Here is a 70,245-nt window from a genome sequence, read left to right on the forward strand (position 1 = left end):
GCACCACAGCGTCAGCCCCATAAGAGTAGAAGTCTTGAATTTTAGAGCTGAAAGAAAGTGTTAAAACTACATGATTTAACATATTTAAGTTGCAAATGAACTCACAAGAGTCCCCAAATCACTGATTCCTTTGAATTCAGTCTCCTAACTCCTAGTTCAGGGCTCTTTTTTATTAACATCACTGCTTCGTTAGTCTCTAACCCCAGGATACCTAGACCATTTTGTGCATTGGGCAGCTGGGGGAACTGTCCTCTGGCTAGTCTACCGTGAGAGTTTGAAGAAGTTGTCATCCATCAGCTGGAGCATACTAAGATGTGGTATCATAAGAGTCCTTGTGGTAATGCCTTGGGGACCATGGAAAGGGATGGAAGAGGGTTTGACTAAAAGACCCAGCTTCAGCTGAGCATTCTATGCTGCTGCCTCAGATATGCTGGGCTCATGTCCAAGACAGAAGGTGCGCTCCAGAGACCACCAAAGAAAGCAAAGCCAGTATTAGACCATTCCATTGTTAAACACAGATGCAGAGAAAGTTTCAATATTATGAGATGTCAGTTCTCTCCAAGTTGATCTATAGATTCAAAGCACTCCCAACCAAAATCTTAAGTTTGCTTCCTTTGTTTATTAAGAAAATTCCAATACATAGGTCACAAACAAAAGTCAATTTGATCATTTAATTTAATGAATTCATTTTTTCATTATCACAATGAGGTATCTGAGAGAAACTAACTTTATCAGGAGAGAAGGTTTATTTTAGCTTATGATTTTGTAGGTTCACAATCCAAGGACAAGTGGTGGTTCCATTGGTTCAGCATCTGGTGATGGCATTCTTGCTAGCAGAGTTCTGAGGTTGTACAAATCATCACACAGCAAGAGGCAGTGTAGGCCAGAGAAAGCTCACATGGCCAGCCAGGAAACAGAAGAGTACAGCTGGGCCCAGCCCAGGCTTTTATAACCGACCCTTTTGTGAGAACTCCCTTCTGAGAGCATGCCTGTAATGAGCTGAGGACCTCCCCTTGGGTACTAACTCTCTATTCACCATAGGGAAATTATATTTATACCCTTTTAGTAATATCAACTCTTGACTTTGGGATTCAATCACCCTAATGTGTTCAAGAGCCACAGCCCATCTAAACCATAGCACTGCATGTGTTGAAATTCTGACTTTTGACAAAAGCAAAAGTAAAGCAATAAAGATTTTCAAAGATGACATGCTGTAGGTAAAGTTTTCTTAAACAGAAGTCAAATATCATAACTGTAAGAAAAACATATATAAATGTATTATAAATAGGAACTTACGTTCATCAAAAGACACAACTGAGATTGGAAAGACAAGCAACAAAGTAGAAGGCAATGCATGTCACATTTGGAAGAGATAGAGTTTCTACAGCTCTACAAAGGAAAAGGAGACAACTGCACATCCATACTCAGAAAGATGCACTTCACTTTAAGAACTAAGCCCACACTTGCTCAGAGTCATGCTCCCTGCTCACAGTTTGTGTTCCTACCCCTGGGATAGTACCCGCTCCTGAATGAAAACTGTAGATTCCCAATAGAGAATTTGATAGCAAAGTGATAGTACAGACAAAGAAATAAAACTTCAGTTACTTCCATTCTATTATACAAAGGGATTGTGTAGAGTTCTTATTTGTGTTTAAAATTTAAAACAATGAAGTAGAATATGAATGCAAAGTGTAATTTTGTTGGGTAAGTGCAAATTTTACCATATGCATGAAATACTTCTATTGAATTTGAATAATATTTTCATTGAAATGTAAGTTTATTTTAAAACTGTAAATTTATTTTAAAACTAAAAAGCAAATCAGGAAAATTATTATTACTGATAATTATGCAATTACTTTAGAAACTAATCTTGTCTCATAGAAGTGTTCTGTGATTCTCTCCAGGTGTTGAACTCTACATGTTCCAAAAGACATCTGCTCACAAGATCATAAATGTTGTTGAAAGATATTAAAGACTTAAGTAACTACAGGAACATAATCTGTTAAAGGATTAAAGGCAACTATTATGAATACATTTATTCTCCCCATATCAATTTACAAAGTCAAACAAAAATCCCTACAATTAAAAATTTTTAGTTATTTTTATTTATTTGAATAGCAGAGAGCCAGAGATACAGACACAAAGACAGAGAGTTCATCCATCTGCTGGTTCATTCTCCAAATGTCCACGATATTTGGGGCTGAGCCAGGCTAAAGCCAGGAGTCTAGAACCCAATACAGATCTCCCATGTGGGTGACCGGGACCCAAGTACTTGAGCCAGCACCTGCTGCCTCTCAGGGTACCCAATAGTTGGAAATTAGAATTGAGAGAGGAGCTGGGGCTGGAACCCAAGCACTCTGATACAGGAAGCAGGTGTCCCAAGGTAAATCTTAACTGCACGTCAAACACGCATCGCCAAGGTGAAAATGATTACTCATTCTCTGATAATATGTTTCCAGATAGAATATCAAACATGTGACAATTATGTAGTGTCCCCAATTCCCCCCAGATCTCTCCCAGGCAGGCACTGTGTTCTCTGGGCACCTCATTCCTAGCTCCCTTGCTTTCTCTCTGGCCATGGAGGCCTCATACGTGGGTATTTTCTGCCCTATCCTTTGGATGGGTGCTGGTTTTGAACTCATAATCTTTGTTCTGAATCCTTCTCTTTTTTTTCCTTTTTTTTTTTTTTTTTTTGACAGGCGGAGTTAGACAGTGAGAGAGAGAGAGAGAGAGAAAGGTCCTCTTTTTTCCGTTGGTTCACCCCCAAGTGGCCGCTACGGCCAGCGCGTTACAGCCAGCGCGCTGCACAGATCCGAAGCCAGGAGCCAGGTGCTTCCTCCTGGTCTCCCATGGGGTGCAGGGCCCAAGGACCTGGGCCATCCTCCACTCACTCCCGGACCACAGCAGAGAGCTGTCCTGGAAGAGAAGCAACCAGGACAGAACCAGCACCACGACCGGGACTAGAACCCAGGGTGTCGGCGCCGCAGGCAGAGGATTAGCCAAGTGAGCTGCAGCGCCGGCCATGAATCCCTCTCTTGCCATTCTGCTCAGAGGCCCTGCTGCTGCCCTCTAACTCAGGTTGAAATATTTAAAGCACCTGCCCCAAAGAAGTACTGACACTGTGTGTGGTGGGATGGAAACCCAGCAACTGTAGAGCCAGTTTAGATGTGTGGGTCCCATCATCACACATGGGCCTTGCACTGGCTGCAAGGATTCTGGCCTAATGGATTAGTCATTCTGGTTGTGAGTAGAGAGCCTTCAAACCCATTAGCTCATAAAATTAAACAAAACAAGTATTTTATTTAAGGGAAGTCGAGTCACATTGCTCAGGCTTTTTGGAGATTGATTCCGTTTCAAACAGTTGAGTGTATAAGCAGGTTTTATTTAGTGTTCATTAAGTATATGGTCAAATGTTATTATTCATGTTCAAGAAGAAGCAACAAGGTAAGCAATAACTCCATTTAAAAATGTGTGTGTTACAATATAGGCCCATATAAATCATCTTGAGTACCTCACATCCATTTTTAGCTTATTTTATTGGAAATCCTTGCATTTCCTTATAAAGAACAGAAGGGATTCTTGTTTTAGTTTTTCACACCAAAATGCACTTCTTCAGCATGGGTACCATGTTCCAGAACAGGTATGTTAATAACCCTGAAATGGCTAATGTGGTGTTTTTCTAAACAACAAATGACCACAGTGTTCAGGGCAGGTATAGCTCATTGTTTCATGTCTTGTTTTCATCTAGTTTACGGTTGACACAAGACCTTCCAGTATAATAGAAGGGGAAAAATGAAAGAATCTTTCTGTCTGGGACGTTAAATATTTCAGTCAGGTTTAAAAAGTGTGTGTGTGAGCCCCACAGCTGTAGTAATGAATGAGAAAGGCCATTCTCTAAGGAGTCAAGGTAACAAGGTCATTTTTCATTTCTATTATTTTTCTGTCATTTCTTTACAACTATCTAGCCCGTTGCCTTTTCATGTTATTATGTGTGACTTTTTTTCCTTAAGATTTTTGGGCTGTTGCTATAGCAAAAATAATGATGAACTTTCACTTAATGTTCTTTTGCTCCTGAATTTCAAGTGCGGGGACTGTGTGGCACTGCCTGCCTCTCTCTTACCAATTTCACAGGCTTTGTTTTTGTGTTAGAGGAGGTCCCCTCAATACTTTCTACAGTGTGATTTTTTTAAAGTTTTATTTATTTATTTTCACTTTATTTGAAAGGCAGAGCCACAGGAAAAGAGAGGAGGGGAGACAGAGAGAGGGAGAGAAAGAGAGAGAGAGAAAGAGAGAATCTTTCACCTGCCGCTTAATTCCTCAAATGCCTGAATCAGCTAGGGCTGAGCCAGGCCACAGCCAGGAGCCAGGAACTCAACTTGGGTCTCCAAGGCTGAGGGACCCCAGTACTGAAGCCATCAGCTGATGCTTCCCAGGGTGTGCTTAGCAGGAAACTGGATCAAAAGCAGAGTTGCCAAGACTCAACCAGGCACTGATATAAGATGCAGATGTCCCAAATAATGACTTAACCACCGTACCCAACGGCTGCCCCCAGTCCATTTATTCTGCAAATCACTGATTTCACTAATAAGCACCATTTCATCATCCCCATGATCTGTTTCCATTGGAATGATCTAAAGATTTGGACTGAATTTATATGGCAGCACTTGAGTGTCTCCCTCGTAAATCTAGTGTGATACCAGCTTAGAGTTGCTGTACTGTACCTTGCAAGGGTGCATTTCAGTCATTCACTACACAACTGGTTATTATTGCCTACCATTTGCCAGGCACTAGCTAGGTGCCAAGGATACAACGTGGAAAGCAGGAATGTGGTCCCTGCCCGTGGAGAACAACAGGCCTGTGTCAGACACACAGAGGCTCACTGTAATGGCCCAAGGATCATGAATGTAGAAATACAAGGTACTATTGGAGCACCAGAGAGTTACTTGCTCCAGCTTAGGAATCCAAGAAGGCATCCTGGAAGAAGTGATAGCTGCATAAAGACAAAAATGAGCAGAAATAAAGCAGGAAAGAAAACAAAACTATAGGAGGAAGGGCCAGGGGCGGAGGTGGAGATGGAGTGGAGGACCAAGGGACAAGCTTGGTCAAAGACCCAGAATATCAGGTCCTCCAACTGGAGTGTGAATGTCAGAGGAGGTGTGGTGAAAGGGCTGTGCGCCAAGGTGAGGTTGGAGACCTAGGCAGGAGCCAGCTGGAAGGAGAGCATTTGTCAGGCTTCATCAGCTGAGATACACACTTTGGTTGGATTCTGTGTGTGAGAGAGGAAGCTCCTAGAGCGTTCTCAGCAGGTGCACACATGTACTCTCTTGGTGCCAGAAGTGGTTTGAGAGGAACTGAACCCTGAAGATGAGCCTCTGAACTGAACTGTCTCATTTTAATCTCCTGGAGTCCTCTGGGGCTGTCATCAGAAAGTCATTTGATGGATTTGGGCCCCTTTGAGCTGATGCACAGCACAAAGAATGACCTGAGTGACGGCTGACGTGGCTTTGGGGTCCTCTCAGTTTCACGCAGGTTCGGAGTGCATTTGGGGAACAGAGCCTCGTGATCAGGCTGTGCCTGAACCGAAAGTGTTCAATACATTGGACAAGCTGTTCTTCTGGAGCAGTTGATGAAAATACTCTGGGCAGTGCTGAGTAGAGAAAGGATGTTTATAAGGCTTGCTGCTTGACAGCCTCCTAGGACACGGGTCACTAGCCAGCAACCTGGAGCCCACAGTGGCACAAAACAGAGGTCCACGCCCCTACTGCAAGTTCAGGCTGATGTCAAGCACTAACCAGTGCACACCCTGGCCGGAGGAGGTTCCTAACTGGCAGCCTCCTTCGAGTCCACGCTGAGTTCAGGGTGACAGCCCCCTAGAGCACCAGTTCATCATATTTCTCCACTGTGCCAAAGCCACCACCCTGGCTGCTCCACACCCACAGTAATGGGTCTCAGCTCTGTGGGCATGTTAGGGCCACCTGGGGGGATTTTTGAAACACCAGCGCCCAGACCAATTGAATTAGCATCCTGGCATTTTTTTTCCCTGTCTCTTTAGGTTATTTTAATGTGTAGCAGAACTGAGAATTACTGACCTATTTAACAGAATCCAGATGCCTTAGTTTGATATTCAGAACCCTCCAGAATCTGGCCCTGACACACATCTTATAACTCATCTCTGACTTTGCATGTATCTTGTGAGACCCCATTTCTGAGCTGTGGGTCCTGACAGCTCCACACCTATACTGCTCCCCTCTCTAGTTTGCTCCATGTGTCCGTAGGAATGGCCTGCTCTCAGGTCATTCCCAAAGGCCCCCTTCCAGCCTACCAGTTCTCCTCTTCTGACTTGCTAGCATTTCATTATTTTTTTTTTTTTTGACAGGCAGAGTGGACACTGAGAGAGACAGACAGAGAGAAAGGTCTTCCTTTGCTGTTGGTTCACCCTCCAATGGCCGCCGCGGCCGGTGCGCTGCCCTGATCCGAAGCCAGGAGCCAGGTGCTTCTCCTGGTCTCCCATGGGGTGCAGGGCCCAAGCACCTGGGCCATCCTCCACTGCACTCCCTGGCCACTGCAGAGAGCTGGCCTGGAAGAGGGGCAACCGTTGGGGCTGCTGTTATGGGGCAGCAGATTAAACGCCGGCAATCCGTATGAGCACTGTTTCACGTCCTGGCTACTCCACTTCTAATCCAGCTCCCTGTGAACGTGCCTAGGAAAGTAGTGGAAGATGGACAAAGTGCCTGGGGCCCCGGCCACCCATGGCAGAGACTCTGATGGAGTTTCTGGCTTCTGAGCTTCGGCCTGACCTCGCTCCAGCCTTTGCAGCCATTTGGAGAGAGAACCAGGAAATGGAGCATCTCTCTTCTTCTCTCTCTAACTATTTAACATAAATAAATAAAATATTTTTAAAATTAGAACACAATAAAAATGAACTTTCTCAAATACAACTTCATGATATTTCATAACCATAATGCATTGTGACCTGTTGTACTTCGTTTCTTTTTACTTGTGTGTGTGTCTCCTCTCCCAACTCAGTTCTTGAACCTTCCCCCCGCGGCACAGGATCCTGCACAGGGTAGGTGATTTGGTAAATATTTGCAGAATGAAAGAATGAATGAACATAAAACCAATAACAATTTTTTTAAAAAATCTCTTTAGTCAATTGGGGGTAGGGAGAGCTTAGGGAAAGAGAGAATACAGCAAAGGTGGTTCTCATACTGCTGACTCCAAGGGTCCTGGCACCAGGGCTGACCAGCCCCTGAGAGCAAGGCCCTCAGAGTATTCTCCATGGTAGATGGCTCTGTTATTTACACCTGGACCAAGGAACCACATTATCGCAGCTGTCAGGTTGCTGTGCGTGCTTCAAGAGGGATGACGTGTACCTGGTTTTGTTGCCATGGCTGCATGCATAGCAGGAGATGCCTGTGTGACCGGCCCCAGTCTCAGACCCACAGGGGCTTCTCTGGGCAGAGACACCCCGAATGTGACCCTGAATATCACTGTTCAAGAGATGACAGGGACATCTGTCTGCCTCTCTGGATTCTACCAGTGCCTATGGTTTTCCTACTGCCTTTGTTCGCTTATCATTGGCTGTAACAAACCACAGCAATGAGTATAAAATATGGTTTAAAATGAATGATTAGGCAGATGAAATGGCCAGAAGATATGTATGTCGTCTATTTTCCAGTGCAAAATGGATGGCTTTGTATTGGGATGCACTTACAGTACGCTGTCACAGCCACATAGGCAAAGATGGGCTCTGCTTGGAGGAATATGTAGCGTGGAGAATTAGAGTAGAATTTAATGAGTTCCTGAGCGTTCCGGTGCTTGGATACCTCTTCTCTCATGTAGCTCCAAAGCGCTGCACATCTTGGAGACAAATTCTTTTCATCAAAATGTTTGCCAGTAACCCTGCTTTCCTATTGCCAGTTCTTCTCACCTGGTGGGGTGCAGCCAGGACAGATTTGGGCCTTCATCCTGACAGACACAATCCTGAATGCCACACCCCACACGTTGAAACCCATGAAGCTCAAAATCTCGAAAAGTCTAATGTTCAGAAAGATGAAAATCCAAAAAATAGGATTCCAGAAAAAATAATAAAAATAATTCTTGAAAAGATATTTATTTATTTATTTATTTACTTAAATTTATTTGAGAGCCAGAGCTCTCATTTGTTGGTTCACTCCCAGACCAGAGAGCTCTTCTACCCAAGAAAAAGGAGGCGCAGTCTCAGACACACCCGCCCTCACACGGCGAGACAGGCATATCGCAGAATGTGTTTATGTGACCACCTGTGCAGGTGGCAGAGGATGGCTTAGATCAGGAAGAAAGGAAATGGGTGGCTACTGAGAAGACGCCGGACACTCCCCGAGGGAAGAGGCAATGGAGGCACCCACTGGAATCTGGATTCTGCTAGCACTGTTCGCATTCTGGCAGGAGTGGCAAAGGAGATGGTGATGATTTGATGGACCTGCCCACTGGCCATGAAGAGAAGAAAGGAGGGGGAGAAGAAATGGTATGTGAATTCCCAGTGCTTTGCAAGATCCTCACTGCTGCTCAGCATCAATGATCTTGATGTTGACTTTTTTTTTTTTAATGAAAATCTTTCTCCAGATCCCACTGTCCTCTGTGTTTCAAGACATTTCTTCCTGAGGTTGACATTTTCATCAGGAGAGGAAGCCCCAGGGACTTTGGTAATAGCTGATCACAGGCATTCTGGATAAGCAGCGTGGGCTTTCCTGTGGTTCCACTCTAATTAGGTGATCACAGCTATCTCTCCTGACACATCTGCAAGGGGCTGGGGATGCCTGGCAAGGAATCTGTCAGTCCCGCAGAGTGCACAGGTGGGCTGGCTCAAAGAGAAAGCACCTTCATGGCACACAACTTCTCTGGAAATGGGTCCACAGGCCTGAGAAGCTGGATGTAAAACTTTGTAAAAAGCCTGAAATTTGAGTCACTTAGTAGTAATAAAAATGAGGGCAAACCTCATATAAGCCCAGAAATACAAAGGAAGGGTATGAATAATAAACTGTAAGTCAATAGTATTTTCATGCACTAGGATCACTCACTATTTGATGGAATTCTATGATGAATATTTTTGTAACACCAGAAAATAGTCGCTCCGTTTCTGCGCATTTTAAATTGTTTTGTAATGTGGATTTGTCTGGAGGTTGTATACATTGAGCACGATGTTGGATGAAAGATGTAATTTGGATAGTGGCTGCTTCCTCTTGACTTTCTGTCCCAGGTTATTTAAGCCATCATGACAGACCCGAATGACTGCAAATCGGGAATTTGGGGGTGGAGGGGTGCAGCTGTAACTGTACAGCCTCCATCATACCACAGCAGTTCCCTCACAAGCAAGGCACAAATTAAAGCCACCTGGGCATTCACAGCCAGCGCTGCGGGGGTGTGGAGCATGGTGAGAGGCTGTTGCCAGGCAGGCATTAATCACAAATGCCTTGGGAGCTGTGCCGGGGGGTATGGATTCTTCGACACCTTTGGCTGTAAGAGGCACACATCCTAGCATGAGATCAACCCTTTTCAGAAATCCAGAAACAGAGCACACAAATGAAAACCCAAGCCTTGCCCAGCTTGAGCTTTTCAAATAAACAGATCATTGTGACGCTGCACAAGCCTGCCCAGCGTGTGACCTGTGTTACCTCCCTCGACCTATGAACGTCACAGCAGGCTGATGCTATTGCCAGCTCCTTGTCACAAATCAGGACACTGAGGGCACAGAGGTGAAGCCAGTTGCCCACAGTTGGCGCTAGCAAGTGGCAGCCTTGGGATTTTAATGCATGGGGGCAGGATCCAGCGTCAGTGCCATGAATACTGAAACCTTCCTGGAACTAACACGTCAGTTCCTGTGTGACAGCGAGCTGCTATTTCCCCTTGAGGCCCTTTCCAGCTCCCGGTGTCCTTGTCACGTAAGGACTCCAGAAGCCTAGGCTTGCTGATACCCACCTCTATCATCTCCACCTCTAGCTCTAGCTCTGTCTCTGTCTGTCTCCGTCATCTCTATCTCCATCTCTGTCTGAATACATCCATACCTTTGTCTCCTCGAAGCCCTTCTAGAATGCACTGCAAAGGAATGGTGATTGGTGCTCCCCACTTGTTTGCCAGTGTGACCTCAGATTTTGGACAATATTTTTCTAGTCCTCCTTTCCATGTCTTGAAGCAGTAAGATGGAGAGGGAAAGAGAGTCCCCAGCAGCCCTCATCATCACTAGGAAGCTCCCCAGGGACAGAAAGCATTCACTGCCCTTTGAATCTCTGAAGCAAGCTTGAAAAAGGGCATTGAGTTCCAAGTGAAAGCAATGAATCTTCCTTCCAAGTCCACTTTTAAACTGAACAGTTGAGTAGTGCCAGAGCAGAGGAATATCCAAATGTAAAATTTCTTCCCGATTTTGATCACCTCAGTGAGCAGCATTGTGCTATGGGGGGGGGGTGCATATGAAATTTACATGAAAATATTCAGCAAGTAGTTTCAGAATGCCTGTTTTGCAGTGATCACTTGTGATGTAAATAGGGATGGGATATTGACCTTCACAATGCAGGATGTAGTAATAACAGTACCTATACACACTAACAATAAACACAAAAGAGGTTCTAAAAAGGCTAAGCCAGCCCTTACATCTGTTTCTTTCTTGCCTGTTTCCCTCCCACCTCCCACCTACTGCCCCCATGCAATTCCTCAGGCCACACAAGGTCACTTCCTGTGAAGACCTCACTTTTTCTAACAGCAAACTTACTGACTTGTGCCAGCCTAACTCACACAAAACGTATCCTTTCTGTGTTCCACCTGCTCAAAACAATGGAGAAGCTTGCTCAAAGATGGCAGTCGCTAATAAAGGCTCAACAGCGAGACTATCAGATATCAACAACAACCTATAAGATCTTTTCTCCCAGGACCACCACTTTGAGCAGGAGCTACCAAAGATAAGACATATTGAGAGGGGCCAGCTCTGTGGCATAGTAAAATGGGTAAAATCTCCACCTGCAGTGCTGGCATCCCATATGGGTGCTGGTTCAAGTCCCGGTGGCTCCACTTCCAATCCAGCTCTCTGCTATGGCCTGCGACGGCAGTGGAAGATGTGCCAAGTCCTTGGGCCCCTGCACCTGCGTGGAGACCTGGAAGAAGCTCCTGGCTCCTGGCTTCAGATCAGTGCAGCTACAGCCAATTGGGGAGTGAACCAGCCTATGGAAGACATCTCTCTTTCTGCCTCTCCTTCTCTCTCTGTGAAACTCTGCCTTTCAGATAGATAGTTAAATAAATAAATAAATATTTTTTAAAAAAGATACTGAGTGAGATGTACATGTGGGTAAGAATCTAAAACTTACAGCATTGTTTCTGCTTGGGCTTTTTAATGTGAGGTTTTTAATCCTGCCACAGTTTCCAATTCTAGAGCCTTCTCTGCTCTGTACGTAGTTGAAGTGAAGAATTTTATTTTCCTTCATAAAGATTGATGTTGTTTGTCAAAGGCATCGGCAGAGAGTATGAATTTGCATTTTAAATTTAGAATGATTTATTTTCAATGGAAGCTCCGTCACTGCTGCAGTTAAGTCTGGCTGTGATGAGAGGATTAAAGACCGAGATTGAAAGAGTATTAGGTATGTGAACTTCTCTATGAAGGAAATGATTGGCACGTTTGACTTTAAAATCTCTGTATGATGAGATTCCATAAACAAAACTGCATGTGGCCGGCGCCGCGGCTCACTAGGCTAATCCTCCGCCTTGTGGTGCCAGCACACCTGGTTCTAGTCCCGGTTGGGGCGCCGGATTCTGTCCTGGTTGCCCCTCTTCCAGGCCAGCTCTCTGCTGTGGCCAGGGAGTGCAGTGGAGGATGGCCCAAGTGCTTGGGCCCTGCACCCCATGGGAGACCAGGAGAAGCACCTGGCTCCTGCCATCAGATCAGCATGGTGCGCCGGCCCCAGCACGCCGGCCGCAGCGGCCATTGGAGGGTGAACCAACAGCAAAAGGAAGACCTTTCTCTCTGTCTCTCTCTCTCACTGTCCACTCTGCCTGTCAAAAAAAAAAAAAAAAAAAAAAAACTGCATGAAAAACAACAGACTGGGAGAAAATAAATGCAGGTTACACCACCGAAGGGCTCGCTCTAAGACCCCGGAGGATACTCCTTGTGCTCATAAGCCAAAGGCAAATCACCTAATTTACACAGAGGAAAAAAAAAATAAAGGCCATTCAGAAAAAAGGAATGGTTGAAAAGTGCAGGAGATGCAAACCCTTAGGAATTCCATTTCTTGCACCTCCATTTGAAAATTTTCCAAACTCTTTATAATGAAATTTTCTTGCTCCTCTTTTTCCAAAGAAAAGCATCTGAAGAGCTGTATTAATTTCAGATTGTTTCACTGTTGATTCCTAACATTGTATTTCATCTGTTTTCACCTTCTCCAAGGTGTCTTATGTAAGTGGGAACTTCAAAAAGTTTGTGGGAAGCTGAAATTAAAAGTGTGAGTTTGGGGCTGGTGTTGTGGTACACTGGGTTAATCTGATGCTTGTGACACCAGAATTCCATACCAGTACTGGAGTGCCAATTCCAGCCCTGGCTACTCTGCTTCCAATCCAGCTCCCTACTAATGCTCTTCAGAAAGCAACAGAGGATGGCCCAAATATGTAGGCCCCAGCCACCCACATGGGAGACCTGGATGGAGTTCATGGCTCCTGGCTTCAGCCTGGTCCAGTCTTAGCCCTTGGGGCTTCTTGGGGAGTAAATCAGCTGGTAAAAGATCTCTCTCTCTCCTCTCTCTTGCTCCTTTCCTCCCTCTGTCATTCTGCCTTTCAACTAACTAAATAAATACAGTTTAAACTTAGTATGAGATTATTTTGGTGCAAGAAAAATTTTGTCTTTTAGTACATAGAGAATCTATATCATGACAAACTTTGCATGAATTTGAAAATTTTAGTATCTCCTGCAGCTTTGCTCTAAATAGTACAGTGAAACCACATATATCCAGAGGTGACTTTAGGGAACTTTATTCCCTTAAGCTTTCTTACTTAAGCTAAAAAAAAAAAAAAAAAAAAAAACCTTTTTTCCTCAACCACTTCATCACCATCTGTATTTAGCAATTTGAAATAATGTTTTGTTTTAAAAAGGTTTATTTATTTATTTGAAAGGCAAAGTTAAGAGAGAGAGATCTTCCATCTGCTAGTTCACTTCCCAAATGGCCACAACAGCCAGAACTGGGCTGATCTGAAGCTAGAAACTTCTTCCGGGTCTCCCGAATGAGTGCAGGCGCCCAAGAACTTGGGCTATCTTTCACTGCTTTCCCAGACCACTAACAGGGACCTGGATGGAGAGTGGAACATCTGGGACTCAAACCAGCACCCGTTTGGGATGTCAGCACTGCAGTTGGCAGCTTTACCTACTATGCCATAGAGCTGGACCCAAAATAATGGTTTGTATGTTGATAAGAAGGAAGCCTAGCCAGTTCAAATCCCAGTTGTTCCAGTTCTAATCAAGCTCCCTGCTAATGTGCCTAGGAAAGCAGCAGATGATGGCATAAGTACTTGGGCCCCTGCACCCACGTGAGAGACCTGGAAGAAGCTTCTGGATCCTGGCTTCAGATCAGCACAGCTCTGGTCCAGCTCTGGCAACCCGGGAAGTGAACCAGTGGATGAAAGAATCTTTCTCTCTCTCTCTCTCTCTCTCTCTCTCCATAGTTCTGCTTTTCAAATAAATAAATAAATCTTGAAAGGAAGGCAGTCTAGTTATTCATTGTTTAGACACAATAGTATGTTATGTTCTCTGAGAGGATAAGTAAGTATTTAAGGAAAAAAGTGCCTGATACACAAAGCCAGTCTCAGTTCTGAAAGTCCTGATGTTCCTAACGAGGTAAATGAGGTTTAAGATATATTTCAGATTTTCCCATCTGTATCTTATATCTCATAAACTTCTTATACATTTTATTTCAATTAGGTTAGATGTTAAACAAGTTGTCATAAAAATTAACATGTAAAAAATTTATTTAAAAAATTAACATGTAAATTTCAACATCCTATCTGGAAACAGAATAAAGTATCTACATAGGTATAAAATGAAGTGCATGAGAGAAATCTTAACCTAAGGAATCCAGGACAGGAGAGCTTTCTTCTTATCAGATTGGCAAGCCAGGAAGAGATTAATATTTCATGAGAATATTGGCAAGCAGCACTGCCAGTGTGGAGTAGGAGAGGTTACTGGCCTGACTTCCCAATAGAGCAATTTGGACACATTTATCAAAAATGTAAATGTCTCCTTGACTCGGAAAATCTTCCAAGAATGCATCTGGCATAAATATTTGCAAAGGTGGACAAACATGTATGTTCCAAAACCTTAACCATACATTATAATAATGAAGTCTTGGAAACCACCTCAGTGGTACCCAGTGCAGGAAAGGGTAAATGCCTTAAGGAATACCTACAGCACGCAGGCAAAGGAGCTGAAAATGAGTGAGAGCAGAAGAGTCTCACATTGATTGATTGATCGATTTAGGAAGTAGAGAGAGAGAGAGAGGGATCCCTCATCTAGTGGTTCAATGACCTGCAAAGTCCTGGACTGAACATTACAGAAGTTGGGAGCTGGGAGTTCAATCAGGTCTCCAACATAAGTGGCAGGGACCCGGTTATTTGAGCCATCACTCTGCCTCCCAGGTCTACATTAGCAGGAAATTGGAATTAGCGGCAGAGCTGAGTACCAGAATGCCTCAGAACTTGGGTGTCTGAACAGGTGTATTAACTGCTAGGCCTAATACCCATCCCACCAAGTTTACTTTTTAAAGTTCCAGGATAGTATATAATTACTTGCATCTGTATAAATAAAAGCAAAGACCATAATCATATATGAGGATGTAAATATGGATATGTGTTTGTAGAAAAATGTTGGTGTGATTCAAATTGTTAGCAGTGAACCTGGGGAGGAGTTTGGGATTGGAGCAAGGTAGTATTCTTATTTTTTATTTTACAAATGTCTAAGTTACATTTAAAAATCACTTGTTATTAACATAATGAAAAGCTTTAGAATTTTAAAATCAAATAGTGTGTGAAATTACCCAGAGCCCATTATATGCTATTGTATCCTAGAAGAATTCATACTGTATCTTCAAATGCCACAGTGACAATGCACATTTAGTCATATTTCCCACTGATAATTTAAAAGTCTGGGAAGAGGCTGGCGCCGCGGCTCACTAGGCTAATCCTCCGCCTTGCGGCGCCGGCACACCTGGTTCTAGTCCCGGTTGGGGCACCGGATTCTGTCCTGGTTGCCCCTCTTCCAGGCCAGCTCTCTGCTGTGGCCAGGGAGTGTAGTGGAGGATGGCCCAAGTTCTTGGGCCCTGTACCCCATGGGAGACCAGGAGAAGTACCTGGCTCCTGCCATCAGATCAGCGCGGTGCGCCGGCCGCAGCGCAACGGCCGCAGCACGCTGGCCGCGGTGGCCATTGGAGGGTGAACCAACGCCAAGGAAGACCTTTGTCTCTCTCTCTCACTGTCCACTCTGCCTGTCAAAAAAAAAAAAAATAAAAAGTCTGGGAAGAGAGTGACACTGAAAGGACATGGGAGCTCCAGTCCGTGCACTGTCACAACCATGCTGTCTGCTGCAGATCTGCCATTACACTATGAATCTCTAACAATGGAAGTTGGCAAAACTGTTCCTGCAGATGCAAAGATTTTTATCCACAACCGTCTACCTCCAACCACCTGGCTCCTCAGCCAGAGTGGTTCTGTTTCTCTTGGTTTTATTTATTCTCATGTCCACCTAAGATTTGGTCTGATTTCTGGAGCTTAAAATGCCATTAGGAAATATCTGGGGTAGGTTATTCTAAGGCTTCTTCAGTGCGGATCTTTGAGTCCATCCTTCAGTGATCCTAGTTAGGAAGCTGCCTGTTTTCCTAGTCCACCAGGCCAGAAGCACAGACCTTCTTTGTCTTTTTCAGGACGTAAATTTGGACTGTGCAGTCTGTAATGGAGATGAATGAAAAGGAACAGGGTGCATGTGTCAGAAAACAAGAGGCAAAGTGCGCTGCTGGGAAAATGAGCAATTCTTGATTTCACTGTGCGTCATATGACAGTTGGGCCAATTGGCCTTGCTCCTGGAGTGATGGTTTTGATTTGTTTATGAATATGCTCTTTGCAAAAATAATAGTTGGCAGAATGCCCCGGGAATATATTCATTAAGGAGTTATGATTCATGGCTTGCAGTGAAAGGTCAGACCAGAGATTAGCACCAGCTCTTAATCAACAGCCGAGTGCAAGGTCCAGGGCTTGATCTTCCCCCTCAATACCGATGAAACTGAGGGTTCATGTCCCGGGTCTGTGCCATTCATCCCAGTAAGTAGGGTGCAATCTAACCATTGGGTGGGCCTTTTCTTTCAGTTAAGTGATGAAACAAAAGTGAGAGTTTCTGAAGAGTCCTAAATTAAAATAGGTATAGCAGAGTTACAACCGATACTACTGCACTCTTAACATTCATTCCATTCACTCAAGAAAATATATTGAAAACTGACAAACTCATCTCACACCACTGTTGTCTGCATCAGGAAGTGAGTGGCCATGAAACTATCTAAGGAGGTGAAAAAGGGTGTCAAGGTGTGGGATTCATTTGTCACAGTCCCATTTCACGGCTCAGACGTAACCTCTGAAGCCGTATTGGAAGGGAAATGCAGGGATTGGTCATTTGTTCTATGATTCTGTTTTTTCCATAACAAAGTCTTAGTGCCATGCTTAAAATATCAGGCTAAACCTACTCAACTCCAACTCACTGAACTTCCCCGTCACCTCCTAACACTTCTCTATGCACTTCTTATCACTGAAACTAGTTCTTTTTTGTGGGTGATCCTGTGCCTGGCTGGGAGACTGCCTGCCTAGCCCACGCAGGAGGTTAAGAAGGCATGGCATGCCATGCCCCCCAGAAAAAACCCTGGTCAAGGGCTCAGAATACTGGGACCTCCACACATGATCTGGCTGCTGGCAGGTGGCAGGGACCACAGGCACATTTCCCCCGCCCCTATTCCTGTTGAAGGGCCTTGTAATTGCCAAGTAGGTAAACAGCTCCTGGGTGTGGCCCAGACCCATAAAGACCACCTGGAAGGCTACAAAGGCTACATAACCTTCAAGCTGATTGGAGAAGCACAGAGGCACCAGTATTGGCTTTATCCTATAGAATTAGCATTGCCTTGAACTAGCTACTCCTTCTTTGCCTGCTCTATAAAAGGTGTGCTGGATTGTTAATAAATGGACATGTTCACCGAAACTTGTCTCCGGTGCTTCATGTTGAATAACGCCATTGCCCCACCATCCTGACTGTGTGGGCCTCATAGGAAAAAAAAGCCCTCACTTTTTTTTAAAGATTTATTTATTTATTTGAGAGGTGGAGCTAGAGAGAGAGAGATCTTCCACCCACTGGTTCACTCCACAAGTGGCTGCAATGGCCTGAAGCTGGGCCTAACCAAAGCCAGGAGCCAGGAAGTTCCTCCAGATCTCCCATATGGGTGCAGGGTCCCAAGCGCTTGGGCTATCCTCCGCTGCTTTCCTAGGCCATAGCAGAGAGCTGGACGGGAAGTGGAGCAGCCAGGACTCAAACCGGAGCCCATGTGGGATGCTGGTGCCGCAGACGGAGGCTTAAACTACTACAGCACAGCTCTGGCCCCTAATTCTTGTCCTTTGAATCAGTGTTATTGAAGGGAGATTCGGTCTCCTGTTTCTCTTAAGTTCTAAAATACAAACAAAATGCTAACAACCAGTAGACTAAATGTGACTGAAATTTTTTGCCACAAAAGCAATGAGGAACAGTATAGAAGCCACTTGGTTAAATTGTCAAATAAACATATTAAATGGCTAGACACTTTAAAAAAAATAAGCTACAAAGGAGGGTGAGTAGATAAATGGAAATTGTCCATGATATTCAAATAAAAATAATAGATTACCAAAGGGCTGCCATATAAACCATTTTTAAGTACCTCCTTATGTCAAGTTTTGCTTATTTTACTGACAAAATAATACTAAGAAACAAGCCATGCCAAAATTCCGCAAGACAACTAGCATTCTTTTAGCTCTACAGTTTATAATTTCGATTGAGCTCAGTTGGGTGGCTCTTCTTATCCAGGCATGGCCTATTCACTTATCCGGAGAAGTCGGTCATCAGCTGTCAGGGTAATGGTGGCTAGTTGGGTCACGTGTTTCTCATCTTCCAGCAGACTAGCCCAGGCATGCCTTCATGGTAGTTTCAAAAGGCAGGAGTCTGAGCTAGTCTCAAGTGCAAGTGCTGTATCAGCCTGTATTTGCAATGTTGGCCAAATTGAGTTACACAGTTTAACTCCAAGGGCTAAGTTGGAGGGCACTAAGTTAGAGTGAAGAATGTGAATTTTTGAAGAAATAAAGAATTGAGCCATGAATGTCATTTCCCCACAGATTCAGGGGAGATTGATGCCATCTCATTCAATTCACTATAACTCTGAAACGGTGTTACTACTGTCCCAGTTCAATACGGAATACTACTAATCATATCCCAGTCTGAATACTAAAGAGAGAAAAAAGCCAATCAGCTCATAAGTAATAGTCACTACTTCTTCTCCTCTTACATGAAGATACTGTAAGATGTTTGTGGAGAACTTGAATTAAAATGTTTATTTTGGTGCAAAAAATTGAATTCCGTGTTTTTTCATAGTATGCCTTTTTTATGAACTTCTTGAATACCTCTATGCATGGATTTCAGTTTTTTTGTATCAACATAAATTTATCTTTTAATTTCATTTTCTATGAACTGGAAATTCCAAATTCCATGAATGAAGTTTCATGCATGGTCTTTTGTGTCATACCTTTTGGAGCTTCTTGAACCTTAATTATTTACAGGAAAATATGGTGGAGGGGGAGAGAGATCTCAAATACAATGATAATTGGGAGAGAATGGCAAAGTTTAGAACTAAAGAAACATCTTTTTGTTCACTTTAACTCAAGTTATAATTCTTTTCCAAAAGGAATTAATCTACTGTATATAAGTTGTATACAAATAAAAGACAAAAGAAGAAGAAAGAAGGGAAAATAGAAAAGTATTCTGAGTTAATCTACAAACAAAAAGGACCACCAGATGAATGTTATGGAGGGAAGCCAGTCAAGCCAGTTCTAACAAGCATATATATATATAAAAAAAAAAAAAAAAAGAACAGCCAAGAACATTACGAAAAATCCCAGCAGTGGAAAGTCACTTGTCTTTTCAGATCCCTGCGTATACTGTAAACCCACAATAATGAGAACAACACTGGCATACAACTGGAAAGGTCAGCAGACAGACTAGATGGCACAGACAGGCCAGAATCCATAGAGGAGTCTAGAACGCAATGAAGATGGCCATTTCAATCAATAGGGGAATGATGGATTATTCAATAAATGATGCTGAGATCACTAGATAATAATCTAAATATATTGTTCTATTTCCATAACATCTACATTTAAAAAAAATCCCAGATCTGCCAAAGACATAGAAGAGAGATGAAACAATAGGACTAAAACATTAAAACATGAGAGTATTTTTAAAAAACATAATTTGAAGATGAGGGAAGGTTTTGAGGTTTCTGGAGAACACACAGAGAAGCACCTAGGAACCTGTGACTCACACCTCCAAATTATCCCCCTGAGGGGGCCAAATTGTTGATTTAGGCTGTTTATCCCAAATTATCCCGAATTGTTTATTTAGACTGCCCTTTGATTGAGGGTCTTCTTGGGGAATAACTCACAGCATTTCTGGCTGTTGCAGGCAACCTCTGCTGTAGGCCAAGAGGTACAAGACGACACAAATGACATCTGGTAAATATGGGAAGTAACAATTCTGCGTATCATTAGGTGAAAATGTGCGAGGTGACTCTTCCACATCTTCCCTGTGACTCAGGCAATCTGGTGAGGAGAACCAGCCCCACACTTCGGTCCTTTGTTCAAAGTGCATGGGACACCCTGTAAGCTCTCCAGATTAAAAAGCTGTCGTGTCGCAGTTTCCACCATCACTGAATCTTCTAGAGCACATTCCAACATTAAGGTCAGCTTGGGGCCAGTGCTGTGGTGTAGCTGGTAAAGCAGCCGCTGCCAGTGCCAGCATCCCATATGGATGCCAGTTTGGTCCTGGCTGCTCCACTTCCTATCTAGATCTCTGCTATGGCCTGGAAAGGCAGTAGAGGATAGCCCAAGCCCTTGGGCCCCTGCATCCATGTGGGAGACTTGGAAGAAGCTCCTGGCTCCTGGCTTCAGATCAGCTCAGCTCCGGCCATTACGGCCAATTGGGGAGTGAATCAGCAGATGGAAGACCTCTCTCTCTCTCTCTCTTTCTGCCTCTCCTTTTCTCTGTGTGTAACTCTGACTTTCAAGTAAAATAAATAAACCTTTAAAAAATACAAAAAGGTCTGCTTGAGTGATAAGACAATACCTCACACAGGTATGAGCCCATTGCCTCTCTCCTGCATGAAAATGAGCTCCTTGTTGGAAGCAGTACTGTGTGAGACACCCAGCCACCTTTGGATCTGCTGGGTTATGAGGCTCAGAGTAGAGGAGTGCTTGACCTTCAACTAGATGCAGTTGCAGGCCCTTCTCTGGCTTTGGACTGCACTGAAAACTTGCGGCTTTAAGGATATTATGAGTGGAGGAGGCGCCTTTTTTTTTTTTTCGCCCCAAATTCATGTAGCTGTTTAAACTCTGATGTCTTAATGTTAGTGGTTGATTGATTAAGGGTGGAGACAATCTAATAATGGCCTCCAAGAGGTGGGTCATTGGGGGTGTGCCCTGAGAGGGCGGTTCTCTTAAGAGGTTTGAGTACTTCAGTTCAAGTTCATTCGGTTCTTTCTCTCCTTCCTGGCTCACCATGTGATCACCTTCCACAGCCACCATGACCGATCTTCACCAGACACCAGAGTATGGGGCTGCCCAATACTGTCACCTCCAACCGTCAACTGAAATAAGTCTTTTCTTTCCCAAAATACTCCTCTCAGCTACTTTAAAGTAACAAAAAGCAGATTAGCACAAAGGGTGACTTAATACATCAGAGCATTGTGCTTCTTTCTTGATGACAGAGAATGCAACACGGTGCTGCAAGTTACCTTTCACTTAGATGTTGTCAAGGTCTCAGGTGGCTAAGCCCCAGGAATCTTCAGGAAGACTCACGAGCTCTCTGAATGGCCGTGGGAATTATCATCCACCCGCAGGCACGTATCTATTTTACTAAAACACCCAGGATACTTGCTACTGTTTTGCTCATTCGATAGCCAATCAATATAGTGGAGTAGAAGGATACCCTGTGGGATAGTAAAGTAATCGAGTCGGTACAGATTAGATCAAAAGCATCCAGCAGGCTGTCAGTGAAGATGCATCGCTGCTGCGTGGAAAGAAAATACACTGGGTGCTGTCTGCTTATTGATATAGAAAAAAAAAAGTGTTTGCCTGATTGACAGCTGCATCTCAGACTCTAGGACTGCTGCATAAAAACAGACCACATCTGTAACAGCATCTGCAATGACAGCCACTCCCAAGCTAAACTTCCTAAAATCCAGCTGTGCTCTCGATCCCCACCATTTCTGCACAGGCCAAAGATATGAGGGGATAGGAATGAGATAGGGATGTGAATGGTGTCAGTTCCCACATATTTTCCAGGTCCTGAATCTTGGCACAACTTCTGCCACTCCTCCTGGGATGTGGGTCCGCAATTTGGAGAGAAACTCTCATTAGTCCTTCTTCCATTTGTAGTCCTCCTTCCAGGAGCCAGAGAACAACTGTAGGAGCTCTTTAACTGCCAGCTTACAGGCCGGCACCGCGGCTCAATAGGTTAATCCTCTGCCGGTAGCGCCGGCACCCCGGGTTTTAGTCCCGGTTGGGGCGCTGGATTCTGTTCCGGTTGCCCCTCTTCCAGGCCAGCTCTCTGCTGTGGTCCGGGAAGACAGTGGAGGATGGCCCAAGTCCTTGGGCCCTGCACCTGCATGGGAGACCAGGAGGAAGCACCTGGCTCCTGGCTTCGGATCGGCGCAGTGCGCAGGCCTCAACGCACCAGCCTTAGTGGCCACTTGGGGGGTGAACCAACGGAAAAAGGAAGACCTTTCTCTCTGTCTCTTTCTCTCTCACTGTCTAACTCTGCCTGTCAAAAAAATAAAAAATAAATAACTGCCAACTTAGGCAAAGAGGACTGGAGTAACAAACAAGAAAGTGTGCATGCAGAACCCACTCAATTGTGAGACAAACTGTGGTCAACTCTCTTTATCACTAACTCCCTAATTCCCAGTCTGGTGGACCTGTTTTCAGGGAACTTCTACACAAGGTTGATTTTGAACAGCAACTACTTTTTTTTTTTTAATTTTAATTGAAGAGGCAGACACCCACACACAAACAAAAAGAGAATGCCTCCACTGGCTTCCTCTCCAGATGCCTACAAGGACACCAGGCTGGGAACTGAAGCCTGAAACCCAATCCAGGTCTGTCATGTGGGTGGCAGGAACCCAATCAGTTGAACCATCTCCTGCTGCCACCAAGGGTGCAATTAGCATGAGCGGTATAGTCAGGAGCCAGAACCAGGAATCAAACCCACCTACTCTGGTATGAGACACAGGCATTTTAACTGATACCTTAGTCACTAGGCCAAACATCTGTCCCCAAGGAACTCCTTTCATGACAAGAAGAGTGGTCACAAGCTCATGTGCATGGGATTCAACTCAAAGATGGTGTCGGAGCTGTCCCCAAATCTGATACTCTTCCTACCCAGATGCAAAGGCACCCTGTTGATGCTTACAGAACTCTCTAGGGAAGGCTGAGGGGACTTAAAGTACATGGAGAACTCTGGGTATCCTCTGATGAACTGTTCTGGACCTAAAGTTTTATCAGTTAAGCAAATGAGCTTTGGCAGTTTCATGTTAGAAATGCATGAAAAAAGCCATTCTTGTCACTCCTACCTATGTCAGTGACCACACCCAGCTCGTCTCCCATGGTCAAATTGCCTTCTATCACTCTGGGATCTCACCATCCCCACTGAAACCAGGAATCTTACTGCAGTGACCGTGTCTCCTGCCTTTGTCCTCAAACTCTCTGTTGGAGCAAATTTTCTATCTAGAATATTAGTTGCAAAGGAGTCTGGGAAATATCAGTTTGCTTTCTAGCTTCTGTGATACGGGATGAGGCTAGGAATGGATGATGAGTGTTAGTGGAAAAGATACTGTCAATGCAATAAAGGACATTTTCTGTGAATTCGTAATAAAGAATGAGTTAGGGGCCAGCACTGTGGTATAGTAGGTTAGGCTTCCATCAGCAGCACTGGCATCCCGTATGGGCACTGGTTCCTATCTCGGCTACTCTTCTGATCCAGCTCTCTGCTGGTAGCCTGGGTAAATGGTGGAAGATGCCCCAAGTTCTTGGGTCCTGCACCCATGTGGAGGACCCAGAAGAGGCTCCTGGCTGCTGGCTTTGTATCAGCTCAGTTCCAGCCATTGCGGCTATTTGAGTAGTGAACCAGAAGATAGAAGACCTCTGTTTCTGTCTCCCCCTCTCTCATCTGTAACTCTGCCTCTCAAACAAATACAGAAATTAAAAAAAAAAAAAAAAAAGCCAAGAATGAGTTATGGGCAGGCATCTGGCCTAGTGGTTGAGACGCTGGTTGAAATGCCTGCATCTTACCCATGTGCCCAGGGTCCAGTCCCAGCTCTGCTCCCTATTCCAGCTTCTTGCTCACGTGCACCCTGGGCAGCAGCAGGAAATGCTGCAAGTGGTTGCATCCTTCCATTCATGTTGCAGACCTGGACTGCATGACAGCCGCAGCTTCAGCGGGGCCCAGCCCCAGTTTTTGCAGGCATGTGGGAAGTGAACCAGCAGATCAGAGCTCGCTCACTCTCTCTGATTCTCTCTGCCTCTCAAATTAACTAATTAATTAATTAAAAACTTAAAAAATGAATTTATGCTCATGAAATATATGTTTGATGAATGAATTAGGCATGTGTGGGGTATACACATGGAAGCTGACTGAGTCTGAAGCGGCATGGAATTTGTCCATTTGTAAAAATAGCCTTTTGGGTATAAGAGACACATGCCAAAAAGCAGAGACCTACCATCTAAGAAATTTTGCAGCAGTCAGTAAAAATCAAATTTGCAAAGAATATGTAATGCTGTGAAGAAATGCCAGTTATATCACATTGAGTGAAAAAGGGAGTATACCAGACTATATACATATTTTCAAGTTGTATGCTTGTGTACATACACATATACTGTATGCACAGGTGAACACACATGTATACCAGAAGGAAACATCCCAAATTATGAAAAGTGGTAGGACCACAAATTATAAGGTTTTATCCTTTGATTTCACAATTATTTGTATAAATATAAAAGTTAGCATTATTTAAATAAAAATATCACCTAAAACAAAAATGGAATAGCTAAGGAATGTGTTCTTGCTAAAGTCTAAAAAGGACTAGTGTAATCACTATTCTGGAAGTCTAGAATTTGTACCTAACCTACTGTATGAGGGTCACATGGCCAAACAGTAAAATGCCAGGGCTAAACACCAGGTGTCTCAGCTCAGTCAGACAACTTAACTAATTCCCCCCACACAGAGAGGCACCTGTTAAAATGTGTACAGCACATACATTTCATGCTCCCGTGTTCACCTTATTGAAACTGCCTTTACTGAGCTCCTCAAGGGTCAACCTTGCTGCCAATCCAACGGATAATTCATTCATCTTCCTGCTGGGTCCCTCCTGTGCACTTTCCTTTGGCCATCTTCTCACTGCACGGTTTCTCGGAGCTCCTCCGCCCTCTCCCATCACATCAATTAGCACCTAGCCGTGGTGCTCAAACCTCAGACTGCTTTAAAAGGGTCTGGGCAGCAGGATTAAAATGCCAATTTAAGGACCCATTCCCAGAGGACTTGGCTTCAAATCAAAATTTGAGAAACACAGAATAACATGGTTATGATTCGCAGTGTAAACCTGCAATCCAGATCTTTCTGAAGGCCTGAAGTTTGAATAAATCCTGTCTCCTTAAATTCATCATAGGCTTACCCACCCACTCCCAAATCTACTGTGCTTTTCCCTAGGTGCCCACAGTGGTCCTGCCACCTCCTGGGACAGTGTCACAGGCTGGGCCTCAGTTCTCCATTATCATCAACCTCACCTAATCCTCCTATCCCTGTCCTCTACCCTCTCGTTTCTCTCCTTCATTTCTAACATCTTAATCTTGCTGAAAGGCAGGAAAAGACCCTGACTGTGTCATATGCTGTGCTTCCCAAATCTCTGAGTCCAGCCATAGTGACGGCTGCTTCCACAGAGGAAAGGAGAAAATATGAGGGGACTTCAAACAGTTTGCAGAAAAATAAAATTCAAAGCTAAGTTTATTTTAGAGCAAATAATTGGAAATCCATGCATAACTTTTTTAAAATACGTATTTTCCATGAATGTTGAAGATCCCTTTTATAGCAATGAATATATGAATATTTCCATGCCCACAGGATTTTCCCAAAACAATATTCATAAAAGGTGATCTGGTAGTCAATTTTGATGGAAGTTTCAGGACTAATGAAAGGACAGGGAGTAAGAACAGTAAATGAGTTACTCTCAATTGATGGCTTAGAGCTGTTTTTTGTTTGTTTTGTATAGGCGGAGAGAGAGACAGAGATGAGCTCACCCATACTGTTTCATCTCTAAAATGCCTGCAACAGCCCAGTCACCCCCAGCGCTGAAGCCAGAAGCCAGGACCTCACTGAGACCACCTGTGCCCCCAGCTTCCTGGGCATTATTTCTGCAAAGCAATTGAATTGTTCTTTCATCTCACTCTTAGCCTATCCCAACCATGGCTGGAGACTAACCTCACCAACCAGGACGATTTTTAAATACAGAGATGCTGCTTCTTCATGAAAAAAATTCTGCTGTCAGCTTCTAAGCCAACAATTTTTGCCCTCTGTGGCATCTCACGAGTTGGCTCTTTTGAAAGTGCTTAGGCCGCGGTGTGACCACAATATTTTTCCATTCCTTCATCTTGTGAGGGTAGTTGAGCAAAGCCAGTTACAAGGAAGGTGCTAATGAGGCTGGCCTCTCCGTCTCAGTCTGTTCCTGCAACTCAATGGCTTCCTCCCTCCTGCTAGTGGTGGTGCCAGGGTGGTTTGTAATGAGGGAATTCAGTCTGGGGGAGGGGGAACAAAAAGGAAAAGAGAAGAGAGAGAGAGAGAGAGGGTCTTCCATCATTAAACTTAAAATACCCACAAAGTTGGAACTGGAATCCCTCTTTTTGTAACGAGTGGATTATATGACAGTTCAATGGCCCTGGTGCCCCGGGGACTCCTTGGTGAGATTGGGTTCATATCCTGTGAAGTCTCCTCCTCAAAAAGACAATAGATTCTGCCTGTCCCTGGCAAGAGTCAGCACCTTTGATTTCCTGTTGTTGGTAGCTTTGGCGTAATTATGACGTGGGCATGGGCATATTTTAATGTTACGCCAGGTCCTTGTCTCACACAAAAGTAAGCATTCTTCGAGTTTATATGTAAAAGGTGTATAAATAGGAACAAGATATATTTAACAGTGAAAGAGAAAACACATTCATACAAGAATGGGCACTGTCCCACACTGAGAAATACCCATCCTGAGTGGGCAAGGGGATTGCCCCACCGGAGCAGGGGTGGGGGAAGGGAAGAGAGAGCACCCCTGTAGCACCTCCAGCTGGGGGTCTGAGGAGAAAGGTGCTGGCCTCTTTTATGCGGTAGGGAGTGGTGCCTCTGTATGTGTGAAGCCTCCTGGGAATTTTATGATCACCCCACAAGTTCCACGTGGAGCTTAATATCTGTATTTTCATGGCATTTCCCTGCTATACCCCCCACCCGCTTAGGTCCCCCCATGAAGCAGGTATATTCTAGAAAAGGGAGTGTTTTGATTGAGAGGTGGAAGATAGCATTACATTGACACTTGCAGGGACTTCCAGCTTACATAGACCTAAATTAGCTACCTAGTTACACCATATCAATTATGCTTTCAATTTCTTAAATTCAGAATGTGAAACCATACATGTGTCCTAAATGGAAAACTCAAATACTTGTTTCAGCTGGAAAGACATTAGAAAGACATGCTTATTTTTAAAAAACAACAACAACAAAATAAGTCTTTTGACACTAGTCTAGCCGTGAACAGAGACACCTAAGATTAATGTTCTAATTGCTATTTTGACAAGGGATCAATTATAGAAAAAAGCTTTAATGTGAATTGTGGAAATAATTTTAAAGAGATTTAAAAACTTTGGATGCAATTTTATAATCAGATATAGAAACTAGTTGGTATTTTCTAAAATATCCAACAACATATCTGATGGTAATCAGGTGACAATAATTGTTGTTATCTATCAGTAATGTGTAAAAAACATTAAGTTTTGTTGATAATGGCAATACAAGAGAATATATGGCCTGTATTTCGTAAGAACTTTCCTTAGCTCCAGAATTATCTGGGTGAACTTGAACAATGCACTTTCTAATAAGGTCCCTGTTTCCAGCTTCTGTTAAATAAGTAATATTTCTAGATCTACGCATCATTAATGCTCTATGACACCTTTGACACACAAAAATTCTTGTATTTTTAGTGGGACTAACAATATAGTCTGTTAAGATGAATCTCACACACACCTTTAAGTCTAGGCACCATCATTCTATGAGGCAAAATCAAAATCATTTTCTAGGGGCCAGCACTATGGCATAGTAGGCTAAGCCTCCACCTGTAGTACTGGCATCCCATATGGAAGCCAGTTCAAGTACAGGCTGCTCCTCTTCTGATCCAGCTCTCACTGCCTGGGAAAGCAGGCAGTAATGCTATCTTCCACCTCTCAAATTCTTGGGCCCCTGTTCCCACATCAGGGACCTGGAGGAGACTCCTGGCTCCTGGTTTGGACCAGCCCAGCTCCAGCCATTGTGGCCATGTGAGGAGTGAATCAGCAGATGGAAGACCTCTCTCTCTGTCTCTCCCTCTCTCTGTCTGTAACTCTACTCTCAAATAAATAAATCAGTTTTTACTCCATCAAGCTTTAAGCTGCAGTTCTCTTTTGGCTCCTGTGTTCTTTTGAGAAGCTAATGGAAGCTATGGACCATCTCTTTAGTTCCGAAAAAGAAACAGGAATCTATACACAAATATACAACAAAGTCTATATAATTTTAGAAGATCCATGTAAAAGTTCATAGCCCCTATTTTTTAACCCTGGACTGAATATTAACTTTCAAGTTCTATCCCTAAGAACTAAACTCTAGCAAGATATTGCATGGATGTAAAAGAATGTACCAAAAAAAAAAAAAAAATCTAAGCAATACTATACACTATCAAAAAAAAAAAAAAGAAAAAAGTGGAACCCAGGTGCATTTCTGCCTGCATCTAACCTTCCAAGGCCCCATTTCGCCTCTAAGTGAGTGCAGGTTCACAGCCTGGATTGCAGGACTCACCCATCATGCAGGCTGTTGCTAGGACTCCCTAATGGCTATCAAAATGGGCACGGATTATTCCCCTAAGAGTCCCACCTCTATGTCTTTTCCCTTTGTTTTCCCCATTGCCTGGATTGCTGCCTTCTTACCCAGGTTCATCTTTTAACATTTTTTCATTATTTGTACCTAAGATCAAGTGTCACTCTTCCAGAAAGCGGTCCCTGAGCCTCTTTGCTGAATGCTGCCTTAAAGCTCTGTGGCACTTTGTTACCACACGGTTCCATTTTTTCTTAAATGGGTACTTGTGATGACACAGTGCCTGCTCTATCCTGGCCACTCAGAATTTCATCTCCTTTTTTTTTAAGTTTGAGAGATAGAGGGAGAAAAAAATATATAGAGAGAGAGATCTTATTGGTTAGTTTACTCCCCAAGTACCTGCAATGGCCGGGCTAAGCCAGGCCACAGCTGGGAGCCAGAATACAGCCTGGATCTCCCACATGGGTAGCATGAACCTAACTACTTGAGTTATCAACTGCTGCCTCCCCGGGTCCGCATTAGCAGGAAGCTGAAGCCAGAGTTTAGACGTGAACCCAAGCACTCTGATATGGCACTTAACTGGTATCCTAACCACTAGACTATCTGCTCACCCACTTTGTAAAGGCTATTGAATGGAGAAATTAATTAATTATTATCTGAATTTTAATGGTGAACATCTAGCTGGATCAGTGGGAACAAATCTGAGACACTGTTAAGCAAGAACAGACTTAAGTAACTGAGTGGAAATACTCAGCACAGGCCAGGATTCTGGGACATTAGCCCCCTGCTCAACCACCTCCTCACTGAGCCACCACAATTAAGCCAATGGATTTCTTTAAAGCTTATGTTTCTTGTGTAAGTTAAATAATATATGTAAATGTGTCTGAATGTGCTTATAAACTATTAAGTGGCATGCGATGCCAAAGATGTGATTACCATCATTATCCTTCACATGACAATTGAGAAGGAAGTAGAAAAGTCAAGCAATAAAAATGCAACTTAACTGTTTCAACTATTTTAATTTTTTTCAAACTTTGTAGATGTTTACAAAGTCAAGTCAAAAGTACAGTCAAGTGGGGCCGGCGCCGCGGCTCAATAGGCTAATCCTCCACCTGCGGCACCGGCACACTGGGTTTTAGTCCCAGTTGGGGTGCCGGATTCTGTCCCAGTTGCTCCTCTTCCAGTCCAGCTCTCTGCTGTGACCTGGGAGTGCAGTGGAGGATGGCCCAAGTGCTTGGGCCCTGCACCCACATGGGAGACCCGGAGAAGCCCCTGGCTCCTGGCTTCGGATAGGCACGGTGCACCAGCCACAGTGCGCCGGCCGCAGTGGCCATTGGGGGATGAACCAACAGAAAAGGAAGACCTTTCTCTCTGTCTCTCTCTCTCACTGTCCACTCTGCCTGTCCAAAAAAAAAAAAAAAAATGCAGTCAAGTGGTGCTTCATGGTGTGATAGTGATAGTTCCCACCTTTCCTTTTCCATAATTAAAAAAAAAAAACAACTAAGTATTTAAACTTAGTCCAAGTCCATTACACATCAGTTGATAGGACCAGGCTGTAAAGCAGATGCCGTCAGTGTGGAGTCATGGACCAAAGGGCTGTATGTGCTGCTGGAGCATCCAAAAGACGTTTGGAATCAGTTGTATGCAATGTTATATAAACCTGTGCTCAAAAACTGTGTCCGTAGTGTCCGTAGTTTTCATCAAACTCTCAAAGGAATCTATGACCACAAAAAACTCGGGAACTTCTATTAAAGTTTAAGTGAACCTGGAAAACTCATTACATTTGTACTTATCTAACATAATGATAGAAATAGGGATGAAAACTTCAGGAAAAGAGAATTTAGCTAGAAAGCTGTTAAATGTTGTCCAGGGAAGCCTTAGGAGGAAGACCTTGGGGTGGCAGTGAGAATGGGAAAGGAAGAGAGGAAGCAAGAGGCATCTATTAGACAGTTAATCCACCGGCGAGAGCCTTGTCGGTCTTCGTAGATGAGCGAGGCTCTTTCGTCTCTGGGTGTTCTTGGCTCTCTCTGAAAGTTATAGTCTTGGTCTAAGGATTCCATCTTCCTCCTGGCTACAAAGCCAAAACTTAATTCATAAATAATTTATCCTGAATTTTGGAAGGCTAACGTGAGGTCCCTCATGTAAGAGTGAGACCTGAAAATATTTTGCTGGGTTTGATTAGAGAAGCAGGGTAGGCAAAAGAAGACCCCACTATGGGGAAAAATCATAGGAGAAGCTACTGGAGGAAAAAGGAGCTTTCGGGAGAGAGAATAGAGGTGGGCCTTTAAGTAAAAAGAACACTGGAGACAATAAAATGCAAGTCATTTGCTGTGTGGTGTGCAATGGAATACTTTATTCTTTGGTTAAAATCCATGTTGCGCAGATTGGCCCAAGTTCACAAATCCAGATTAGTGATTTTCAACTTTGCCTGTGTGTTGTAACCACCTGAAGAGGTTTTAATAAGTACCCTATGTGTTGGCTGCAATTCTGGATGTTCTGATGTTTTAAGTGAGGCCTGAGCATCATTAGAATTTTCAAAAATGTCTGCAAGTGATCTAATGTGATCGCAAAACCAGTGGTCTAGGGTCTCAGGTTTTCAATCCTCCTTTGATTCACCAGAGTCATCCAGGGGGCTTTTAGACACTGTCTGCGCACTGGCCCCATCTCAGGCCAATTTGGTCCAAGTCTCTGGACATTTGAGGTTTTTGTCTTACATTTTCCAAGTGACTCTGAGGCAAGATGAAGTTTGAGAGCCACTGTTTTTAGAAGCAAATTATAACAGGGCCTAAAAGACAGGCTGAATGCATTAAGACGCCAGAGAGACTGCTTCTTAATGGCAGTAAGTGACTAATTCCCTGGGATGTCTCACTCCCAAAAGGTGATTGTCAGCATTTATTTCTATACTCAGTAAATGGAAAAGATAGTAAGAGCCTGAACAACACTGACCCTGCCCTCTGGACAACAGAGGAGTGAGATGTCTGGGATGGAGGAAAACACCACACAACCTCTGTTTTGTTTAAAGAATTAGTGCTTTAAGGTTGGATTCTTTTTCCCAGCAAGTCAAAGTGGTAAATGATAGAAACTCTGATTTAAAATCATTGGTGTTAGAAGGTAAAAAAAAAAAATCACATTACAAGAGCTGAGGTTCTTTCACTATTGTTCTGCTGTAAATCATAAAGCCTATTTCCCGGCAAGAAGGCCTCTTCATAACTCAGCACGCAGAACCTGGGGCATTTCTGACTGCTGAAATATCTGGGGCTCAAATTTATATGCAACTGCACATAGGCAGGTGCACACATGCACACCACAATTTCTCAGATATGTTCACAAGCACTTGCACAGGCATGTGCACACACCTGTTACACACAATGAGTGCATGCCTGTTTGCACCCACAATTTCTTGGGTATATTCATAAACATACACATGCAGACACACACTCACGTGATTTCTTTCAGTGGACCCTGCAGTTTCTGCTTTTGTTCATAACACACAGGAGCAGTTAACTGTTATTGCAATGACCGTATCAATTGTTAGGGCAATGAAATCAGAAGCCAGAGAGCCATGAAATGTTCATCAGCTTTTTTAAAAAAAAATGCCAGTGTTTTGTTTTGGGTTTTTCTGGGGGGTGAAATTAATTCCTTGCAGAGGACAGAGCTGTAATTACTCAACAAGCCTGCATTTTGTCACTCTGAGTGCTGCTGGCATACCATGTGCTTTAAAAAGCGACACTATCATTATCCTCATGGTACCTGAATTCTAATAAAAAAATTTCCAGTGCTGTAGTTTCAGTATGAAGAAGAAAACAGAAAGAAACAAGATGAAGCACAGGTCTGACCTGAGCACGGAGGAGCCCTTAGGAGTCCGTGGGCCAATACTGGAGATATGAAAATGATCTTTGATCACCCAAGATCCACTCGGATTTAGACCAAAGCCCAAGAGATCCATGCCACTGAGTTAAGATCAGGTTGATTATCAAAACACCCACATTGCAGGGAATGTGACGTGGATCTACTGACACATGGAGATAAGGCAGGCAGAATTTGTTTTGTTCTGTTTAACTATAACAAAATAACAAATAAAGCAAAAACTTAAATCATGGTATCAACAACCAATATGGAATCTTTTTTAATCGGGTATGACTTCAACGGTAGAGTGTTGTACTATGTTTTCAAATCACTACCCACATTGATTCAGTGATTAAAATGGATTTGTTTTCAGAACTGTGATTACCTTCCCTTTGCTTCTCTGAGTCAGGACCAGAGGGCAATTCAATCGGCAGAAACTCATTCAGTCTTTATCGAATGGGCAGACAGCAGAAGTCATTCCAGCTGGGGAACTTGGCAGTGAGAGGCCTGGAAGTAGCACTGAGGAGAACAGCATGGCCAGCAGTGTCAGAAGACTTCCAAGACTTGGTGGAAATTCTGACTCCTCCTATCAGCCATGCAACCTTGGAGAAGTTGTATCACCTCTGCGCATCAGTTTTCTCACCTGTAAAATGGGGACACCCATGGTAACTACTTCGTGGAGTCATAAGGAGGATCAAATGAGTTACTTCGTGCAAGGTGCTTCGCACAGCCCTTCATGTTAGCTCCGCTTGGTCATCACCGACTCATCCTTAATCTACCTCCCGCATCCAACTCGATAGCAAGACCCGCAGATCCTACCTTCATAGCATCTTTCGCACCACCTCTACGTTTTTGATCCCCACTGCTGCTGTCCTGGTTCAACAAGACCTCATCCTTTCTGCTCTGAGGTCCCGCAGCAACGTCCACATCAGGTTCCTCGCCCTCTGTTTTCTTTCTTCTCAGTCCATCCCGTACCCCAAGGCCGAATTCATCTTCTGAAATGGAGTCCGGATCACAGCCTTCCTCGGAGAAACCCTTGTGAGTGCCAGGCGCCCACAGAGTGAAGCTGCTGACGTTCATGGTTGAGCCGTGGGCCCCCGTGGGCCTCTCAGCTCTGACACTTACTGCTCTCACACGCCCTCTATTTTTTTTTAGCTTTCTTTTTTTTTAATTTTATTTTATTTAATGAACATAAATTTCCAAAGTACAGCTTATGGATTACGATAGCTTCCCCCCCCAACTTCCCTCCCACCCACAACACTCCCCTCTCCCACTCCCTCTCTCCTTCCATTCACATCAAGATTAATTTTCAATTATCTTTATATACAGAAGATCAATTTAGCATATATTAAGTAAAGATTTCAACAGTTTGCACCCACAAAGAAACACAAAGTGTAAAATACTATTTGAATAATAGTTATAGCATTAATTAAACACCTAAGAGTAATTGTGTATTAATTACAGAGTTCAACCAATAGTTTTAAGTAGAACATAAAAAAAATACTAAAAGGGTAAATTATTAAGTTCTTTTTTGTTTTTTTTTCTTTTTCTTTTTTTTGTTTGTTATATAGTTATTTTTTTATTTAATAAATGTGAATTTACAAAGTGCAACTTTTGTATTGTTGTGGCTTCCCCCCCCCAACCTCCCTCCCTCCCTCAGCTCTTCCACTCCCTCTCCCATCCAGCCCTTCATCGAGTTTCATTTTCAATTACCTTCATATACTGAAGATCAACTTAGTATATACTAAGCAAGGATTTCAACAGGCTGCACTCACACAACTGCACAAGGTATAGGGTATTGTTCGACTAGTAGTGTTGTTTTTTAAGTTTCATAGTAGAACACATTGACAGAGATCCTACATGGGGAGCATGAACCCAGTGACTCCCGTTGTTGATTTAACAATTGGCACTCTTATTTATGACGTCAGCAATCACCCGAGACTCTTGCTATGAGCTGTCTAGGCTATGGAAGCCCCTTGAGTTCACCGACTCTGAACTTGTTTAGTCAAGGCCATATCACAGTGGAGGTTCCTTCCTCCCTTCAGAGAAAGGCCCCTCTCTCCTTGATGGCCTGATCCTTCTGCTGGGGTCTTGTTCACCAGGATCTTTCATTTAGATCGTTTTTTGCCACCGTGTCATGGCTTCCCATGCCTGTGAGACTCTCATGGACCTTTTCGCCAGATCCGAATGTCCCAAGGGTTGATTCTGAGGCAGGGGTGCTGCCATTCTATCAGTCTGCTGTGTGTCCTGTTTCCCCTGCAGGATCATTCTCTCCCTTTTAATTCTATCCTTCATTATTTGCTTACACTGGTCTTATTTGTGAAATCTCATTGACACATACCCTATCTTTTTGATTGGTTGTGGATTTATACTTATCACTTTACCAAGTGCGCTGGCATTGGTACTTGCCTCCTTGGTAAGATTGAGTTGAAATCCCCTGGCACATTTCTAGTTCCACCATTGGAGGTAAGTCCAAGTGAGCATGTCACACACCCTCTAGTCCTCAAACCTAAGCAGGAGGCATATATGGGAACAAAATGTTGGGTGTGCTCCACGCTCTCCCTGTCTTTGGCATGGGCTACCTCCCAGACACCTTGCCTCTTCTCTCTCCCTCAATTCCTCCCTACAGCACCTCTGACAATTTCTGCTTGCTGAAACAATAGCCATTCTTTATGTTTGAGCTAAAGTGCCAACCCCCCTATGAATCAGACTCCCTCCTTCTCAGCAAGCAGGTTCGTGTCTCATCCTTTGAATCCTCAGAGCACTCTGTGGATATTTCTGTAAAGTGCCCCTCCCCCAGCCCCACCGTGGTGCAGCAGATGTATATATCAGCACACTCCTGTTTTCGTGATTGTGAGCTGTTTCAGGTTTGATTCATCTTGGTCGCCCCCGCAGTACCTGCACTCTATGACAGCATCTAGACCATACAGAGAGCTCAATGCCTAGTTTTTGGGGGAATAAAAGATGTTCATTACAATTTAAAAATGTTGGTTTTGCAATGGCCAATGTGAACATTAAAAGCAAAAGATGATGGGGACTAATCCTTGAGACATGAGAAGCCAAGACCATGAACTGTAGAAGGTGCTTCGAGCATCCGTGGAGACCACTTGGCATATAAGGAATTACTACGGAGGCAGTGTCCTGTGGCCTCTCCAAGCATAAGGAAGGGCCGGCGCCGCAGCTCAATAGGCTAATCCTCCACCTGCGGCGCCAGCACACTGGGTTCTAGTCCCGGTTGGGGTGCCAGATTCTGTCCCGGTTGCTCCTCTTCCAGTCCAGCTCTCTGCTGTGGCCCGGGAGTGCAGTGAAGGATGGCCCAGGTCCTTGGGCCCTGCACCCGCAGGGGAGACCAGGAGGAAGCACCTGGCTCCTGGCTTTGGATCAGCACAGTACCAGCTGTAGTGGTCACTTGGGGGGTGAACCAACGGAAGGAAGACCTTTCTCTCTGTCTCTGTCTCTCTCTCACTGTCTAACTCTGCCTGTCAAAAAATAAATAAGTAAATAAAGCATAAGGAAGCTCTTCACCCTTTTATCCTAATTATTAATGCAGTGCCCTAGGCACCTTGGTCCTACAGGGGTGTAGACTATGGTGTAGGAAACACCCTGGACTTCATGACATCTATATTCTCCACTGTAAATTAATAAATCAGTGCTTTGGTTTGCAGATCAGTCCAGTGTGGAATCTGGATTTGTCTCAGGGTTTGATCCTTGCTGGCAACATCCCAAGGCCATCTATCTGGGCAGGAAGCTAAGACTTGGGTCTGTTGTTGGATGCCCTACTCAAGGTTATAGAAGAGTAAAAAACAAAATAAAAAAGCAAACTAGTTGAAAAACACCCTTTCAGAGACCATCTCTTCCTTCCTTTTTTTTTTTTTAAGACTTATTTATTTGATAGGCAGAGTGACAAAGAGAGAGGGAGACCTTCCATCTGCTGGTTCACTCCCCAAAAGTTTGCAGAGCTGGAGCTGGGTCAGGACAAAGCTGGGAGCCAGGAGCTTCATCCAGTTCTGCCACACAAGTGGCAGGGGCCCAAGTAGTTGGGCCATCTGCCACTGCTTTCCCAGACCCATTAGCAAGGAGCTGAATCAGAAGCAGAGCAGCTGGGACTCAAACCACTGTCACAAGCAGTCGCTTAACCGTAACGCCAATCCCTCACCTCTCCTTTTCTTAAAGTCTAAATCCTCCTTGGGGACTGGGAATGCGGTGGATCTTCCTCTTCAGTCAAAGCCTCTGACAGTCGTCTTCTGAGTTCCGGGAGAGGTCTAAAGTTGGAAAGAAGGCAGGAAAGTAGAGACCTGGGGCCAGGAAGTTACACAAAGCAAGAGTTAGTGAGTACTGCCTACCCTTCCGGGCCCTCCACCTTTCCCTTAAAAACCTCTGTGCTCCTCCCAAGCCCCCTTGCTTTCAACAAGGCAACCCCACCCTTTGCTCAGGCTCGGAGTCTCTGAATGTCAGCCTGTGCTTGTCTGTGTGCATCTGTCTCTGCTAATCTGTGATGCTATTACAGTCACTGGGACTGTGTATATCAATATGCAAATTTATGCACCAGCTAATGTGTAACTTAGCATTTTAACTTTTGAGCCAAAAGACTATACATGACTACTTACAATGATTTCATTTCCCCCAGAAACTTCTGATTTTTCCAAACAAAATATATATATATATATATATATATATCTCCGCAATTTGTCTGGTTTAGTCATTGACTCTGTTGCTGCTTTAACAACTGAAAGAAGGCAGTCCAAGGGAATGTTACTGAAAGGGCCAAGTGTCTTGGAATTGGCCCTAAAAAATAAGGCAAAAAAGAGGTGTACAAACTGCTAGCATATGGGAATCGAGAAGGGACTCTTTAAGCTGAAGACACTGAGCATAATCATTTTTAAATGGCACTGTGAGAGCTGGAAAATGTTTTGCTAACCAGTCCTTAGAGAATTGAGCTCCACACTAGAGAAGGAGGAATCAATAATCTTAAATGACCTGAAAAAGAAGCAAATGTGTGAGAACACTCACGTGCTCCATAGAATTAATGGGTGAAGCAAGCATAAGTTGGCTATGTAGGTTTGCATACTTAGAAGAATAGATTTTTTCATGAAAGTAAAGCCCTGGTATTTCCTATTTCTTTTATTGCACAATAAATAAAGAGATTTAAAGGAATTAGATTATTTTTGAAAACCATTATTTAAAACATATCAAAAGAGTTCTTTGTTCTCAATTTTCTGCCCTTACCATTCAAGGACAATCAAGGTCATTTTCCATGGCCACGGTTGTTCCACTCCACAAAACCAGACAGGTAGGCTAATGATCCAGGGGTTATGTTTCTTGGTCAACCAGGTTCAATCTCGTGTTTTAAAGTGTTCTCAAAGGAAGCTTAACTTACCCAAGAAGGACGCTCCCCTACCCCTAGGGAAATAAGAAGAGGCCTGGATGTTCCTGTCTGTGCACTGGGAGGCTCTGACTACAATTGAATCCCTGTACTCAGTTGCTAGATAGCATCAGGCCCCAGTCTCCTAGCTTCCCTGCCTCACCTTTAAGTGTCCTTGCCCTGCCTTTTTGATAGACAATCAGCAACTTAATAAAACTGACTCCCTGAGGGAGCAGTACAGTTGAGCTCTATAAGGTTCTAATCATCAGACTCCTGAGGTCATGAGGTCATTTGCTTTTCCAATTGATTACACCTTGAGGATTGCTATTGTCACTAGGGTTTTATTTTCCTAGGCCCTGAGCAAAAAGTAACAGCCACCTCCCCAAAGCCCCTAGACTGAATAGAGCCCACTGGGCTATCTTCAATATTCCCTAAAGGACACTATATGGCTGACCAATCAAAGGAGGGGTATGAACACTATAAACCAAACAGGAACTTGGACATGAGCTGAACATGCACCTTTGAGCCCCAACTTCAACCTATAGGAGCCTTCACCTCTAATCGTCAGGGAGCCCAGGAACTAGGCAACAGCTGCCTGGCTCCTTGCTCTATGTGTTACAATAATTGCCTCTTTTCTTCCGTCATCCCAACGTCAGTGACTGGTTTTCTGCCCATCAGTTGAGTGGACTCAGGTTTGACCTTCTATAGCAACTCTTCCAAGCAGCTTTGGGGATTGTTCTGTATCAGGACTGTCGAGTTCCACGCCCAGTGGTAGACTGTGAACAAGAAGGAGGGTGACAGTGGCCGCTGCCCTGCGTTTTACATACACAGGGGTGTCAGGGCAGTTGCTCGGTGACACATTCAGCTTCTCATCTTCCCCGCCTCCTTTTCTCTCCTTAGGCTCAGTGAGTTCCAGATCTCACCTGTTTTTTATGTTTCAACACCATGACAGATAGGATCCCTTTGAGCCACATAGAAGAAAAACCCAACAACAGAAACTTAAACAAAATCCACCTTCATTTTTCTATCCAACTGAAAAGTCCAAATATTGGCAGATGCAGACAAACTTTGAGGAAGTCATTAAAGACCTTCAACCAGGATCCTTCTGGTTGTTTACTCCAATGTCCTTGCATTGTCCTTGTGGTTGCCAGATGGGTACTGTAGGTGCAGAATGGTATCCACCTTCCAAGCAGGAAGAAGGGGGAACAAGAGAAACAGTGAATGCCAGCTGAGACTATTGCTTTCCTAGAAGCTCCTCCCTGTAGACTTCAATTATGTCACCAGTCTGGGTCACATGGCCACTCCTACCTGCAAAAGAGCCTAAGGGAGTGAGCCTTTTAAACTGGGTACAATATCATTCTGACAAATTTATATTCTGTTTGAAAAAAAGAGAAGGACTTAACACTGGGTAAGCAATTAATTAATCAAGAATGTTTTAGGAGCACTTAACGTACATGCAGGGTGTCATACAAATAACATGAAAACGTGTAAGGCAATCACATTACTACGGAAACTTGGGAGGATCAGCTGATCAATTTTTCCCTGCAGGTCAACTTCTTCAACTGAACAATTTGTCTCTGACCTGTGAGTCAAATTCCCAGAAAGGGAAACAGATTTTTGGCACTGAAATTACTACCTGTCAGCCAGCTATTTGTTATTTGGAAATTATTGGTGATCATTCTGCTCAAACTTTGCTACCTATTTGGCAATGCATAGTTCGGCCTGGTTCTACCATTGACTCCAATGCAGGCACTTCATAAAATAACACCCAGCATCTCCTGTTTCCAGCATGCTCAGGTGAACCATAATGATCCCAACTTTTATTTTCTGTCACCTCTGTATATACATAGTCCCCCAAATCCAGTTCTATTGAAACAAATATAAAGCAAAGGACATGACCATAAAAGGAGTTTGTTGCATGTGTTAGGCTCATCTTTGGCTGAGTTTATGTGGCATGATGGATTTGGAAATAATGTTTTCAATCCGCTTTTACTGCACATGGTAGAGCAATTTCCTGTTAACTAACATGATGTTTGGACTTTGTATTTTATTATATTTTAGTACAAATAGCCAGGGACAAATTCTTCAACTGAACACATCTGAGAGGAAAATTGTTCAACTGTTCTTTTTGGAAAAGAGTAAGAATATCATGGACCTGGCATTGCCTACAGTAAGGATCTTCAAGGTCAAAAACATTTTCTACATGAAAAGATTCTCCACATTATTAGCCATCAGGGACATGCAAATCCAAATTGAAATGGGACACCATTTCACACTCATTAGGGTGGCTATTACTATTTTTTTGAATAGCAGAGATAAAAAGTGCTGATGGAAATGTAGAGAAGTTGAAAGCCCTGTGCACTGTCAGTGGGGATGCAGGGTGGTGCAGACACTGTGGAAAACAGTGTGGCAGTCTGCAAAAATGTTCAGCATAGAACTACCATACGACCCAGCAATCCCACGCCTAGACATGCATCCACAAGAATGGGAAACAGAGACTCAAACAGATATTTGTAGGCCAAAGTTGGAAACAGGCCAAGTGTCCATCAGTAGCTGAATAAATGAAAAATGTGGCACACACACAATGAGATTTTATTCCACCATAAAAGAGAATGAAGTACTGACACATGGATGAAACTTGAATCAATAACCCAAATGTCCAGGCACAAAAGAACAAATAATGTGATTCCATATCTATGAAATATCTAGAATAGGCAAATTTATAAAATCAGCAACTAGATTAGCAGTTACCTAGGGCTGCAGGGAGGGGCATAGATACTAGTTACACCAGGGTTCCAGAGTGTCCATTTAGGATGATAAAAAATTTTGAAAATGAGTAACGGTGGGGCCAGCACTGTGGTATAGTGGGTTTAGCAGTGTCAGAATCTCATGTGGACGCCAGTTCAAGTGCTGGCTGCTTTGCTTCTGACCCAGCTCCCTGGTAGTGCCCCTGGGAAAGCAGCAAAGATGACCCAAGACCTTGGGCCCCTGCAACCACATGGGAGACCCAGATGAAGCTCCTGGCTTCTGGCTTCTGGTTTCAGCCTGGCCCAGCCCCATCCATTGTGGCCATTTGGAGAGAACCAGCAGATACAAGATCTCTCTCTCTCTCTCTCTCTCTCTCTCTCTTTTTCTCTCTCTCATTCTCTGTAATTCTGACTTCCAAATAATTCTTTTTTTAAAAAATGAGTAGTGGTGATGGTTGCACAACATTGTCACTGTAATTGATTCCTTTGAGCTGTACACTTAAAAATCATAGAAAGGGTGAGCAGTGAGTTGGGTTTGAGTCGCCGCAGCTCCACTCTCAATTCTAGCCCCCTGCTAACGCACACCCTGAGCAGCAACAGTGATGGCTCAAGCAGCTGAGTCCCTGCCACCCATGTGGAGGACCTGGAGCGGGCTCCCAGCCTCCAGCTTCAGTCTGACTCCAGTCTGGCCATTGCAGGCATTTGGGTAGTGAGCCAGTGGTGGAAGATTTCTTTCTTTTCCTCTTTCTCTCTGATTCTCAAATAAATAAAACTAAATAATTTCGCAAAGGGGTTAAAATGGCAAATTTTGTTATATAAATTTTACATAAGAAGAAGATAGAAATAATATTTTCTGATAATACCAAAACATCATCTGCCTCTGTGGTCTTATCTCCAGTACGTGCAGTGGCATTTTCAAGGAGCAACTTGGTGGGTGGTTATGTCATCTCCTTGACAGCAAATGGAGTGTGTGCTTGTGCAGTGCAGCTTCTCAATGTTTCAAGTTTCACTTTCCAAAATCCTAACTGCAGACGCATCCACCTCTGCCAAGGCTTTTTTAGGGTCTTCAAGAATTTTGAAGAAGTCATGAAACCAAAAGGTTTAGAACCACAGAGGCAGTCAGTGCGATAAACCAAAGCACTGCCTAACAAACGCGTGTTGATTTAGATAAAATGAAAACAACCACCAAATAAAGGTGCTGGAATTTCAGTTAGACCGTGAACTCTTAAAGGAATTTAGGCAGGAAGGAGGGGAGGAGGGGCTATTTCGGGCGAGGAAATCATCTGAGACTGTGGGTTCAAAATCGTTTTTCTACCAAACACGCTAGGCATATGACATATTTGAATGTGGTGTACTTCACCTTTTTCTTAAGAAAGTGCACGTGGATGCAAATGAGAATGGCATCATCACAAGGATACCCTTGAATTCTCTCTTTTTTTTTAAGTCCCTGAGGGTTTTTTTTTTTTTTTCAAATATTACAAGTGAGTCGGATTCTATTGATTGCAATGAAAAAAAAATACCTATTTTTCATTGCTCCAGTCCCTTTCAGTACCAAGGGCACTGTGTCTGGGACGTGCTGAAGCTTTTCCGTGACCTAGAAGGCACGTGTTTCTTTTATAAACAGCACCCTTCAGAGACCGGTTTTCTCCCCCGTCAAATAACTGCACTGAACTGATCTCTGATGTTCCTTCCAACTCTAAACACAAAACTGGAGCAAATGTCACCCATCTGAAAGTGGAGGTGAAAGGGCTAAGTCACAGTGCATGCCCCTCAATGGCCGTGACCAGGCGTGCACACTCACTCGCCCAGGGCTGGCTTCATGAACGCATAGCCCACGTGCTCTCTCAAAGCCCAGCACTGAGTTTCCTGCTCTGTTGCTGCCATCTTGAAATTCTAAGAGTTTTTGAGCAAATTTGTAGCTGCCGTTATAGGTCATTATTAGGAGAGCAATAACAAATCCAAGCATGGGTTGGGCACATCTGGCCTAAATCCTTGTCCTACTTCTTATTAGCTAATTTTTACAAACACTTTCACCTCTCTACACCTCAGTTTTACAACGTATGAAGTGCCAATTTCAATAATTGTATCAACATCATAGGGTTGTTAGAAGAATCAAATGTGGTATTAGATTAAAACAATACTTAACACAAAACCTGAAGTATAAGAAATACAGTTGGTAGCAATTACGATTTACTACATTTCACTTATTAAATTTATTCAACAAAACATGTTTTAAGAGTTATTTATTTACTTTGAAAGTCAATTACAGAGAGAGAGGGAGAGACAGAGAGCAAGATCTTCGATCCCCTGGTTCACTCCCCAGGTGGCCACAATGGCTAGCACTGAGCCAGGCTGAAGCCAGGAGACAGAAGTTTCATCCAGGTCTCCCACGTGGGTGGCACAGAACCCAAACTCTTGGGTCACCCTCTGCGGCTCTTCCCAAGTCATTAGCAAGGAGCTGTATCAGAAGTAGAGCAACAGGGGCACGAACCATTGCCAATATGGGATGCTGGTGTTTCAGGCAGTGGCTTTACTCACAATGCTGATCCCTGAACAAAATATTTGAGCACCTGCTATGCTCAAGGCACTGTCCTAGATGCTTGGGAAGTCTCTGTAAACAAAATAGACCAAGTTGCCCATCTTCACAGAGCTTATATTTCATAATTGTAGGAGAGAAACTTAAAAAAATAATAATGGCTATAAGTTAATGGGATGGGAGGGTAGAAGGATGAAAGCACGAGGAATAAAGGCAAAAAAAAGCAAGCAGGAGATGGGGAGACAGGCAGGACATCAACAGGGAGCGTCAATGAGAAGACTGTGGTTTAAACAAAGGTATGAAGGAAGTAAGAGAGCTCACTAGGTGGACGTCTGGGGAAAGCATTCCGGAGGAGGTTTCCCGAGCAATGGAGGGCATGGCATAGAAGCAGACCTCCACTAAGATCTGCCTACCTGACAAAGGCCACCAGTCCCTCCACCAGGGCTCCCCCTCTACAGCAGGGAGGATGCAACTGGCAGGCCCTGAGACACTTCACAGCCCTGGAGGTTGCAACTCAAAACACCTGCCTGCCTACGTGTGCGAACACACAGTTAGCGAAACCTTTCATCTGGAAGACGTAATTTTGAGAATAAAGACACAGACAGAAAATTCTTGCAAGTATTATTTCAGATAACCAAGAGAACTGTTTCCTGTAACCTGCCCAGCCCAGGACATGAACAATTGAGATCACAAAAGGGGGTCAAAGGCTATGTAGAAGCAGACAAAGAAGGTCTGACAAACGTCAGAACCAGGACAAAAGCAAATCTTTCTAATGGTGAAGTGTTAGCACCAGAACCACTCTGGGTCCATCCTGTGTGCCATAGGATGAACAATGAAAATCACCCTGGTTCATTCCAGAGCATGGCATCTGCTCTGCTTAGGTTGAAGATCTGAAGCAGATGGCCACAACTGGGAATTTCCATCAAGATTCTCATGCTTAGAATGGGCAGAATAAACAAAGCAAGCTCATTTATAGAATAGATTCTAGGGGCCGGCAGTCGTGGTATAGTGGGTAAAGCTGCCATCTGCAGTGCCAGCATCCCATATGGGTGCTGGTTCGAGTCCCAGCTGCTCCACTTCTGATCCAGCTCCTTGCTAATGCACTTGGGAATGCAGCCAAGGGGGGCCCAAGTGCTTGGGTCCCTGGTACCCATATGTGAGATCCGGATGTAGCTCCTGACTTCTGGCTCCAGGCTTTGGACTGGTCCAGCTCCAACTGTTATGGCCATTTGGGCAATGAACCAGTGGATAGGAGACTGCTCTCTATCTCCCCCCACCCACCCTCTCTCTGTAACTGTGCCTTTCAAATGCTGAATTACTAGAGTTGGTGTTGTGGTATAGTAGATTAAGCATTGCCTGTGATGCCAATATCCTATATGGGCACGAGTTAGAGTCCCAGTTGCTCCACTTCTGATCCAGGTCCTTGCTAATGCACCTGGGAAACCAGCAGAGGATGGCTCAAGTGCTTAGGCCACTGAACCCATGTGGGATGGCTGAATGGAATTACAGGCTCCTCACTTTGGCTTAGCCCAGCCCCAGCCATTGTGGCCATTTGATGGAGTGAGCCAGCAGATGGATGATATCTCTCTCTCTCCCACTCTCTGTAATTCTGCCTCTCAAATAAAAATATGTCTTAAAACAGGTTGAATTGCTAGTCACATCATCTGACATCTGTGTGGTCCCATGGAAACCTCCAACATTAAGATAAAGGAAATAAACCATGAGCAAATTGTGAGTCTACAAATTGTTTAAAACACATCATCAAAACCAAAATAAAATGGAAATGAATCTGAATCTTCCACTGGACACAAATGCAAGACATCATAAATTCAAAGCTTAATATCCTAACAGCAATAACCTTATATCTGGTACAAGGACTAGATGCTCACGGTGGATGTCTCCAACCAACACAATGAGTTAGTCTACACAGTAACGTTTAAAGCCCAGTCATGCCCACAAGACCAAAGCTGAACTTTACCATTTGCCTATGTAGGAGGAAGCAGATTGCCTAGCAAATTAAATATGAATAAGGATTTAGGTGGCTTATTCAGTTTATTAGAGAAGCAAAACACTCCTTAGAAGCCCCATTCGCATTTAATGTGCTAATTACAGTAAAAATTGAAAAGCGTGTTAGTATGCAAGAATGCTTCAAGACTTTCATGGGAAAATAGAGTTGAAAGATCACTTCACTATGTTGGAAAAAAATGAGACCTATGCATAGTTTCTTTATAACGTGCACTTTTCATGAATGTTTTGTAGACCTCTTGTATATTACTAGCTAAAACTTCACTTAGTTTATGATGTCGGGGTGAGCGTAGTGGTTAAGACTCTGCTTGGGACACCTGCATCTCATAATGAGTGTTTGGGTTTGAGTCCTGCCTCTGCTCCCAATTCTAGCTTCCTGCTAATGGGCACCCTGGGAGACTACTACTTGGGTCCATGCTATCCACATAGGAGACCTGGATTGAGTTCAAGCCTCCTGGCTTTGGCATGGCCAAGCCCTGACTATTGCAGGCACTTGGGAAGTGAACCCGCAGAAGGGAGATTGCTTTCTCTCTCTCTCTCTCTCTCAGTCTCTCTCTCCCTCTCTCCCTCTCTCCCTCTCCCTCTCTTCAAATAAAATATATAGTACCTATTAATTCAAAGTACACTTCTTTGATTTAAATTAGTGAACTTCATATTATTTTAGGCAGATTCTAGCTCTGGCCGAGGCCCATATGAAAGAAAACTGAATTCTTTAGTAAGGTTATCCTTGTCTTAATACAAATGGTGATTCTGTATAGTAATTTCTCCGTTTTCCAATACATCTCTGAAGATAACTTCTTTAAAAAAAGATTTATTTATTTACTTGAAAGTCAGAGTTACACAGAAAGAGAAGGAGAGGCAGAGAGAAAGAGAGAGAGGGAGGTCTTCCATCCCCTGGTTCGCTCCCCAATTGGCTGCAATGGTCGGAGCTGTGCTGATTTGAAGCCGGGAGCCAGGAGCTTCTTCAGGATCTCCCACATGGGTGCAGGGGCCCAAGGCCTTGTGCCATCTCCTACTGCCTTCCCAGGCCACAATAGAGAGCTGGATTGGAAATGGAGCAGCTGGGACTTGAACTGGCGCCCATATGGGGTGCCGGCACAGCAGATGGTGGTTTTACCCACTACACCACAGCGCAAGCCCCTGAAGACAACTTCTAAAAGGCTGACATGCGGTCACTGTTGAGCTCTCACCTACAATGTGGTCCCCTGGACATCTAAAACTATTTGTATCCAGCTTTGTATGGTTTTCTCTAGTAAATGCCTTCTCCAGCTCCACAGTTATGCTGCAGCACATAATTTGACAAAGCACTGTTCAGTGTAGGCATTTGTTGTTGTCATAAATCTGCTGTGCTGTTTGGTCGCCTCTGTATGACACCAATCGTGACACATTAAGGTGATACCCGCATGCACAGGGCCTATTTGAGCCCAGTTCTGGGGTTAGTTGGCCACCTGTCCTCAGAAGCTGGTCCTCCCCTCTCCTACATTTCATGCTGGCTGAACAGATGTTCATCACTGTAATGACTGAAGAACAAAGGTGCCTGACTCCTTCTGGAAAGAACCAGCAGGGTATTGAGCTCCACCTGGCCTGCAAATCAAAGGCACTCCCTAGCAAGTAAGGCTCTTCTTATGACAAACAGGCACAAAGCAATCATAAAGAGAGACCACCTTGGGACTGGCACTGTGACATAGTGGGTAAAGCCGCTGCCTGCAGTGCCAGCATCCCATATGGGCGCCAGTTCAAGTCCCAGCTGCTCTACTTCCAATCCCACTCTCTGCTATAGACTGGGAAAGCAGTAGAGGATGGCCCAAGTGTTTGGGCCCCTGCACCCTCGTGGGAGACCTGCTAGAAGCTCCTGGCTCCTGGCTTTGGATTGGCGCAGCTCCAGCAGTTATGGTCAACTGGGGAGTGAACCAGCACATGGAAGACCTCTCGCTCTCTCTGCCTCTCCTTCTCTCTCTTTGTAACTCTGACTTTCAATAAATAAATAAATCTTTAAAAAAGAGAGAGAAAGAGATACCACCTCACACCTGTTAAGACGGCTACTATCAAAACACAGAGAATAACAAGTGGTAGCAAGAATGTTGTGAAATTGGAGCCCTCCAACATTACCGGTGGGGCTGTGAAACAGTGCAGTCACTAGGGAAAACAGTATGGCAATCCTCAAAAATTTTAACATAGATTAATATGGTCCAACAATTCCAATCCGTGGACATTTCCTGAAAAACTGAAAACAGGGACTCCAATAGGTATTTGGATACCAATAGTTATAGGACACCGTTAAATAGAATACTCAAAAGAAAAAATCAACCAAATGTCCATCAATAGGTGATTTGATAAAAAACAGCAATAACATAGATCAATATATGACAAATAACAACTACATATATGACATAACCATATAAGGGAATATTATCCATTCATAAAAGAAATGACATCTGACATGCTGCTACATGGATGAACCTGGGTAAACATGCCGAGTGAAAGCATAAAGATACAAAAGGACAATTACCATATAATCCCACTTACCTGAGGTACCCAGAGTTGTCCAATTCATAGAGACAGAAAGCTACCAAGGAAGGTAGGGAAGGGAGAGCTGGGGAGGTATTGCCTATCGGGTACAGAGTTTTAGGTGGAAAAGATGAAAAAGTTCTAGGGAGAGATGGTGCTGATGGCTGCGCAAATACTTTTAATGTACTTAATGCCACTGACCTCTGCCTTTAAAAATGGCTAAAATGATAGTATTTATGCTATGTGAATTTTACACAATAAAAAATATGGGAAGAGCAAATGCAAGCAGTAAGGCCGAGAGCACTTCCATAAGATTCACTCCCTTTGCAAAAGGGAAAGTCATTCTGAAAATTGCTTTGGCTTATCCCATAAACAGCTACAATTTAACTCACCCTTCATCTTTTAATGATTGAAAAATCTTTCAAAGAGTATGTTGTATTGAATCTTACCACAACACCAGATAACATGTTTAGGAATTCAGAACACCAAAAGAAATGACACAATTTCATGGCTAAAATAGCTTAAAAGTGGTGTTGCAGCTGTTTCCTCTGCAGAGGACAAACAGGAATGAAGCACCATTGAGGCGGGGTTGGGGAGGGTGGGGTCTCTCACGGGAGAAGGCCACGTGGAGTACAGTCACTGCTGAAGGAACTGACACACAGCCTGCCACCATGCTGCCCAGAACAGGCCAGGAGAAAGCCATGGCATGGACAAGGTGTACCCAGGCCACGGGCTAGGTTTGTTAGGTGAACACCCCTGGGCTCAGTTTGTTATTTTTAACCTCTTATGCCCTGCCTGCCTTGTGCCAGCCTGTTTGTCCAATCAGGTTAAAGTCAATTTATCTCCTACCTTTATTGGATAAAAATACTTAATAATATTACAAACTCTGGGGAAAAATTAGACTTGAGTAATAAATCTTTTCAAAAACTCCTGTTGTTGAAAATCAGCATAATGGTATTAGTCAGAAGAGAAAGTCTTCCAATGAATGATTCATTTAATTTATGTGGAGGACTGTATCATGTTTCCTAATACAGACACTGAATGTGCTTCACCTTGCTTGAAGAACGTGTAGTTCTCACCTCACACGGCAGAGACATGCACACTTCATAGACTGGCATGGCCCCCTCTTTGGCATTAACGGAGATGGAAAGTCACATTGTCATATTTGGACCCAAGAACCTAGGGGACTTCAAAAGTCTTTATTGGCCTGTGATTCTGATTGAATCAATTATTTTTGATGAGTAACCTAACTGTCTTCTGTTGGGTAGTTTTTCAAGTTTTCATCAGAAGCCTCAGCAAAGCTACAGGATTTTTTTCGTCTTCGTGACATGCAGCAGAATTTCACACTCAGCTTACTGTCAACATCTAAGTCAGCATCAAGGTAGGATTATTGCCTCCTCTTTCATGTGGCTCAGGGAGGTTTTTGCTGCATTTGCAAAAATTTAAGTGGCCAACACTCTTTTTAAAAAAGCAAATAATTTCACAAAAATTTTCCATCTATTTTCTTCCCCTAAAACAACACTATGAATAATGGTGACAAGGGGTGTACACCTCAATGTTGAGTCTCTGAACATGTTCTTATAGATGTGTTCATTATATAGCTCGCCTTCGTGAGTCTTGAAGGCCCTTAAAGAATTTGCTAGGATAGAAGCTACTTAAGGAGCTTCCATTTCTGGCAATTCTGTAGAGAAGTCACTCTGGACAGCCTGTCCTAAGAAACAACTCAAAATACTGAACAAGGCTTTAATAAAATCAGTTAAAATGCATCAGTGAGCCAAACCAAAAGTGAAGGCAGGAAGGCAGACAGTGAGCAGGCATTGACCATGACCCTGGGAGCAGAGACCAGGCCTGGCCACTTGAAGCTTCTGCTTTGACAGCTACTTGGGGTACAAGGACGAAAGGAAGGAAGGAAGGAAGGAAGGAAGGAAGGAAGGAAGGAAGGAAGGAAGGAAGGAAGGAAGGAAGGAAGGAAGGAAGGAGGAGCGAGCCATGGGCCCACCCAAGGTGGAAATCTAATAAGAAACTTTATACAGCAATGATGCCACAGGACTACTCCCATTGTAAAGGTCAATTGGAAGTAAACCATGGGGCAGGCATGTGGCAGAGGCTAAGTCACTGACTGGGACACCTGCGTCCCATATTGGAAAGCTCAGTTTGCGTCCCAGCTCCTCCACTTCCATTTCCAACTTCCTGCTACAAGCTGGGTCCCTACCGCCAATGTGGGGTACCTGGATGGAGTTCTGGATCTTGGTTCCTGGCCTGGCCCAGTTCCAGCTACTGCAGGCCACTGGGAAGTGAACCAGTGGATTACAGTTCCCTGTCTCCCTGATTTTCAAATAAAATTTTAAAAATTAGAAATAAACCTGCCTTACAGATGGAAATCACAAAGAAAACTACTGCTTCCAGTTTGGTTCTGTGTGGAAGGGAAGAGAATTCTACTTGAATTATAGCTGAGATCTAATAATTGCCTTACAAACTTAACTTCAAGCTGATAATTTATTTTACAGTGTGATGGATTGGTAAGGTTCCTAGGAGCCTAGAAGAAGGCAACACAAGTGCTGGCTGGATAAACCAAACAGAATTATTCAACAGTCCCTGAAGAATTACTATTGATAAAGCATGAACCTACAACCACAACCACAGCCATAGGCATGCTACAAAAAATAAGCTCGCACTTGCAAGGGCCCACAGAGACAATACATCACAAAATCAGTCCCACAATAATGCTACATATTGAACAAAGACAAAAACATTCATTATGATCTAATTATTTGAAGATATAAAGAATTTATGAGTAAGAAACTAAAAATAATATAGAAAAGTAAAGAAACACTCATTTTATTTATAAAATATCATAAAAATATGAAGGACTTATTAACTGCAGATTAAGCCTAGTTTAAAAAAGAAATTAAGGGCTGGCACTGTGGCTTAGCGGGAAAAGCCACCACCTGCAGTGCTGGCATCCCACATGGGCGTCAGTTCATAGCCCAGCTGCTCCTCTTCCAATCCAGCTCTCTACTATGGCCTGGGAAAGCAGTACAAGATGGCCCAAGCCCTTGGGCCCCTGAACCCACATGGGAGACCTAGATGAAACTCCTGGTCCTGGCTTCAAATCAGTGCAACTCTGGCCATTGCGACCAATTGGGAAGTGAACCAACGGAGGAGGACTTCTCTCTCTCTGCCTCTCCTTCTCTGTGTAACTCTTTCAAATAAATAAATAAATCTTTAAAAAAAAAAAAAGCAGAAGAAGAAAAAAAGAAAGAAATTAGTGGGACTGGTACTGTGGCACAGAGGGTAAAACCCCTGGCCTCAGCACCAGCATACTATATGGGCATTGGTTCAAGTCCCAGCTGCTCCACTTCCCATCCAGCTCCTACTAATGTGCTTGGGAAAGCAGCAGAGGATGGCCCAAGTGCTCGGGCTCCTGCACCCATGTGGGAGACCTGAAAGAAGTTCCTGGCTCCTGGCTTCAGCCTGGCCCAGCCCTGGTTGTTGCGGCCATTTGGGGAGTGAACCAATGAATGGAAGACCTCTGTCTCTACCTTTTTCTGTAACTTTTTCAAATAAATAAAATACATATTTAAGAAAGAAATTAGTGAACTGAAAAATTAATTTAAAGAAATTGCTCAAAATGCAGCATGGAGAGACATTCATTGTTCTCCAAGGCTGAAAATCCCTGACCTAAGCCCCGTGTGTGTGCAGAAGCCCCGTGTGTGTGCAGCTTTTCTCATCTGGCTGTGCACCACAGATATGAACAGTGGTCTCAACTTCAGCTTGCACTTGGGTTACCTGGGATCTTCTTCAATGGTAGATTCTGCTACAGAAGGACCACAGTGAGGCCTGGGACTCTGCATCTCTAACACATGCCCAAGGGGTGCTGATGCTGCCAGTCTGAGGACCACTCTTATTCTAACAGAAATATCTCTGCTTGCCAACTCTGGCCGCACATTGGACTTGCATGGGAAGAGTCTTGTCTTGGATTGCTGTAACAAAGTACCAAAGACTGGCAGGTTTAAAAACAACAGACACGGGGGTGGGACTCAGCGGGTTAAAGCCCTGGCCTGAAGTGCCAGCATCCCATATGGGCACCGGTTCTAGTCCCGGCTGCTCCTCTTTCAATCCAGCTCTCTGCTGTGGCCTGGGAAAGCAGCGGAGGATGGCCCAAGTGCTTGGACCCCTGCACCCACATGGGAGACCTGGAAGAAGCTCCTGGCTCCTGGCTTCGGTTCCACTCAGCTCCTGCCATTGCAGCCATCTGGGGAGTGAACCAGCGGATAGAAGACCTCTCTCTATCTCTATCTCTACCTCTCTCTGTAATTCTGTCTTTCAAATAAATAAAATAAAATCTTAAAAAAAAGAAGACACAGAGTTCATACAGTTCTGGGGGCTGGAGGTCCCAGGTCAGGGTGCTAGCCTGGTTGAGTCCTTAGGAAGGTTCCATTCTGGATTGCATATAGATGATTTCTCCTTGTCGTTTCACATGGCAGAATTACAGTGGGTTAATTCTCTTGCCTCTTCTCTAAAGGATATTTCAGCTTCCAAAGACCCACCTCCAAATACCACTACACTGGAATTAGGATTTCAACCTGTGAAGGTTGAGAGAACAGAAACATACAGTCCATTGTCCAGAGCCTTAAAGTGTAATGATGCCTGCCCCACACTATACTTAGAGATTCTAATTCACTGGATCAGTGTATCGTCCAAGCAGTGGGAATTTTAAAAGCCCCTGAGACGGAGAACCTCTGTGAAAAAATGACCTAGGAAGCCTCTTCTCCCCTTTTCTCTCTGCCGCTGGGGATCTGCTCAGATGGCAATCACAAGGCTCAGAGCCCCGGCAGGCCCAGGGGAGGCGCCCCATGGTTTTCCCTCTCACATACTCAGTCAACATCCTCCTCCACCCCCTACTTGGAGAGCCTGGGGACTTTGAGACATGCAGCAGCCCCATCCCCTCATGTGGGAGACACAGCAGTCGTGGGACATCATCACCCATTCACTGTGACCCGAATTCGCCATCCTTGGGTGAGAGTGGACTCTCCAGCTTCTCGATGGGCGTGGAGGGCAGAGGACTTCTTCCCTCTCAAATATCTGCAAACCTCACATGGGGAGGCTCCTGGGACCTCTTCCTGCCCTCTCAGACATCCTCCTGGCAGGGACAAGAAGGCCCTTGTCTCAGCTTGCTTGAATCTTCCTCCAACTCTCGCCTGTCTCTTCAGATCCTGGAGAGTAGTCTCTCTCTTCTTACCTGTTGTCTTTTACATTTAAAGCTTTATTTAAAGGCTGGCTGATTAAGAAAAGGTAGAGAGAAAGAGACGGAGAGATTTTCCATCTGCTGGTTCACTTCCCAAATGGCAACAGCTGGGGCTGGGCCAGGCTGAAACCAGGATCTTGGAACTCCATCCTGGTCTCCCACATCGGTGGCATCTTCTGCTGTTTTCCCGGGCACGTTAGCAGGAAGCTGGATCAAAAGTGGAGCAACTGGGATTTGAATTAACACCTAACTTAAGCAGCAATTTAACACACTGCACCAAAATGCCAGCTCCAAGGTGCCCTTTAAATGTAAAAGCAAAGAGATTGGCATGGAGACACAGTATGTGTGACTCAGCCAAGGACCCACAATCAGTAGGTGAAGATCCAGGAACTCACATTGTCACCGCCACCATCACAACAGTCACACCAGCCTCCTCACCACCGTCCCTGTCATCACATCCTGTATTTTCTAAGCCAACATCAGAATTTTGCTACCATAACCATCATCACCTCTCCAGTGTAGCTCCAGCAGCTTCGTAAGACTGACGCTAGAGAAGAACATGGATATAATGGTCAGAGAAAAGAAAACATTATTTTTATTTACCTCGCACAACTCATGCTTGTAAGAGAACAAAGGGCATTTCCCCCAGAATCTCCTAGCTGTGTAAGCAATGAACTAAAAAACAAAAATCAGGGGTAGGTGTTGAGTCTAGCAAGTGACACCTGCATTCTACATGGGAGTACCCAGGTTCAATTCCAGGCTCTAGGTCCCAACTCCAGATTCCTGCCAACATAGAATCCTGGAGGCAGTGGCGATGGCTCAAGTATTTGGGTTCCTACAACCCATGTTGGAGACCTAGATGGAGCTCCTGGCTCCTGCTTCAGTTCTGGCCTGGCCTCAGCCATTGTGGTCATTTGTTGAGTGAACCAATACATGGGAGCTCTCTTTCCCCCTGCCCCCTCTGCCTGAAATAAATAATAACAAATTTAAATTTTTTAAATAAAATAAAAAGCAAAATTTCAATACACTTCTGATAGATTGAGTTCATCATGGCCCAAAGGAAACAAAATCTCAGTTCTAAAAATAAAAACCTCTGCCAATGCCTCCATTCTGACAGTTAGTGTTCCTGATGCTATATTAGATATCAAAAAATATGACATGAAAATGTGATTTATTAACTCAAGATTAGAGGCAAGAAGCCTTGGGTTTCATTAGAAGTAACTACCTGGCAATAGATTTTTAGTCCTTTTATAGTCGTAAGAGATTGTTGGGCTCTAATCAGAAATGGGGTGAATTCAGCTGTGAGTCAGATAGGTCATGTTTTTCTCTATATTTTGGCTTACTTGATGCAAGGAGTGATGCTGAGTAATTCCATCTGCATCTACAAGAGGCAAATGTCTGGAGCTAAACAGCGAGATTGAGAACACTGTGTGCATGCGCATGGGGGGGGGGTCAGGTGTGTTTTTGTTTTATTGTTATGATACAGAAACCCAATGTAAGGAAAGACACGGCATAAAAATACTCTGAAACAGATAATATTCACAACTTTATGAAATCTCTTGGGAATCAAAATTCAAGTAAAAAGGCAATTCTGGAACCAGAAGTAAAGAGATCTGTCACAGGAAGCTTTGCTATGTTTGTGTCTTGTCCCAAAGCCGAGGGAAGTTAAGAAAAGGGCTCCTCAAGTGAGGAGCAGCCTAGTAATAAATTGCTTGTTGGCTCAGGGACTCACATTTGACAGCAAGTAACAGAGTCATCAAAGCAACTGGGTTCATGAAAAGCTCACCTCATTGTTACCAGAGAGATGGAGATAATTTCTTATATTTGCATGAGACATAATTTGGTCATAAGGTTCTCCTTACTACAATGCACTGTTTTATCAAGCACATAGTAATCATGTTATGTGTTTCCATGTGCCTGAGCCCATGTCTTTCAGTGGTTCTAATTTAAGTGTCTCTCACATGTGGCATGATCTAGACTTATTAGCAAATGCTAGTGAAAAAATAAACCTTCACATTTATAAAGCTTTGTAGAAGTCCACAGCATGCTTCTCCCATCTTTATGCCCCATATTAAAAACACATGTCCTGTGGTAGGCATTTAGCCTAGTGGCTAAAACACTGGATCAGGCCGGCGCCGCGGCTCACTAGGCTAATCCCCCACCTGCGGTGCCGGCACCCCAGGGTTCTAGTCCCAGTTGGGGCGCCAGTTCTGTCCCGGTTGCTCCTCTCCCAGTCCAGCTCTCTGCTGTGGCCCAGGAGTGCAGTGGAGGATGGCCCAGGTCCTTGGGCCCTGTACCCGTATGGGAGACCGGGAAGAAGCACCTGGCTCCTGGCTTCGGATCGGCACAGCGCGCCGGCCGCAACGTGCTGGCCGTAGCAGCCACTCAGGGGGTGAACCAACAGAAAAAGGAAGACCTTTCTCTCTGACTCTCTCTCTCTCTCACTGTCTAACTCTGCCTGTCAAATAAATAAATAAAACACTGGATAAGATGGATGCCCACATTGCATAGCAGAATGCCCGGCTTTGCTTCAGTTTCCTGATAATGCAGATCCTCAAAGGTACAGGTAAAGAGGCACGAAGTTGAGTCCCTGCCACCACATGGGACCTCTAGGTTGAGTTCCTGGCACCCCGCTTCGGCCCAGGCCAAGGGCCATTGCAAACATTTAGGAAGTGAACAAGCAGATCCTCTCTCTTATCCATCTCTCTGCCTTGAAAAATATCCCACTGAAGATATTTTCTCCTTAGGAATTAAAGAACTACCATGTGAAATGAAAATCAATGTGCTCATGTGACAGTGGGCAATGACTAGTTTTGGGTTCTATTGCTGAATTTACAGTCAAAATATGATTCAGGAGAGGATGCTAGGACCTCAGGGGTTTGAGGTCTACCTACATACCTTGGAATTCCATGGATTTTCCACAGGCTTCTATCTTCTTTTCCATTGCAAAAGCCGGAGGGAAATGGGGACTCGCTGATGGTACATTAATGAGCCTTCCCTGGATCCACTATGAGGACAACAAATTACCCTGAAGCCCAGTATACCAACACCCTTCGATTTAAGGCCTACTTGCCTAATCTCAATAGTTCAATCAAAGAGGACAGGCCTTTATTGTATCCCCTGTTGACATTTATTGCAATGAACCATAAGTATCAGCTCACATTTCTATTATTCTAGAATATGAGCTCAAGAATTGTGTCTGAATTGTTATTGCTTCCTTAATACTTGGTACTGAGTCGTGTAGGCAATAGGTGCTCTAAAAATCTTTGTTAAGGAAAGGGAAGAACAGATTTACATCATAGAAAGACTGGGATTCAGTGGGTAGGGGAAATCAGTACCTTAGGATGCTTTCAGCTGCAGGTAATGGAAACTTCAACTCAAAGTAGCTTCAGAGTTAATCAACTCAACAGGACAGGTCTGTGATAGCTTCATTGAGGCGATAAGGCTGCAGAGAAAGAAAGAAAAAGGAAGGAAGAAAGGAAGAAAGGAAGAAAAGAAGAAAGGAAGAAAGGAAGAAAGGAAGAAAGGAAGAAAGGAAGAAAGGAAGAAAGGAAGAAAGAAAGAAAGAAAGAAAGAAAGAAAGAAAGAAAGAAAGAAAGAAAGAAAGAAAGAGAGAGAGAAAGAAAGAGAATTAAAGTTCTCTCCTTCAGAGTGATTGACTCTAGTAAGGCCACATGCCCATCTGATAACTCATGGTTGGTAGTTAAAGCAACAGCCATCCAGGGGATTGGGATTAACAGGACTGATTTAAACTGATAAATCCTGTAAACCTCACTGTTCTACCATGGATGAGAGGTGGGATGGAATTGAGGAACCAACCTCAATGTCCACCATGGGGGAGGGCAGTTCCAGCAGAAATTTAATCCATTTATTTTTTAAAGATTTATTTATTCATTTGAAAGTCAGAGTTACAAAGAGGGAGAAGGAGAGGCAGGGAGAGAGAGAGAGAGAGAGAGAGAGGTTTTCCATCCGATGGTTCACTTCCCAGTTGGCTGCAACGGCCGGAGCTGTGCCAATCCAAAGCCAGGAGCCAGGAGCTTCTTCCGGTTCTCCCACATGGATGCCAGGGCCCAAGGACTTGGGCCATCTTCTACTACTTTCCCAGGCCATAGCAGAGAGCTGGATTGGAAGTAGAGCAGCTGGGTCTCGAACCGGTGCCCTTAAGGGATGCCAGCGCTCCAGGCCAGGGCCCTAACCCACTGCGCCACAGCGCCGGCCCCAATGAGCTTGTTTCTTAAATGGGATCCACAGGCCAACAGCAACCTGAGATCTTGTAAGAGATGCCAGATTCCAGACCCCATTCAGACCTGAGAGATCAGAATCTGAGTATTAAGATGCCCCCTGACTGACCTGAAAGCATATTAAATATAAGAAGCACTTGTGGTGCAGCTGGTTAGACCACCACTCCTGTGCCCTCTCAGGGTGCCAGTTGGAGTCCCAGCTTCTCTGTTTCCAACCCACCATCCTGCTAATGTGCCTGGGAAGGCAGCAGGAGACCCAGATGGGGTTCCTGAGCCTGGCTCAGCCCCTGCTGTTGCGTTCATTTAAGGAGTGAACAAGTGGATGGAAGATCTCCCCTCTCTGTCTCTCCCTCTTTCTCTGTCACTCTGCCTTTCAAATAAATCAAGCTTTTATAAAAAAGCAACACTTTTCTAGAAAGAATGGTACCCTCTCTGGAACATTATATCCACCATAGATCCAGAACTGGGAGACCTCAGGAGCAGAGTGGCCTACAAGGGGGGGTAGGGGGAATGGGAGGTAACAGAGTTTTCTAGGGAGGTAGTAACAGGCACTGGACAGTCACACAGTTCAAACTAAGGTCCCCATGTTAGCACCTGTATCTGTATCCAGGGAACTTCCATGCTGCCTAGACTGGCAAAGCTCTCCATGGCAGTGGCTCTTACATCCGTGCCTGGACAGAGCTCGCTGGAGAATCACTCAGATCCATCTTGGTCTTTACCTTGGCTCAGGCAAAGTCTGTTACCATGATTGCAAAAACCCTTGCTAATATCAGGTTAAACTCCGGGCCACAGTAGGGGAGCTTTTTGTATTTTCTCTTTCCTTTGTATACAAAAGGAGAAAAAAGAGTATTTTCCCCTACAAAAGTATAACAATTAAAACCTGGCCTCACCATTTCCCATGGCAACTCGAGTACCCTTTAGTCTCCTTTCAAGAAAACAAGTTATCCCGAGAACTCCATGGCATAGCAAGCATACAAAGGAAGAATACTAATCATAGAAGTCAAGTCTTCCCAGAAAATTGGATTTTAATCACTGCTCTGTCAGGCTGACATAGCAGTCTGGGGGCAGGAAGGGACCTGCCACTTCCCAGAGGCCCAAAAGCCAAAGAGATCCATCATGTCTGCTCACGTAGCTCCTGTGAGTTCACAGGAGGAATTGTGTTCCCATTCTATGCTTCACAAACACTTTCTGTGAAAGATGGATTTCTAAACAAAATATTGCTTCTATAAAAATCCCTATCACACTAGCAAGGCTTTTATTTTAGCTTCGACAGTACTCTCTGCCCTTCTGTGCTTCCTTCTGAAATCTTATAAAACCAAGATTTGGTGCTTTCATAATTTATGGCATGTGAGGTGTTTGAACCCTTGAATTTTCTTTGGAAAAGGAAAGTGATTATTTCATGGGCAGTTTTTATGTTTTCTATACAAGCTGAGGATTTAGACTTCCTGATAAAGTCAAGTACCTGGACACTACTGTCTCAGAAAAAAAGTTGGGCAAATAAATATAATCAAGTGTCATTTTTTTTCCTTAATCTGGGAGTGAGACCAGACTAAATCAATGAGAAGTTTGAGTTATGGACTCCACTTGAAAGAAATACAATTTTATTGCTTTCAAGTATAAATAAACTCAAGTTAGGCTAATGGAGTGGTGTGTGATTAAAGGTCCTTTGAGGATTTTCTTTAGCAAATAAACAAGAGTGCAGCATAATTATCACAGTTTGCTGACTAATTAATATTCTCCAATACCACCAATTCATTGTCATTATTGCCCTAATGCCACTGGCTTAGTGTTAGCTCACCAGGATATCTTTATTTATTTTTTTCTTTTGCAATAATCCTGCCTCTACAGAAAACATCTCAGGTTTGTTCACTCAAGTAATTTGAAAGTTCTCCATTTCATTTTTTATAATTTTAATTGGCCTAATAAAGTTTGATTTCAACCTTAGCACATCATAGTCAACGACTGGAGGGAATCCAAGCATAAGATCCAATCTGTAACTAAATGATCTCTGACTCTGATTTCATGATTCTTTTCAATCCACTGTAGTTTAATGAAGAAAAACATGAAGAGGAGACCCAATTGGGGCCAAATTACCTCCCCTGACCTTATTTTTTCTCCAGATTGGAATTGTGACCTCCACAGAATCCCTGTATAAAGCACATTTTAAGTATATGAGTATTCTACTTACTCTGTGTTTACAGAGTTTTTTCTGTTTAGAAAAGACTATGCAAATGGTAGGGGATTTACTATTATTTCAAGTTCTGTATTAGTGAAGTCCAAGTTAATAAGATTGCCTTTTTCATATAGGAAAAGAACTTGTTGAGTCAGACTTTTCCCGGGGTGAATCACTCCTTGTGAGTAAGGAAGGTTACTGGGAGGTCTCCTGCCTTTTTCTGGCCTCTTTGCCATGCTTGCGAAGTATTTCCCACAGTTTAGGAAAAAAAAGAAAAACAAACTCACCTCTCCTTGGATCCGAGCTCTGGTCTGCCTCCTCCAAAAGCCTGCTGTGACTACTTCGTCTCAGTTATTTTTCTGCCTCCTCTGATGGACTGGAAGAGACTCAACAAACAATTTCTGCAAACCCTCTAAGGTCAAGACTCAGGAAGGTGCTGGAGCAGGGAGTGGGATCCAAGGTGGAGAGAAGGTCAAAGGACAAACTCCACAGTGAGCCTGTCCAGCCCTTGGGAAGTCACTGTGTATAGGACACACACAGGGCATTTATACCACAGGAGGTCATAGGGTGAATGCAAAGTAGAGATGTATCGTGTTGAGAAAACAGAAAAGAGAGACACTTTCTGACCAGGGAGATTTCCTAGTGGAGATGAGATTCTAGCCAAGCCTTGAGCAAAGCATCAGGTCCTGGAAAAGAAGCTAGATTTGAGGGTGTATCTCTGCTGGTGAGCTCTGGGTGGTTCGGAGAACACGGTGTAGACCAGGGAAGCCGGACCCTGGGTGTACAGTGGGAGGCACTGTTGAAGCATCTAGCAATATATATTCCCTAAACCAAGTGTACAAAGCATCACGTAGAGCTTTTTGTGGCTTGAGACTGCATCCCTCCTGTCATCAAGACAGGCATCTTGAAATCTGTCTCTGCTCCACCTTCACATCTCCGATGTGCGTGTCAACTTACCTCTGAGCCCTTGTGCTGCCAAGCAGATGAGAAATCCCATCTCAGCCTGTGACAGGCTCCCTCCCTGTCCCTACAAGTAGGGTACATGTGGGGCCACATAAAATGCAGCAGAGACCTCTAGGCTCCCATCAACCACAGCTTCAGCCACAGCCACCACCAAGGTCTTAGGTCTAACGGCTGAGGGGTCACATGAACACTTGCTACTTCCAGGCTGAGAGCCAGAAGTAGGTATCCTTGCCTCGTCTGGGCACTGCACAGGTGACGGTCAGCCTCACTGGGCCCACTACGTCAGTTCCCTCCGAGGCCTCTCACTTTCCTGGGACTTCCTGTTTGAGAGGCAGCCGCTGCCAGGACTTCTATCTCCTGCATTTCGGGGAATCACTACCACTCCCCTCTTGCTGACTTCTATTGCAGTTCTCTCATCCCCCTGCAGCCTCAGGGACCCCAGCGAAGTGTCTTAGCTTTGGCTGCTACAACAGAACACCGCCGATTGAATGGCTTAAACAGCACACATTTGTTTTCTCACAGTGCTGGAGGCTGGGAAGTTCAAGATCAAGGTGCTGGCTGATTCAGCTCTTGGCAAGGGCTTTCTTCCTGGCTAGTAGACAGCTGCCTTCTGGCTGTGAGCTCACACGGCTTTTCCTGCATGCGTGTACTTGGAGAGAAAAGAGTCCTCCTCTGTCTGCAGGGCGTAAATCTTTTCATAAGGGTCCTACACTCATGACCCCAAAGAAACTTAATTATCTCCCAAACGTTCCACTTCCAAACATCATCACACTGGGGTTACGGATTCAACGTGTGAATTTTGGAGGGACACAAACATTCGATCCTTAGCAGCAATGTATGCCGTAAACTTGGGTGTTTGCACTGCAAGGAGTAAGGAAGTAAGGTCTGGGCTTTCTGTTTGAAACATGGGTGGGGGCCAGCTCTGTGGTAAAGCTGCCGCCTGCAGTGCCGGCATCCCACATGGGCAGTGGTTTGAGTTCTGGCTGCTTCACTTCTGATCCAGCTCTCTGCTATGGCCTGAGAAAGCAGTGGGGGATGGCCCAAGTCCTTGGGCCCCTGCACCCATGTGGGAAACCCAGAAGAAGCTCTTGGCTCCTGGCTTTGGATCGGTGCAACTCTGGCCATTGCGGCCAATTGGGGAGTGAACCAGAAGATGGAAGACCTCTCTGTCTCTCCTCTCTCTGTGTAACTCTTTCAAATAAATAAATAAATCTTAAAAAAGAAAGAAAGAGAGATGGGAGGAAAGAAACACAGAAAAGAGAGCTTCAGGTAATAAAGTCTTAGGAAAGAAATTGGCTGAATATTATTTTAGTTTTCCTCATACAGCTGTAGTTTTTTTTTTTTTTAACCTCATCTGGTTAAGTTTTTCAGTCCAACTGTATTGTGTGTACTTGGAGGCCGGTATATGTGTTTTACATCCTTTGATCATCTGCAATACTCAAGGGCTCTGATGGGGGAAAGCACTGAGGAATGTTTGATGGGGGACAAGAGATGATCCTTCTCCAGGACCCCCCAGGGGCTACGCCCCGCCTACAGTCAAGCCAGCGTCTTCAAATCTCCCTGTGCTCCACCATCACATCTCCTCTTCCCCCGTCTGTCAAATTCCCTTCTGCCTACTCCCCATAAGGATGCATGGAATTGAAGTTCTGGCCCCCTGGAGGCTCCAAGGCACTCTCTTGATGTCCAGGTCTTACTCAAACACATCCCCAAGGCCCCTTTTTGGCATCCACAGACTACACAGATTAGGACATGGATGTCAGTGGGGGCTACCTGTCAGCCTACTGTGAAGGGGTTCCTATTACCAACTCCAGAAGCCCCCTAAGTTATAAATATTCACAGACAAGTTCCCAGGGTGTAGACTGCTTTTCTTCCCAATGTTTCTCTGGCTTTCTTTTGGCCACATTATCCTAGGAATTGGGAAATGAGACTCAAAGAATTCAATTTAACCATTACCAGCTCTGGCCAAAAGTTGATGAGGAGTTTAATTAATTGATGGAAATGAAAATGATATTAACTGGGTTTTGTTTATTCCTTGCCCAATTTAGCTCGGATAATCAAGAATCAATAACATACGTGGAACTGAGAACCCAGAGGTAGAGCAAATACATCTCTCATGCTCTTTTTTGTATTTTCTTTAGGCTTTTCTATTGCTAGTTTAGCAAATTACAAACTAATGAGCCATGCAGAAGTAGATTACGAAGTCAGACCGAATGGGCACCAGCCTCAGCCTGCTTCCGCCTGTTTACCCTGGATTTGCTCTGGCCGCTCTCTTAACAACTTCACTGTGGGAAGTTTGAAAAAATGAAAAGAACGATCATAGTTCTTTAAACTGCAATCGGATTCTTTAAAGATAACAGCTCCAGCTCATTCAAATTCTTCTGTGTTCCAAAGCTCTAAAAAAGTTTGCTACGTGCTTTTATGCTTCTAACACAATATTTACTACTATGGATTTAAATACTCCTAAATTCTTCATTCATTTATTTGCTTATCCAGTAACTATTTACTCAATGTCAGCCATGTGTTTGCCACTTTTCTGGTTGCTGCGGTGCCTTCAGATCTGAATGTGCCTTGTAGTACTTTTTTTAAATTTTTTTGACAGGCAGAGTGGACAGTGAGAGAGAGACAGAGAGAAAGGTTTTCCTTTGCCATTGGTTCACCCTCCAATGGCTGCCGCGGCCGGCGCACCGCACTGATCCGATGGCAGGAGCCAGGTACTTATCCTGGTCTCCCATGGGGTGCAGGGCCCAAGGACTTGGGCCATCCTCCACTGCACTCCCTGGCCACAGCAGAGAGCTGGCCTGAAGAGGGGCAACCGGGACAGAATCCGGTGCCCCGACCGGGACTAGAACCCGGTGTGCTGGTGCCGCAAGGCAGAGGATTAGCCTAGTGAGCCTCGGCGCCGGCCGTGCCTTGTAGTACTTTAAGAATAGCTTAAAGGCTGGCAGAACCCAACTTAATCAGAGTTGGTTTGCACTCTTAAAATCCTAAGAAGAAGGGTGTTAGAGAACTCTGAGTATCGGCTTTGCCTCCTTTCTTTGAGTCTCAAGCAGGACTAGCAGTGCCTCTTTCCTAGGGCGGGCGTGTAGCCTAACAGTGAAGATCCACAGGTGAACCTAGAGCTCCATCACCTAATCACCTCTTAAATGTCCCACATCTCAACACTGTTGCTCTGGAGATCAGCACGTAGCAAACTTTTTTAGAGCTTTGGAACACAGAAGAATTTGAATGAGCTGGAGCTGTTATCTTTAAAGAATCAGATTGCAGTTTAAAGAACTATGATCGTTCTATTCATTTTTTCAAACTTCCCACAGTGAAGTTGTTAAGAGAGCGGCCAGAGCAAATCCAGGGTAAACAGGCGGAAGCAGGCTGAGGCTGGTGCCCATTCGGTTAAGAAGCCTATATCCCATAGCAGAGTTCCTGGGTTTGATCCCCGACTCTGACTCCTGACTTGAGCTTTCTGTTAATGCAGACCCTCATCAGCCAGCAATGATGTCTCAAGTAATTGGGTCTTTGTCACCCACTTGGGAGACCGGTATGGTTCCTGACTCGTGGCTTCTGCTTTACCCAGTCTGGCCATTAAGGGTGTTTGAGGAATGACTGAGTGGAATAGAGCTTACTTGCTTTCTTGCTCTCTCTCTCTCTCTCTCTCTCTCCCTCTAATTCCTTTTTCCAATTGGTTGAATTGGAAGAAAGCTCTTGGGGTTGGACCAGTACACTGGATTAAAGTTGTACCTGTAATGTTGGAATCCCATATTGGAGCACTGGTTCAGGTTTGAATCCCTGCTGCTCTGTTTCTGATCCAGCTCCCTGCTAAAGCACCTGGGAAAGCAGTGGAGGATGACCCAAGTGCTTGAGCCCCTGCCAACCATGTGGAAGACCTGGATGGAGTTCCTGGCCCCCGACATTGGCCTGGTCCAGCCCTGGCTATTACTACCTTTTGGGTAGTAAATCAACTAATGGAAGATCTCTCTCCCTCTCTATCACTCTGTCACCCTGCCTTTCAAATAAATAAATAAATCTTTAACAAAAACTCTAGGGTGTGTCTTAGCCCAGTTTATGCTCAAGTAACAGAATACCTGAGATTGAGTGATTTATTAAGATCTGTCTTTTACAGTTCTGGAGGCTGGGATATCCAAGGTGGAGGGGCCCACCTTTGGGGAGAGCCTTCTTGTGACTTTTTCCCACGGTAGAAGGCAAAAGGATGAGTGTGTGTGTGTGTGCATGTGTGTGCGTGAGAGCTTAGTTTGCTTTTCTAACAAAACCACTCCTGCAAGTAACAACAATCATCCACAGGTGAACCTAGAGCTCCATCACCTAATCACCTCTTAAATGTCCCACATCTCAGCACTGTTGCACTGGAGATCAAGTTCCCAACACATGAACTTGGGGGCACATTCACATCATAGCAGACTGCCACACTCAACCAGATGAGGAGACTGGAAGGCATTCCTTCTCAGGGTTTAAATGCATGGTTCAACAGCTTCTGTGAAATAGGCTTGATTGACATGAAGATAGACAACCAAAATCACCCCAATTCCAGCACCTTAATGATTCTAATATACCAGAATGAATAGTGGCTATTACCAGACCATCAGTATAAACAGCTATGTGATGTAGTGTTGTGTCAACACAAACTCAAATTTTGCCTAGGTTTCCCTTTCTTCTGTACTTCCACCATGACCTCAACTTGTATGCTTGTGATTTTTTATTTTTATTCATAAGTTATTCTGATGATAAGCTTATTTAATTATAAAACCCCTTTATGTACATTCATTAGGATGATTTGCTCTCTGAATCGCTTTGGTATGCACTCAAAATAAGAAGCAAATGAATATAACTTTAAAAAAAACTATGGCTAGAGGCTGAGAGGAGGGTCAGGAATGACCTTTCACCGTTCTGGTATTGAACAAACAGGAATTCTTTCCTTCTGTTCAGAATGACTACTTTTTGGCAGCAAAATTGCCTACTAATTCACTGATTTCCTCTGGTAATTTTTTCAAAATATGAATGTTATGTTTAACTGAGGCATAATTTTTAAGTCTGAAGGCAAAAATACTAAGGCATCACCTTGGCATTTGCGCAATTCAAACACCCTATTTTTTTAACCAAGAATTTTATATTCGCTGGGTGTTTGGCCTAGTGTCTTGGGGAACTCACATCCCATATCAGAGTGCCTGGTTCAAGTCCTGGCTTTTCCACCTACTGTACTTTCTGCTAATATGCACTCTGGAGATGGCAGTGGATAGTTAAGTATTTGGGTCCTACAACCTATGGGGGAGACCTGGATTGAGTGCTGGGCTCCTGGCTTCAGCCTGGCCCAGTTCTAGCTGTTATGGGCATTTGGAGAATGAATCAGTTGCTACAAGATCTCATCTCTATCATCTCCATCTTTCTGTGTTGCTCTGCGTTTCAAGTAAAATAAAAAGAATTAATTTTAGAAAACAAGAATTTTATAATGACCACATTGGGTGTTCATCTGTGCTCACATCTACTTAAGAAAATTGAGTACAAATAAGCATTTATTGGGTTACAATCATCAGCCTTTGATTACTTTCCCTCTCTTCCCCCAAATATCTCCTTTACCAAATGACGGACCAGATGATACCTTTATTACTTGGCTCAAGCACATTGGAGCTGAGCTGTCGGGATGACCTGGAAGGCTAGAAAGGTTGCTGTGATGCTGTGGGATCAGGCGGAGAGTTTACCATCGGCTCTGAGAAAGGTGGAGACTGGTCCTGCCCAACAACCTCGCGAAGGGCTGCTTCCTCCCCCTGGAAGCTGCACGATGATAAGTGCAGCACAGAGGATCGTTCAAGAGTGTTCACCCAGCATGCCTCAGGCACGGTGAGTGGTCACCCAGCCCAGCCTCTCTGTCTCCTGTTCCTTCAGCCCCTCCCAGCCTCCCACATCCTGTGTGAGGAGACAAAATGCAGTCCGTGGATTTATTTTTTATTTATTTGGAAGGTAGAGTGAAAGAGGGGAGCAAGGGAGGGAGAAAGGGAGAGAGAGATTAATCTTCCATCTGCTGGCTCATTCTCCAAATGCCCACAATAGCCAGGGATAGGCCAGTCTGAAGCCAGGAGCCAAAATCCAGATTCGCCACATGGGAAGCAGGGGCCCATGGACTTGGGTCATCATCTGCTGACTCCCAGACACATCAGCAGGAAGCTGAATCAGAAGCTCTGAGTAGCCAGGACCCAAACAAGGCACTCAGATATGGGATGCAAGTGTCCCAAGCTACAGTTTAACCGCCTGTGCCACAACATCCACCCAAGGCCTGTGTTTCACCTTTTCATTTTGACTGTGAATTCCTGACAAGCACAGATTTTGTCACGCTCATCTTTGTATTGCCAGCATCTCACCAAGCACCTGGCGATTTACGGCTGTGTCATAAGAGTCTGTGAAAATGAGATGAAATAAAGTAGATGCAGTACACGCCAGAAGGTTGTTTCCCTTTTAAATATGAGCACAGTTGAATTTATGTATTCATGCACGCATGAAATTTATATTGAATGATTTTTTTTTTTTTTGTCGGAAAGAGCTATTCCCCTCCCCTTGGCTTCAAGTATATCTACTTCTGTGGCTCTAATGAGGAAACAGAAGCACGGGATTCTTAAATGACCCATCTAAGATAATTATTCAATTTAAAAGCTTTTCTCTTTTTTTTTCACTGCAAAACACTACTGTCTATATAAGTACAGTCATGCACCAATGATGAACAGCAAACAGGACAGTGATACCGAAAGGTGGTATCATCTGGTGATGTCATTGCCATCTTAGTTTGTGTCAGTTCACTCTGTGTTCACACAATGGTAAAATCTATTGCTAATTTACTCAGAATGTTTCCCCATCATTAAGTGACACATAATTGTATGTGCTTTTTCTTTTTTGAATTATTTTATTTGAGAGAGAGAGTCAAACAGAGATCCTATCTGCTAATTCACTTCCCATCATCCCTATTTGCCATCATGTTGAAGAACTCAGAAAAGTCCCTGTCATTTTTACCATTTGTTTTGCCAGATACCTTTACTGTCTTCTCTTTTTTTTAAGATTTTATTTATTTGCTTGAGTGGTAGAGTTGCAGAGAAAGGGAGAGACAGAGAGAAAGGTCTTCTATCCTCTGGTTCATTCCTCAAATGGCCGCAACAGCCAGAGCTGAGCTGATCCAAAGCCAGGAGTCAGGAGCTTCATCCAGGTCTCCCATGTGTATGGCAGAGGCCCAAGCAGTTGGCCCCTGCTTTTTCAGGTTATAAGCAGAGAGCTGGATCAGAAGTGGAACAGCCAAGGGGCTGGCGTTGTGGTACAGTGGGCAACAGGTACTGTTGCCTGAAGTACCACTAGCTCATATGGACACCGGTTTGAGTCCTGGCTGCTCCGCTTCCAATCCAGCTCTCTGCTATGGCCTGGGAAAGCAGTAGAAGATGCCCCAGTCCTTGGGTCCCTGCACCTATGTGAGAGACCCGGAAGAAGCTCCTGGCTTCAGATCGGCACAGATCCCACCTTTGCAGTCATTTGGGGAGTGAGCCAGCAGATGTAAGACTTCTCTCTCTCTCTGCCTCTGCCTCTCTGCAACTCTGCCTTTCAAATAAATAAATAAATCTAAAAAAGAGGAAGAAGAAGGCGAGCAGCCAAGACACAAACCAGCACCCATATGGGATGCCGGCGCTGCAGGCGGAGGCTTAGCCTACTCTGCCACAGCACCGGCCCCATCTGCGTTCTTGCCTTTTATCTCTCAGCAGTCCGTTTACTTCATCCTGGGGTTCTTTGGGACATTACCCTTTGTTTCAAATGGTAAGTAGTAATGATAGCAATAACAATGACATGGCCAACCCTTCCACAGTATCTACTATGTGCTCAGTATTATTCAGGACATATTATACTTAATTACCCACATTTGCCCACTGCGCAGATGAGAAAATTGAGGTTAAGTGATTACTCAAAGACCCACATCTAGTAAGCACCGGAGCTGAAACTTGAACCCAGGGAGTCTAGCATCAGAGCCAATGCTCTAACTACCACACTCTACTGCCATCCCGTATAATGGACACAGCAGATCAGATGTGTTTGGAGCTTAATCCACCTGCAGACTGGGCTCTCAGAAGCTAGCGGGAACCCCAGTGAATACCCAGGGCTCTGTGACTATCATCTAGTCAATCGGTACCACAGAGAGGGAGCTCAGCTTTCTGCTGTCCTCTCATCAGCACTGTATTCAGGCACAGGAGATGTGCATTGTCGTGCATGCTCAGTGCCTGCAAAACCCAATGCAGTGATTAAATAGGAAAGGTAGGAGCGGGTGTTTGGCACAGGATTAAAGTACCACTTGGGATACACCATCCGTTACCAAGGTGCCTGGGTTTTAGTCATGGTTCTGCTTCCAAGTCCAGCTTCCTACTAATATGAACCCTGGGGGGCAGCAGAATCAAATCATTGGGACCCCACCACCCATATGGGAAACCTCAATTGAGTTCCCCATTCCTGGCTTCAGCCTGGCCTAGCTCCAGCTTTTATTATGAACCAGCTTATGGAAGATCTCTCTGTGTGTCTGTCTCTGTCTCTCTGCCTTTCAAATAAAATAAATAAATAAATAGAAAAGGCAGATTGCAACATCTTCTTCGTTGTACTCACTAAATCTCCCTTTTATGCGATATGGAATTACTTCGTAATATCGATGTTGTTTTTCTACATATCCTTGTGTGCAACACAATATAGTGATAGTCTCAAACAGGGTACAACTGTTTGCCACACAAAGCATATTACTCATGGTCTCTTTATTTACACGGCATTATTGTAATTTAAGTTGGCTGCTGATAGAGTTTGCTGTTCAGCCACTCACATTCTTGGTTAGCCAATATAAACTCAGTTGGAGTCATATGGAGATTCTTGTTTCCAATATGCATGTGATAGGGTGATTTAGTGTGGAGGTATCAAGTTGATTACTTCAATATCTGGTATCTAAATATCTCAAAAAGAAATAGAGTTTGTTTCAGGCTTGTCGGATAGAGTGTTTTAAAGCCAAATGAGATCATTGCTGTAAATGGCTTTGAGCCTTTTCTGGGACGATATTACAAACCATGTGCCTTCTTACTCTGCACCAGGTCTCACTGGTGAACAACTCACATTCCCTCACATGGAGTGGATTTGGGGATTAAGGTTAGTCTCCAGGGCGGGCACCATGGCTCATTTGGTTAATCCTCCGCCTGCGGCACCAGCATCCCTTATGGGCACCGGGTTCTAGTCCCAGTTGCTCCTCTTCCAGTCCAGCTCTCTGCTGCGGCCCAGGAGGCCAGTGAAGGATGGCCCAAGTGCTTGGTCCCTTGCACCCGCATGGGAGACCAGGAAGAAGCACCTGGCTCCTGGCTTCGGATCGGCACAGCACCGGCCGTGGCAGCCATTTGGGAAGTGGCAGCTATTTGGGGAGTGAACCAACGGAAGGAAGACCTTTCTCTTTGTCCTCTCTGTCTCTCTCTCTGTCTATAACTCTACCTGTTAAAAAAAAAAAAAAAAAGTCAGTCTCCTTATTTTGGGAAATGGCAAATTATCTAAAACAAGAAAGAGAAAGTTCTAGACTATTAGAATAAAGTTTCCCTTTTTTAAAATTCTTCCTCAAACTAAACAAACAAAACCTACCAGTGTGTGTGAATGAGTGCATGCGTGTGTGTGTTTAATTCCCACGGGCCACACTGGGTCCATTAGTCTCTGACACTGTTCAATAACCATGTAATCTGAGAATCAGAGGGTCTATTCTCTTTGTGTGGCTGTTGTTTCTGAACTACTGTATCACATGCAGGTTGATCTTCACCCTGGGGTTCATTCTACATTTGTAAGATAAGCTGATGAGCAGGCCAGTGTGGAAGACAATTCAGGTGAAAATCATATCGTAAATGTGCCGTAACTCACGGTGTCATGGTGGGTCACTGACTAGGACCCAAGGTTGTGGCCTGAGTCCCTTCCAGGTGTGATGAGGAACCCATGGCTACTTTTCAAAAACTCAGGAGCTAAACCCAGGGGCTTTTCATTCCCTTCCAACACCTGGAGTACAGTTGCTGTCATCATCAATGACTCTGTCTATTCCAAGTCCCTTCCTGCTGGCAGAAGTGGGGGCTGCCAGGCCCAGAGGAGACTCTTGTCCACATGTGCATACTAGCCCGGAGGAGGGAGCTGCAGGGATCCTGGAAGAAGACC

At 44.2% G+C, this 70,245-nt stretch overlaps 1 long non-coding RNA gene across 1 annotated transcript; it reads right to left on the minus strand.

Annotated features, from left to right (window-relative positions):
- Window positions 1-32,511: 32,511 nt before the first annotated feature.
- LOC127487345 (uncharacterized) lies at window positions 32,512-56,027 on the minus strand. Its single transcript, XR_016233478.1, has 3 exons — window positions 55,585-56,027; window positions 36,417-36,555; window positions 32,512-32,903 (listed from the first exon to the last, which is right to left on the minus strand). It is a non-coding gene; the product is annotated as an uncharacterized LOC127487345 (long non-coding RNA).
- Between the last annotated feature and the right edge of the window lie 14,218 nt (window positions 56,028-70,245).

This window comes from Oryctolagus cuniculus, chromosome 5 (assembly GCF_051225735.1).
Source record: "Oryctolagus cuniculus isolate XC-2025 breed Fujian yellow rabbit chromosome 5, ASM5122573v1, whole genome shotgun sequence".
Classification (NCBI taxonomy): domain Eukaryota; kingdom Metazoa; phylum Chordata; class Mammalia; order Lagomorpha; family Leporidae; genus Oryctolagus; species Oryctolagus cuniculus.